The sequence below is a fragment of the Malania oleifera genome, chromosome 11 (genome assembly GCF_029873635.1).
Source record: "Malania oleifera isolate guangnan ecotype guangnan chromosome 11, ASM2987363v1, whole genome shotgun sequence".
NCBI classification, from domain to species: domain Eukaryota; kingdom Viridiplantae; phylum Streptophyta; class Magnoliopsida; order Santalales; family Ximeniaceae; genus Malania; species Malania oleifera.
In genome coordinates, this window is record NC_080427.1 from 79,052,508 (window position 1) to 79,124,596 (window position 72,089).

Below are 72,089 nucleotides of genomic sequence, written 5' to 3' on the forward strand. Positions count from 1 at the left end.
ACGGTACCGTGCTCTGTAAGCTGTATGGTCCAACAGGGTCTGATACTATATAATACATCTCTATATACAACTATTTTTTTTACTATGATTCTGTAATAACTGTATAAACCATGACGCTGTGGAAAACTGTATCTATATCAACTATGTTTCTGTAATTAACTGTAAATCTATATGTCATGGTACTGTAAAACTGAATGATCATGGTATTTCTGTAATTGCTGTAAAATTTATTCACAGTCTGTATATTTTGTAAAACATAACTCAGGAAAATATTGTAAAACATATTTCTGTACTATATCTATATTCTCAAGCCACACAATAATTCTAAAACATATTAATCATACTTGATAAATTGTATAAATCTCTATTGTGAATAATACTCTGGTAGAACATTTATAATTTTATACTGAAATCATACTCAAATAACCTAGCATAGCATATTTCCCTTACCTGTTTCTTGCTAAAAATCCCCTACTATAACGGGTCCAACACCAGCAGGGTTCTCTACTCAACACCCTGAAAACCATAAATCTCAGAACAAAATATTACTGTTTCTATGTCTATTACATTTCTTACAACTGCTGGAAACTCAAATTCTGAATAAAAGACCTTACCTTAGATTTGAGATGAATCCCAATTTCGTTTCACCAACGATCCACTCCAGCAAAGTTGAAGAGAAGTCCGCCAGGAACGTCGTGGTGGCCTTAGATCGTCGATCCGGTGATTGACGGGGCCAGAATAGAAGAGAGAAGAGGGAGAGGCCATCGTAGAGAGAGAGAAAAGAGAGTGACACTGGTTTTCTATGATTAAAATGAGTTTAGAGCTATTTATACTGCGGGCTTTGTTGACTAGCCACGTCATCTCATTGACGAGTCCTTAAGTAATTTCGTCAACAAACCTTACCCTTCATTGGCGAAATTCAGAGTTGCCCAAATTCTTCTCTTGATATTTTCTCATCGATGAGGTCCTGAAGAACCCTTGTCGACGAAACCCCTGTATTCGTCGACAAGGTCTGGAAATTTCTTGAAATTATTATTATCTCCAAAGTGTGATGTCGTCAACGAATGCTAAGTCTACTGCCTCCTTCGGTTCATGTTTCCATTTTCCTTCGTCTTTATTATTAAAATACTATTATTCTTCAGGTCACTATAGATAAATCTCACCGCGTACTGCTGTACGGTCTGCTGTCCTTGCTTCAGATTCAGGAACTCCTCAATCTTAACTTCCCTGGACAAGGCTGGAAAATACTTGTCGTAGAATGTCTCCTTAAACCGCTCCATGTAATCTCCACAGGTACTGTCCTCTGCCGCTCTAAAAGTCTCACAACCGACTACCACCTCTCGTCCTCTCCAGTCAATCTATAGGTGGCAAACAACACCCGCTACTCCTCTGAGCACTGCAGCACCGCAAATATTTTCTTTATCTCCTACACCCAGTTTTCAGCGATTGCAGGATTTGTTCCCCTTGAGAAAGTCAGAGGATTCATTTTTATGGATTTCTCTATCGTGCTGCCATGGCCTGCCGATGGACCACCTTGTTCTCTCGAACTCCTAGAAATTTCTACCATAACCTGCTGTGCAACGCTGCGTAAGATGGCATCCGAATCACCACCTGCAGAGCCTGAGGGTCCAGCACCCTCATTCTCACAGGCATGGGCACTATTGCCACCAGAGTCCATCCTGAAAAACAAGTAACTTAACTTAGGACCCCTTCACTATACATATCACCCAACTAATATAGCGTATACTCCTAATTAATTCATGTCTTCTGATCTTAATTGAAGGTTCAATCCTGCAACCTAGATACCCAACCTGACGAAAGTTTACCATGACTTTCCTAAAATCGTCATCCTAGGAAAATTACACAAAGCACCACGGAAGTCCTGCATCTAGACTACAAAACCATACCTCAAATCCCCTTATCCTATACTATAGTATTATTACTATTGCACTTTAGAGTCTACAGAATCTAGTATACTAGGCTCTGATACCAAATTGTAATGACTTGCTTATATACTCATATAATATAAGTAAAATAAATAAAACAGTCAACCCGAACCCGTGGGTAACGGGGACACCTGTCATTCACAGCGGAAACCTAAGCATGAGTAAATATAAATCACATTCTCAAAACCATAGAATGTATATAATACCAGAGTTAATTATAATCCATCACGTTCTGTACATATATATAATCTCCAAATTACCCAAAAACACCAAAAAGTATTTCCTAGGATCCTATAACAAAAACCATTGATCCTAGCACAACACTTACCCTCCTAACGGGGTAACTTAATAAACTCAACGGCGGCCACGACCCGCCGGTCCTTCTGGGTTTCCTGAAAATCATTTAATCTTCGGGGGTGAGACACTTATTAGTAAGGGAAAATAAACTAAGTACGGTTGTGTGGCAACATGAATATTTAATGATAATATAGGTATACAGTAAAATCTTCATACCAGAAAACATTCATCATTTAATAATTGCAAAAACGTATACTTTCATATTTCTAATAAATTACACTAATCATAACTGTCTGGTATAGCTAATAATACTGAAAACATATCTAGGATGAATAGCTAGCTGATGTCATGTATTACCCCCCATGACGGGTTGTGCAGCCCAAAGGTAGGACTCGACAATGGCTGGCCGACCACTGTCGAGTCAAAAATGTCTGTAAGTACAATGAGCCCGCCGCACCCTGGTCTGGACTTTTAGGTGGACGTCTACACTCTACACTGAAAGGCACATCGATTATCCATCTCCCACCCCCACGTGGGGTGGTTAGCACCAATTTGAACATAGATATCTAATCTATAAGCTACGGTATCGTGCTCCTAAACTGAACTAAACTAATATCCGGGTTTTGATAACATATAATACATGATAATATAACATTTAACATAAATAGATTGATAGCATTTCTATAATTTCATAAATACGGCCTCGCGCCAAAATCATACATAAAACATGGCCTCGCGCTGGCTATCAATCACGGCCTCGCGCCGAATACCTCATACATATCATTTTAAATAATAAATAATTATCATGTATTTTCAACATCATTTAGTACTATAATAATTCATATTCCTGAAAACATGCTTCATTCATAACATTGTCATATCAAAATACCTTTCACGTAAAGTAATATTCATGCCACACATTTACTGTATAAAAACCATACTTCATATTCTAAAATCATAATTTTTGGCATCTTATACATATATATATATATATATATATATATATTTCAACATAATAGCAGTATTTTTCCAAATGTGCATTTTCTTTCGTAATATACAGATACAATACATGCTTTCCTAAAAATAAATTTACTGATAAATACTAATATTTTGCATGGAAAGCAACTGCTTTAGTTTATTCTCTTACCTGACATTAAATTTTCTAGTCCTGCACTCGCAGGGTTCCCCGTTTAACTCCCTGAAAATAATAACTCGCAGAACTAAACTTCAGTATTTTCACGTCAATATCATTTCCTATAACTACCATAAGACCAAATTTGGCATAAAAAGCCTTACCTTAACTCAGGGATGAATTTCAACTAGCTTCCACTAATGATCCACTTCGGGAAATTTGGAGAGAACTTTTTGAGGAGCGTCATGGTGGCCTCAGATTGTCAATCCGGTGAGCGACGGAATTGAAATCGAAGAGAGAAGAGAGAGAGGTTTTTCTTAAATTGTGCGTTTAAATTCAGGTTTTTGATATTTATAGGGTCGGATTCGTCGATGAGACATGTCACCTCGTCGACGAGTCCTGTAGAAAGTTTGTTGATGAACCTGCACCTTCGTCAATGAATTTCAGACTTCCCAAAACCCTCTCTCGGTATCTTCTCGTCGATGAAACTTGCCTTCGTCGACAAGACCCTCTTGTACCCTCGTCGACGAATCCCCTGTGTTCGTCGACAAGGACCTGATAAATTCCCTCAGTTATTACACCCAAAGTGCAATGTCATCGACTGCCTCCTTCTGTTTCTATCTCCATTTTCCTCCCTCTTTATCATTTAAATACCATTATTATTCAGGTCGTCACACCACATGATCTCAGGAGATGGTATTTCAGAGGATCCCAGCAAGATTGATGCGGTAGTGAATTGGGTCGGGCCGAAAAACGTGCAGGAAGTCAGAAGTTCCTTGGAATTGGTAGGTTATTACTAACGATTTGTAGAGGGATTTTTGGCTTTGTCAGGACCTCTCACACGTTTGACCAAGAAGAATGCTAGATTTGTGTGGGATGAGGAATGTGAGCAGAATTTCCAAGAATTAAAGCAGAGGCTCGTCACTGCACCAGTAATGACGATTCCATCAAGAGGCGATGGTTATGTGATTTACAGTGACACATCTTTGAGAGGACTTGGGTGTATACTGATGTAGCATGGTAGGGTGGTGGCGTATGTGTCCAGAAAGTTGAAAGAATATGAAAAAAAAACTACCCTACTCACGATCTGGAATTGGCTACGGTTGTACATACATTGAAGTTCTAGAGACATTACTTATATGGTGAGAAATGTGAAATATTTTCTAATCACGAGAGCCTAAAGTACATCTTTACACATAAAGAGTTGAATATGCGCTAGAGGAGATGGTTAGAACTCATCAAGGATTACGACTGCACCATTAGTTACCACCCGGGGAAAGCAAATGTGGTAGCTGATGCTCTGAGTAGGAAATCAGTGGGTCTAGTGTTAGCAACCATGGAGATTCAGCACTCGATTCTAATGGAATAGGGAGACTTAGTATAGAATTGGTAGAAGATAATCCTCAGGTGATTGTTTCCAGCCTAGTAGTTTAGCTTACGATGTACGAGAGGATTAAAGTAGCTCACAGTGATGATTTAGGGTTAGTAGAGGTAATGGCTAGGGTGCGAGATGGTCTGAGTGAGGAATTTAGCATATCAAATGATGGAGCCTTACGATTCCGTACTAGACTCTGTGTTCCCACAGATACCAAGATTAGGAGGACTATATTGGAGGAGGCTCACAGATCCCTATACACCATACATCCAGGTAGCACTAAAATTTACCGGGATCTACGAGAGTACTTCTGGTGGAGTGGCATGAAGAGAGAGATAGTTGAATTTGTACGGCAGTGCTTGATGTGCCAGTAGGTTAAGGCTAAGCAATAGAGGCAAGCAGGACAGTTGCAACCACTTTTCATTCCTGAATGGAAGTGGGACCACGTATCCATGGATTTTGTTACGGGGCTACCACCGACGCCGCATGGTCAGAATGCCATCTGGGTAATTGTTGATAGATTGAAGAAGACAGCGCACTTTCTACCCATTAAGGTTAGCTACCCTATGAACAAGTTTGTAAAGATTTACATACAGGAGATTGTTCGACCCCATGGAGTGCCGGTATCCATAGTTCCGGACAGTGATCCATGTTTTACATCGCGGTTCTGAAGGAGTTTGCAGGAGGCATTGGGGACTCAACTAGCATTCAGCACCGCTTTCCATCCTCAAACAGATGATCAGACAGAGAGAACTATTCAGATACTTGAGGATATGTTACGAGCATGTGTATTAGATTTTGGGGGTAGCTGGACTCAGTATATGCCATTAGTGGAATTTGCTTATAATAATAGCTACCAGACTAGCATTGACATAGCTGCTTATGAGGCACTTTATAGTAGGAAGTGTCGTTTCCCTTTATACTGGAGTGAGCTGGGTGAGAGGCAAGTTTTGGGGCCAGAGATAGTTCAGCAAGCGTACGATAAAGTCCGACTCATTCGAGATCGAATCAGTGTAGCATAGAGTCGAAAGAAAAGCTACGCAGATACTCGCCCTCTGGAACTAGAATTTGAAGTGGGTGATCATGTATTTCTGAAAATAGCACTATTGAAGGGAATCATGAGGTTTGGGAAGAAGGGTAAATTGAGCCCTAGGTTCATTGGCCTATTTGAGATACTCGAGAAGATTGGGTCAGTTGCCTATCAGTTGGCTTTACCACCATCTCTATTCAGGATTCACGACGTGTTTCATGTTTCTATGTTGAGGAAATACGTCTCAGCTCCTTCCCATATCATCAGCTATGCGAAATTGGAACTTAGTGGTGATTTGGAATATGAGGAAGCTTCAGTACAGATCTTAGATAGAAAGGAACAGGAATTACGTAATAAGAAGATACCGTAGGTAAAAGTCCTGTAGAGGAATCACACGATAGAAGAAGCTTTGTGGGAGCTTGAAAGTGAGATTAAACAGAGATACTCCCACTTGTTTAGTAGGTAATGGCAGTGATGTGTAATTTAAGTAGTGATAATTTTTTTTTGTACAATGTAATTATAATGTAGAGTATAGGATAGGTAGTATTTTGGTTTTGGGAGAATTTTCTTTTATACTTGTAATCTCCCAGAACTACCCATGTAACCACGGTATTCCTTCGCCATAAGTAAGGGCAGGTAATAAAATAAGTAGACCATTTTACCTTTAAGGGATGATGAGCTATATGATAGTAAATTTTGAGGACAAAATTTTATAAGGAGGGGAGAACGTAATAACCCAAAGAATAATGATATTTAAATAATAAAGAGGGAGGAAAATGGAAATAGTAACAGAAGAAGACAGCCGACGAAGCGTTTGTCGATGACATTGCATTTTGGAGGTGATAATTCCAAGAAATTTCCTAAGCCTCGTCGACGAACACAGGGGTTTCTTCGACGAGGGTTCTTTAGGATCTCGTTGACAAAGTTCCGTCTCGTCGATGAGAAGATACCGAGAGAGGATCTTTGAAAGTATGAAATTCGTCGACGAGGGTGCAGATTCATCGACGAATCCAACTCTATAAATAGTTGAAAGTTGGATTTTTACTTAGAAAATTTGCAAAAATTCACTCCCTCTCCCTCTCCTACGGCTTCACCTCCATCTCTCTTTGATTTCAGTCTCGTCGTTCACCGAATCAACGATCTAAGGCCACCACGACGCTCTTGGGGAAGTTCTCTCCAAGTTTGCTGGAGCGGATCGTCGGTGGGATGAAGTTGGATTTCATCCCAAATTCAGGGTAAGGTCTTTTAAGAAAAAATTGGTTTAGTAGCAGCTGTAGGAAATGCAATAGACGTAGAAATAATGATGTTTTGTTATGAGATTTATGATTTTCAGGGTGTTGAGTGGAGAACCCTGCGGGTGTAGGACCCTTCATAGTAGGGAGATTTTAGCAAAAATCAGGTAAGGGACATATGCTATGCTAGATAATACTAGTATGATTTCAGTATGAAATATATGTTTTTATTAGATTATTATTTCACAGTAGGAATTTATACAATGTAACAAATACGTTTAAAATATTTTAAATTGCTATATGACATGAGAATATGGATATAGTACAGAAACATGTTTTACAATATTTTCAAGATTATGTTTTACAGATTTTACAGACAGGGAATATGCTTTATAGTATTTTTAGAATACCATGATTATACAGTTTTCAGTACCATGACATATAATTTTACAGTTTATTTCAGAAATACAGTTGAAACAGATACAATTTATCACAGCGTCATGGTTAATACATATATTACAGAATCATGGTAAAACAGATAGATTGTATATAGTAATGTATTATTTAGTATCAAACCCTGATGGATCAGACATCGGAGCATGGTACCGTTGCTATATACAGATATTCAGTACAGAGTGTAACCACCTATTCAGATAATACGTGGTATGTTGGTCGATCAAATGACCAGGAGCGGAAAGGCTCCCCATCAAATATGGGTTGAGCAGGGCTGATCATATTGATGGAGTATAGTGATTTATTCCTGGTTGGTCAGCCAGAGTAGATCCCACCTTCAGGCCGCACAACCCTGTCATGAGGGGTTAAATCATGACATACAGCCATCCAGGGAAGTTTTCGACTATTATATGTATATACAGTTTTACAGTAACAGAGGGCGTACTTATGTATAATAGAAGTATTATGTATAGAAACCTAAAAATATAGTTATGTTAAGCAACATGGGATGATGATTATTATATTATTTGTACTATATTTTCAGATTCAGTTATATGTGTTTATATAGAAACAGATCTTCTCAGTATTGTAACTCATTTGTCACACACTAGCAATAACATATTTTGTCTTACTGATTGTTGGCTCTTCCCATTACTTTAACATTTTTCAAGTGATCTAGGTAGGCGAGCAGATCAGGCTCGCAGATAGAGGAGCTTCAGTACTACTCTATCAGTAAAGTGAGTATTTTTTAGAGTAATTATGTTTAGCCCTAGCCCAGTTGAGGGTATTTTGGGTAACAATCTTATATGTATATTTTGAAGAACCTTTAGCACTCTAGTATTGTATATTTTCTTGATGATGTTTATATGGATTCCGCTTCTCGTTGCTTAGGTTGATGGTTTGGTTTATTTAGTAGGTATCAGAGCATTATAAATCTTACAGTATATATATAAAGGTCAGAACTAGAAAAGAAATAGCAGGTTGTTACATTCATACTTCTAGAAAATTTTTAAAATGTGCTACAAGATAACAAAAACAGTAACAACAAAACCAAGACTTAAGTCCCATTAGGTGGGGTCGACTATATGAATAGTTTTCCGTCAATTTATGCGATTAAGAGTCATTTGTTTTGACAAATTCAGGACTTTTAAATTCTTACTATCTCCTTTCAAGTTATTTTAGGTCTAGCCCTACCCCTTCTATTGCCCCACATAGTAACTAACTCACTCTTTCTCACTCACGTACTATGTGACCTACGTTGCAGGTGTTCATACCATCCAAGTCATCTCTCCCTTAACTTCTATATGAGCTATACCTAACTTATTGCGAATATGTTCATTCATTAATTTATCTTTCAGTATTATATCACTCATCCTTCTAAGCATAATGGGCTACAAGATAATAAATTGAAAAATGCAAATAAAAAATCAACTTAATAAAAAGTTCAACAACACCTTTTAAGCTTTTTGAATTTGATACTTCGTCCATTGAGTTTCTGAAAACTATCAAGAAATCTCCTAAAACTTAATTTTATGGGTAAAATGAATCTTCTATTTGTCAACATTTAGTTAATGGTTAAAATTATGTAGAAAATAAATTTTATCCTAAAAAAAATTTGCATTTTTTACTCTTTCATTCAATTGCGATGGAAAATTGACATCAAATTAATAATTAAAGTTGAGGAAATAGATTGATTAAGTATAGTGTCTTAAAAAAAAAAAAAACAAATTAGAAAATGAGTTGGAGACCCGAATTCAATTTGACGGGTCAAACATACTCAATAGACTCAATTGATTTGAGTCAACATATTAACATCAACATAACAACATAATATTAATATTGTTTTATGAAAAATTAAAAATTACTAATAAATTGTGAAAAATACCTAGTACTTTTAGCACTACAAATATATATAATTTTCATAAAATTTAAATTAATAAACACATCATAAAACAAATAAACTCATAGTCTAATATTTTTAAATTTTTTAGTGCCCATCAAACATAGTGTCAAAAGAAACGGGAACTAAAATTTAAAAAAATTGTACTTCATTAATTAAAATTATAAAAGAATTTTAGTCCTTATGTATGTAAAATGTGGACACTAAATGAATAAGAAAAACTCAATTTTATATTAATTGATTTACTTCTATAAATGTTTGAGTTGATTTGCCCTTCTTTTATGATTTTAGCTAGGTTGTTATGTGTTCGAGGTTATTTATGTATTTTAGTATTATTATTAAGTTTGTTAGTATGTTAATTAATGAAAGTTAGTAATTATATTTTTGTCATTAGAATGTATTTGATTTACATTATAAATAGAGAGAGAGACCTATCTTCAAGTTTGGTCATTCATTTAATCAAAATCTCAACATGGTATCAGAGCGTGATCCAATCTAAACCCTATCATACTTAGTTATCACTGAAAAACACCTTCTCATCATTGCCCTTCTCAGATACGCCTCCACCCTTCATTACTTCACAAAACCAACCATATAGCCAAAAATAGAACCCTTTAAACCCCCCCCCCCCAAAAACCCAACGCATGAGAGAGTTTCCACCACCTTTTTCTGATTTTTTCCTCTTCTATGTTCTAATTCCTTCTCTAAACCATATTATCAAGTTTTTGGGGCGTGTTTTTTGCTTAAAGATCCAACTTTTTGACCATGCACTTGTGGTAATTAGTTAGTTGTTGTTCGTTGTCGTAAAAGCATCTTTGAGAGTTTCTTGGAGCAGTGATAGCATTCATAAATTGAGTTGTAAGGTTATGGCAGTGCTATATTAGTTGGTAAGTCATTCACCTTATCCATGGTTATGTCGGTACTTCTCATTATTTGCGATTGTTCGATTAGTTTTGAGTGCTCTTTTTATTTGACATTACTGTGGCTACTAGTTTGTGAGTATTGGGATGGTGTCTATAAATCCCAAAAACATGTTTCTTTCATGGCTATCACTCATAACAGCTCAAAAGCTAGATGGAAAGAATTATGTTCAATGGTCTAAGGCCATTCAAGTTTATTTAGAAAGATTAGGAAAATCTGACCACTTGCTCCAATCAGATCTTTCTAATGAGAAGAGAAAATAAGTGCGGATTCAAGAAGATGCCTTGATTGTTTCCCTTTTGTGAAATTCTATGGAGCCATAGATTAGACGGATGTGCATATATTTGGATACATGCAAGGAGATATGAAATTATGCCAAACTTTTATACTCTAGTAACATTACATATATTTATGATTTATCTTAGGAGTACTTTCAATTACAACAAGGAGATATGAGCATTGCTGATTTATCATGGGGAGATGAAACGAATTCATGAGGAGCTCCACTAGCATTCATGAGGTGCAAAAGTAGAGGGAGTTAATGACAGTTCTTTGGGTTCTTACAGGTTTTAAGACCCAAGCTTGAGGCAGCTTGGTCCCAGATACTTAGTAGTGTAGATTTGCCATCATTTGCCGATATTTAGTCTTGTGTCCTTCATGCTTCCTTTAGCACACATTCTCTTGATTTTGCATCTTACTATGAGAGGAAAGCCTTTTCTATAGTGGGTGATTCTAGTTATTTACCAAACAACTGCAGAAGTTATTGAGGTGCTTCGAGCGGTCGGGGTGGCAGAGATTGATGAAGGTAGAGGCACTCCTCATAAGTGCACTCATTGTGGATGAGGTAATCATACTATTGAACAATGTTGGGATCTCCACAGTAGACCTTCATGTCCTGCCAATGTAGCCATCATTGACTCCAAACCTTTAGGGTTGAGTGGGGGGCAACGTATTATATGTCATGCCCCGAACCCAACAATGGGACCCAGGGTGTGATGTAGTAACCTATCATGTACCTATATCATACAAAATACAAATGATACTATAATGAATGAGGGTCCAACCCCGTGGGGTTCCCGTACACCCTATACACATTCACATACATGACATATACGCAGCAGAAAAGTTCATTCCATGCATACATTGTACCATACCAGAGTCTATACAAATCGAGTCTAAGCTCCGTATTACAAAAGCATAACCCAGGGTGCCAGCAATACCCAAAAAGACAACCCTGTTATAGTCCAAGTACTTACACAAATACTCTACGCAGTAAACTGACCACCATGCTCCCAACACTAGGACGCTAGTTCCAGTTACTTGAAGGACCTGAAAACATGTATGTACGATAGGGGTGAGACACCTCTCAGTAAGGAAGAATCAGGTTATATCGGTGTGTGGCATTTGAGTGTTATCATGACATAAAACATACACATTTCAATACATTTCCAGTATTTTTCACAAACAGTTCCAATATAATTCTCAACACACACATGATCAAGTAACCCAGTATTGTCACACTCTTTGGTATGAAGCCGGTCTGCATTACATGGCGTCCCTGACACATGGCGTAGCCCCAGGCTCCCATGGCATCATATCGGTACTTCTGGTGGATCCACACCCTTCGGTGATCAGCTGGTAAGAGGCGATATTTCACGCCCTCGGATATAGAGCCAAACATTCATGCCACTGACACGTGATATTTCACACCCTCAGATATAGAGCTGGACACTCTTTCACAACCTGGAACAATTCGGAACTCACGTTCCCATATCTCATTTTAGAAAATCACAACTCAATGCATGTTCATATAATAGATCATTCCACACTCATTTGGTAATCACAAAATCATGATTTTCAAAATACAATTTAAAATAAGTCAAGGCACGCCCATCTCTATAACACAATATATAACACAATATATCCACGATTTTCCAATGAAACCAAAGATGCAACCCGATGCCCCATTTTTCCCAAAACTGTAATATGAAAACCTCGTAATTTTTCCAGTTAGATTTTTATAAATAAGTAGTCAAAACACACACAAAATTGTGAACCACAGTTCTACCGAATCCGATTTAAAAAATAACAGATATAAACAGAATCCCCTTACCTTTCCCCGAAAATCCAACACGAACTCTACGGCTCTTAAACAACGAATCGAGTTCCCAAAACCTACAAATCACAGTACAATAATTACTTACAATCTTACACTCTACAAATCTACTGAAATGAAAATGAAAACTGAACCTTACCTCGATTTTCGGGTCAAGACCCGAAGACCTTAAAACGAAGATCTGTTCCACTGAACACATAGAGATTCCTTCCCTAATCCTCACAGTAACATCGGTTCGTCAATTTTAATGATGAACGGCAAAGAATATATATATATATATATATATATAGAGAGAGAGAGAGAGAGAGAGAGAAATTTGGATATCTTAGCTTCTAAGCAACCCAAAATGATATTTATAGCACCTTTGACTTGGCCAACTTTGTCGACGAGGTGGCGTCTTAGTCGATGAGCCAGCGAAGGAAATTCGTCGACATAGTGGTGATCTTATCAACGAGCTTGAGATTTCAAGATTTCCCAAAACCTCTCAGCTTCTCCTCGTCGATAAACCTCTGCATTTTTTCGCCGAACAGTAGAAAGGCCTTCGTTGATGAAACAATGGCTTCGTCGACGAAGCTTGCTCAATTTACTATTTTACCCTTTCCTTATTTATTTATTCCATATCTCACGGGTTGGGTTCTTACAACCTCCCCTCCTTACAAAAATTTCATCCTCAAAATTTTTAATCTCTCATTTACGAACTCATCCACACAACCAAATATGCATACTCGACTCTAAGAAGAGCTGGTGGCCACTTACAACGCAGCCCTATCATAATACATACATACCCTCGCTTATGGTAGAGGAATACTGTGGTTACATACATATATTGTCTCGGAAGTTCATAATAACACACATCCCTAGAGACTAACCACCTATCACAATACAATAGTAGCATTAACACGTACTCAACTATCTCTACTATCCAAACTACCACTCAGAACAACAATGGATACTTCCGGCGTATCTCCATTTCCAATTTTCAAGAAGCTTCCTCAACCTCATGATTCCGCCACAATACATTTACTAATGGTATCTCGTTGGTACGTAGCTTCTGAACTTTAAGGTCCAAAACCTGAATGGGTACCTCCTCATATGCTAAAGCATCCCCAATTTCTAAGTTCTCGTAACTAATAACATACGACGGATCTGGCACGTACCTTCTCAACATGGATACGTGGATCCTCGAGAGCACTGGGGGTAGTGCATTCCTGTAAGCTACCCGACCCACTCGCTTAAGAACCTCAAATTGTCCAATATTTCTCGGGCTCAGCTTGCCCTTCTTCCCAAATCTCATCACCCCTTTCATCGGAGCAATTCTCAGGAATATCTGACCCCCCATCTCAAATTCAAACTCACGACAGCGAACATCCAAGTAACTCTTCTACCTATTCAGGCCTATTTAATCCTATCCCAGATCAAACCCACCTTCACAGATGCCTCCTGCACAAGTTCAGGTCCTAAAACTTGCCGTTCAGCAACCTCATCCCAATATAGGGGAGACCAACACCTCCGACCATATAAAGCCTCGAATGGTGCCATCCCGATGCTAGCCTAGATGCTATTGTTATAGGCAAACTCTACTAGTGGCAGAAACTACATCCAACCACCACCAAAGTTTAACACGCAAGCCCGTAACATATCCTCCAAGATATGTATTGTTCTCTCTAACTGTCCATCAGTCTGGGGGTGGAATGTTGTACTGAAAGGAAGCTTCGTCCCTAGGGCTTCCTACAAGCTCTTCCAGAATCGAGAGGTAAATCTCGGGTCTCGATCTGACATAATGGACACTGGTACCCCATGCATTCTGACTATCACATGAACGTACATGTTTGTTGGTCTACTCAAAGGGTAGCTAACCTTCATCGGTACAAAGTGAGCAGATTTCATCAACCTTTCCATGATTACCCAAATGACATTCTTCCCGTGAAGCGCTGACGGCAATCCGGTAACAAAGTCCATGGAAATATGCTCCCATTTCCACTCTGAAATAACTAAGGGCTGTAACGGCCCTGCCGGCCTATGATGTTTAGCTTTCACTTGCTGACATGTCAAACACTGCTCCACAAACCAAGCAATGTCCCTTTTCATACCACTCCACCAGAAGGTCTCACACAAATCCTGATACATCTTCGTGCTACCAGGATGTATCGTATACAAGGAACGATGAGCTTCCTCCAGAATCATCCTTCTGATCTCGTCGTCGTTTGGAACACACAACCTGGTTTCAAATCTCAACACACCTCCCTCAGAGATATTAAAATCTATAGCCAACCCCTGTTGCACTTTCTCTATAGTCTCAACTAACTTTGCATCACTAGTTTGTGCGGCTTTAATATGCTTAAACAAAGTCGGCTAAAAATCACCAAGCTAGCAATAAAAGCCTGATGATCTCTAGCCACCAACTCTATACCAAGATGTTCTAGATCCCATCTGATGTGACGCTGAACTACAACTGTAGATACTGCCACATGCTCCGACTTCCGACTCAACGCATCAGCCACCACGTTAGCTTTTCCTGGGTGATAACTAATGGTGCAATTGTAGTATTTGATCAGCTCAAGCCACTTCCGCTACCTCATGTTCAACTCCTTTTGTGTAAAAAAGTACTTGAGGCTTTTGTGGTCATTGAAAATCTCGCACTAAACACCATACAAGTAGTGTCTCCAAATCTTTAGCGCATAAACTACAGTTGTCAATTCCAAATCATGCGTAGGGTAATTGTTCTTGTATTCCTTGAGTTGCCAAGAAGCATACGCTATTACCTTACCCTACTGCATAAGCACACATCCAAACCCTTTAAAGATGTGTCACTATAGATCAAAAAACTGCCATCACCAGAAGGAATGGTCAAGACCGGAGCAGTAACCAATCGTTGTTTTAGCTCCTAGAAATACTGCTCGCAATCTTTGGTCCAATCAAACTTCACTCCCTTCTTGGTCAATCATGTCAAAGGCCAGGAAAACTTAGAGAATCCCTCCACGAATTGACGATAATAACCCGCTAGTCCTAGAAAACTCTGAACCTCCTACACACTCTTCGGTCTCACCCAATCAACCACGACTTCAATCTTGCTAGGATCAACTGAGATATCTCCCTTAGACATCACATGGCCTAAAAATGAGACCTGATTCAACCAAAACCCACACTTCTTCAGCTTGGCATACAACTTCCTCTCCTGCAGAATCTGTAGCACCAACCTCAAATGGTTTTCATGCTCTTCCGAACTGCTAGAGTATATCAGAATGTCATCCATAAACACCACCACTGTCACGACCTACTCATTTTTCACATATTTTTTTTCCTTTATATATATATAAATCATCATCATACATTCTAGCTCAGCAGGTTACCATCCACCTGGACCCGTGGGTACTAGAGATATATCAGAATATATAGCAGAAGCCTATGCAGCAGAAAGCATATAATCATATACATCTCAACATAACATGCATTACAACACTAGAGTTACTACAATCACTGTATCTCAATATATACATCCCAAAAATCATATATAGGGACATTCCCCACAAAATCTAACTATCCCTACAAAACTTACCCTTCAAAAAGGGCAGATAAACAGTACCATGTCAGCAGGGCTTTTCCCGCTCTCCTATTTGAGGCTCCTGAAAATTTAATAAGATTTAGGGGTGAGACACCCCTTAGTAAGGGAAATAAACTAATACCAGTGTGTGGCAACATGCCCGAAGGCTGGACCTAATAATGGTTGGCCAACTACTGCTAAGTCAAACAGTAGTCTGTAGGTCCAATGGGTCTGCCAAACCTGGTCCGTACACCAGGGGCGATCAGCACACTTCTTATAAACCACATCGACCATCATATCTCACACCACTCTGTACAGCAGCATTAACACAAATATCATGATCACGAAGACCATGGAGACATAGCAACGGTACCGTGCAAGTGCTAGCCTAGACCAAGCCAACCAGGTTCTGATATCATATAACATATACTAAAACTGTGATACATAGATATCTCATATCATTTATTTTCACATGAATCATATCATTTCACATATATACGTGTATTATGAAAATCATTGGCCCGTATGCCGATATTACACATTTTATCATAGTTCGGCTCGTACACTGGCAAATCACATAGCTCAGCCTGTACATCGGCAAATCACATAGTACAACCCGTACGCTGGCAAATCACATAGCATAGCCCGTACGTCGGCAAATATATCCACATATATATATAAAAATATCTCGGCCCGTACATCGGTAAATCACATAAAAATTTCGGCCCATACGCCAGTTTTCCATCATAAAAACCCGTATCATAATCACATTCCCAGAAAATAGTATCTCATATATTTTATACTCATGCCACACTAACAAATATTCACATATACAACGTACGATCATTTCACAGTATTTTCCAAATATAAATCATATATATAAACATATTCATTTTTCCTGAAACCAGATGTTATATATATATATATATATATATATATATATATATATATATATATATATATACATGCATTTTCTCAAAACAAAACTAGCTTAGTTTATCCCCTTACCTGATTCCTGAAAAGCCCCTAAGAAAATCTTCCCAGCACCCGCAAGGTTCTCAACTCAACACCCCTGAAAATGAAAACTCTCAGTATTAAAGTTCAATATTTTCGTACGTACAACATTTTCTATAACTACCACAGAGTCAAATTTGCCTTAAAAAACCTTACCTCAACTTAGGGATGATTCCCAACTTGATTTCACCAACGATCCGCTCTAGCAGGTTTGGAGAGAACTTCCATAGGAGCGTCGTGGTGACTTCGGATTGTCGATCCGACGTAATTTTGGCTCGGAATCGAAGAAAGAGAGAGAGAAAACCGAAGGGGGGGGGGGGAGAGAGAGAAAAGAGGTAGCTTCGTTGATAAGTTAAAAAAATCTGGATTTTCATATTTATAGAACAGGGGGTTTCGTCGACGAACCCGTCCTTTGTCGACGAATTATTTATTAATTTCGTAGATGAAATTCAGTCCTTCATCGATGAAATTCAGTCGGCTCAAACCCCCTCTCGGTATTTCTTCGTTGACGAGTCCCCTGTATTCGTTGACGAATTCTCTTAAGCCTTCGTCGATGAATCCCCTGTATTCGTTGACGAAGCCCTGCTGATCCCCTTTCTGTTAGTCCTTCCAAAGTTCAATGTCGTCGACGAACGTGAAGCGTTCATCGATGAAGTCAACTGCTTCCTTCTGTTTTTGGCTTCCATTTCCCTTTCTTTTATTATTTAAATACCATTTTTATTCGGGTCGTTACATCCTCCCATCCTTATAAAAATTTTGTACTCGAAATTTTCTGTTCCCGTAACTCGTCATCCCTTAACCAGGAAAAAGGGTCTACTCATTTTATTACCTACCCTCACTTATGATGGAGGAATACGGTGGTTACATTTCAAGTCTTGGGAGATTACATATACAAAAGAAAATTTCTCCCAAAACTAAAATGCTATACTAATTAAACCATTACATGTACCTGCAAAAAGAAATACAACTTAACCACTTATATTTTACCCACTCAGACCTCTTGAAATAAATGTGGATACCTCTGCCTCATCTGCTCCTCAGACTCCCAAGAAGCCTCTTCCACCACGGGATTCCTCCATAAGACTTTTACCTGAGGAATTTTCTTGTTACGTAGCTCTTGTACTTTCCTATCTAGAATCCGTGCTGGTACCTCCTCATACACCAGTGAATCACTAAGCTCTAATTCATTATAACTATCGAAACATTCGTCAACCTAGAAGGCATAACTAAGAACTTATAGTGGTCATATCTAGTTTGGAAAGTAGTCTTCGCAACATCCTCAGATCTAACCCTCACCCGATGATACCCTGACCGTAGATCAATCTTTGAAAAGATCTGCATTCGCGGTAGCTGGTCAAAGAGATCATTGATACGAGGCTAACAGTTCTTCACAGTCACCTTGTTGATTTCATTGTAATAAATGCACATGTGCATCGACCCGTCCTTCTTCTTCACGAACAAAATTGGAGCTCCCCAGGGCGAAACACTAGGTCAGATAAAGCCCTTGTCTAGTAATTCTTGCAACTGCTCCTTCAACTCTTGAAGTTCCCCTGGAGCCATCTGGTACCGAGCTTTAGAGATTGATGCCTTGCCAGATAGCAATTTTATCGCAAACTCCACCTTACGATCCGGAGGTAAACCGGGCAAGTCTTCTGGAAACACTTCTGTGAATTTGTTAACCACTCAAATATCCTCAAGTTTCAACTCATCCCGTGGTGGTTCCTTCATGCAAGCTAAGTACCCCTAACATCCGTCCAAGAGTAACCTCCTCGCCTGTAATGTCAATAGAACCTGTGGCGTCGAACACACACACAATCCTACAAACTCATACTCTTGCTCCCCAAGAGGTCTGAACACTACTACCTTTCCACGACAGTTGATCATAGCGTAACTAGAGGATAACCAATCCATCCCCAGTATGACATCAAAACCAAACATATCGTATACCATAAGATTCGTTGGTTGCAGCCTTCCCTGAATTTCCACTGAGCAGCCTCCTAAGATCCTCCTACAGGATGTTACACTCCCCGAAGGTGTAGCTACAGATAACCCCTGATTCATTACTTGGGTCTCAACCCCACATAGATTTACGAAGCTCATAGATACAAAAGAATGAGTTGCCCCCAAATCAAATAAAACAACAGCTCTATTTGAAAGCAATAACAAGGTACATGTCACTACATTCCCCGCACGGTCCGCATCTGCTGGAGTAAGAGAATATACCCTCACCGAAGCTGTGTTCACCTGGGTGGTTCCTTAAGGTATTTGATTGCTACCCCAATTCACACTGGATGCCGATGTGTCTCTCTTTCGTGCGCGGTAGTCACAATCCATGTGGCTTGATTTGCCATAACTGTAACAGTTACCCCCAAATGGTTGGCACTCACCTTCATGCCATCTGTGGCACTTGATACAACAATCACGCGATTGATCCCCTTAAGAACCCTGATGCTCTGTATTCTGGCAATGACCCGAGCCCTTGTTCCTTTTCTTCCATGATCCCTAACGAGAACCAGATGGCACTGGCCTCTTCTTAAGTTCCTGATACACCTCATCCTCCCGAATTCTAGTCTCGATCACAGTGGCCTTATCGACCAAAATAGAAAAATCATGGATCTGCAACATACCCACTAATCTATGAATGTCTTTCCTCGTGCCCTTCTCAAACCTTCGAGTCTTTTCATATTCGTTCGAGATCAAGCACAGTGCGAAACTGGATAGCCCTATATACTGAGCAGCATACCCCTGCACTATCATATCTTTCTATGTTGGAACTGAAAACTCATCCGCCTTAGAATCACGTGTGGAGGCCGGGAAGTATCTCTCAAAGAACACTTCCTTGAAACGGCTCCATGTCATCTCTATTGGACCGACTCTCTACTTCTCCAGCAGACTCACCACAGTCCACCATCGCCCAGCCTCCCCAGACAATTGGAAAGTAGCATAGAGAACTCTCTACTTATTTGTGTAGTGTAGGACTTCCAGAATCCCTTCCATCTTCTTGACCCAATCCTCCGCTATCATCGGATCGGGTCCTCCTAAAAACGTTGGAGGGTGCATACGTGTGAACCTCTCGATGGTACACCCCACAGCAGTAGGAGAACGTTCACGTCTCCTAACACTCCGCCCGATCTCTCTCATAACCTACCTCGTCAGTCCTCGAGGTAGAGAAGGAGGCTCATCGCTCGTAGTCCCCTTGGAGCCACTATCCAAATTGTTATCCTTGAGCTCCATTCTGAAAATATAATAGGAATCGATTGGAATTCTTATGTCACATATAATCTACACAATCATTGACATCTAATCATGTTAACTACCAATCTCACGGATCCAGGTCTGTACTATCACACCGACACGAAACCATCAATGGTTTGTTGTGATTTTACTGAAATCGTCATTCTTGGAAAAACACTGAACACGGCCAACGAATCCCTGTCTAGTAACAAAACAACCCCCGACCGATTCTACCTATTTCCTACATCCTATACTTTGGTATGTACACATAGCTATGCCTAACCAAGTCTACAAGACCTAGCAACCTCGTTAGCTCTAATACCAAGTTGTCATGCCCCAAACCCGACAATGGGACCCAAGGTGTGATGTAGTAACCTAACTTGTCCCTGTATCATACAAAATACAAATGATACTATAATGAATGAGAGTCCGACCTTGTGGGGTTCCCGTACACCCTATACACATTCACATACATGACATATATGCAGCAAAAAAGTTCATTCCATACATACATTGTACCATACTAGAGTATATACAAACTGAGCCTAAGCTCCGTATTGCAAAAACGTAACCCAGGGTGCCAGCAATACCCAAAACGACAACCCTATTATAGTCCAGGTACTTATACAAATACTTTATGCAGTAAACCGACCACAACGCTCCCAACACTAGGACGCTACTTCCGGTTACTCGAAGGACCTGAAAACATATACGTACAATAGGGGTGAGACTCCTCTCAGTAAGGAAGAATCATGTTATATTGGTGTGTGGCATATGAGTGCTATCATGACATAAAACATACATAGTTCAATACAGTTCTAGTATTTTTCACAAAACAGTTCCAGTATAATTCTCAACACACACATGATCAAGTAACCTAGTGTCATCACACTCTTCGGCACGAAGCTTGCCCGTATTACACGGCGTTCCCGGCACATGGCGTAGCCCCAGGCTCCCATGGCATCGCACTGGTACATCTAGTGGATCCACACCCTTCAGGTGATCAGCCGGTAAGGGGTGATATTTTATGCCCTCGGATATAGAGTCGTACACTCTTACCACTGGCAGGTGATATTTCACACCCTCGGATATTGAACTGGACACTCTTTCACAACCTAGAATAATTCGAAACTCACGTTCCCATATCTCATTTCAGCAAATCACAACTCAATGCATGTTCATATAACAGATCATTCCACACTCATTTGGTAATCACAAAATCATGATTTTCAAAACACAGTTTAAAACAAGTCAAGGCACGACCATCTCTATAACACAATATATAACAAAATATATTCACGATTTTCCAACGAAACCAAAGATGCAACCCGATGCCCCCTTTTTCCCAAAACTGTAACATGAAAATCTCATAATTTTTCCCGTTAGATTTCTCCAAATAAGTAGCCAAAACACACACAGGATCGTGAACCACAGTTCTACCAAATCCGATTTAAAAAATAACCGATATAAACAGAATCCCCTAACCTTTCCCCAAAAATCCACATGAACTCTACGGCTCCTAAATAAAGAACCGAGTTCCCAAAACCTACAAATCACAGTATAATAATTACTTACAATCTTACGCTCTACAAACCTACCGAAAAGGAAATGAAAACCGAGCCTTAGCTCGATTTTCAGGTCAAAACCCAAAAGCCTCAAAATGAAGATCTGTTCCATATGACACGTAGAGATTCCTTCCTTGATCCTCGCAGTAACGATGATTCGTCGATTCTAACGACGACCGGCGAAGAAAATATAGAGAGAGAGAGAGAGAGAGAGAGAGAGAGAGAGAGAGAGAGAGAGAGAAATTTCGATATCTTAGCTTCTAAGCTACCCAAAATGATATTTATAACATCTTTGACTCGGCCAACTTCGTCGACGAGGCAGCGTCTTTGTCGATGAGCCAGCGAAGGAAATCCGTCGACGTAGTGGTGATCTCTTCGACGAGCTTGAGATTTTAGGATTTCCCAAAACCTCTCGACTTCTCCTCATCGACGAACCTCAATATAAGGGCCTTTGTTGATGAAATTGTTGCTTTGTCGACAAAGCCTACTCAATTTACTATTTTACCCTTTCCTTATTTATTTATTCCATATCTCACGGGTCGAGTTCTTACAATAATCCATATTCCAAGCGTCACAACAAGCTTCTTTTACCAATGCATCTCTTGCCCAAAGTAATCCCATAGTATGCCTATCATCTATTACTTTTTGCCCTAGTCCCTGGGTCATAGACTCCTCTGTCACTGATCATATCATAGGTATAGCTAATTTCTTCTCTACTTTTAGTATTCTGCAAATTTACCTTATATTACTCTTTTTGATGGATTCACTATTATCGTTAAGGGAATTACAAATGTAAATCTCACTTTTTTTTTTTATTTCTATTCCTTAGATTTTGTATATCCCCAAATTCCTTTCAATCTTATGTCTGTTAAAAAGATTACTAAATCCACGAATTGTTTAGTAATATTCTTCCCTGATTCTATGGTCATTCAGGATTTGAAGACGAGGAAGACGATTAGCAGAGGGCGTGAAGCTAGTGGCTTTATCACTTTGAGTCGCTATCTTCTTCTATCATCTATACTATTGTTGCCATACCTCTCCAAATTCTTTGTCACATTGGTCATCCTTCTTCACTGGAAAAGTTGAAATTCTTGATTTGAATTTTGTGTCTAGTCTTGATTGTGAGTCTTGTTAGTTAGGAAAGCATCATCATATCACTTTTGCTTCCTGAGTCAATAAATGGGATGCAATGCCTTTCATGATAATAAATTGACATAAATTTGAGTTTTTATTTTAATCATTTACATTTAAATAACAAAAGGATCAACATTCAATTTTGTAATTTTAATTTGTCAAGTTAGAACTTATTTTTAATTTATATTTTTTCTAACACCATGTTTGATAAGTTAATGCAATATAAAAATATTAAGCTATTTATTATTTTATTTTAAAATATATTTAGTCATTTTATTTGCATGCAAATTGCATACAATACAATTTTTGGAATGTCATAGTTATTTAAGTACTTGTCAAGTTCTCTAGTTTATTTATTTACTTATTATACTGAAATAATATAATTATATTATCATGCTTATGTCATTGGTTAACTTGATCCTCAAGCATTCAATTTTATGAAGACTCATAAAAATTAATGTTCAATATTATAATTTTTATTTATGAAGTACGAACTTATTTTTAATTTACATTTTTATAACGCTGTGTTTGATGAGTTATTACAATATAAAAATATTAAACTATTTATTTTAAAGTTGTAAGTCATTTTATTTGTATAAAATTGTATATACTAAGGATTTTGAAATATCATAATTATCTAAGTATCATTCTAATTTATTAGTATTATTTATTTATTTATTATACATATTTTGTTTTTGAAATAATATAATTATATTATCTTTCTTATGTCATTGGCTGACTTGAACTAGTATGAGTAGTTTGGCTAGTTATCTCAAGAATCATTTAGGTGGCTAATTCACTTACCAATTCCACTACAAAACACTTAACTAACTAATGTTCCTAAATTATTGAAGATAAAATTTATTTTCTCACATTTATTTAATATTTGACTAACTGTTAACTAATGAAAGGTTCTTTTTGTTCATAAAATCAAATTTCACAGATTTTTTTAAATAATTTTTAAAAATTTAGAGAATAGAGTGTCATATTTCGAAATCTTAGGGGATTGTTATCGAATTGTGCCCCAATGTACTACAATGACATGACAAAAAATGGAAAGAAGGGAAATAAAAAACTCTAACACTTAATAAATATTTTTTTACTAAAATATTTCTCTTTTCTTTTTAACCCTCAAAGATTAGTTATTGAAATTGGCTCTAACATTAAAAGAGTTAAATTTCAATAACAATTTGTTTCATGCTTTCAAGTAAGTTATCTTGTGTATATCTTTTTTTTTTTTTTTAAGGATATAATGACTTTTTTTTATTTTATTTATTCTTGGCATCGAATCAACAAATTTGTAGGGATAAAATATCTAAAATATTGAAAAGAAATGTAAGCATAACATTTAATGTAATAAACATAATGGTCTCATCTATAATAACAACAACAATAACAAAGACGACGACAAGCTTTAAGTTCCACTAGATAGAATGAGCTATATAATTCTTGTAATCTTTTTCTGTCAATTCACACAATCTAGTGCATTTTCTTTATCTAGCCTAAGAACTATTAGATCCTCTCCAATTACCATATTCAAAATATTTTAAATTTGCCTCTATCTTTCACTACCATTAACAATAACTATCTCACACCTCCTCACTAGAACACTACTTGACCTATGTTTCAAATATTCAAACCATCTAAGTCGCCTCTGTCTTATCTTATCTTTTAATGTTGTTATGCCTACCTTTTTGCAAATATGTTCATTCCTTCATTTATCTTTAAAATTATATCACCTATCCACCTTAACACATTCATTTCTACAACTTTTACTTTTAAGATATGTTGTTTCTAGTTGTCCAATATTATGATTCTTATAGTCTAGTTGATCTTGTAGCCATCCTACAAAACTTTTCTTTTAATTTAGTGATACTCTACAAATCACACAACATGCTTGAAACATTCCTTCATTTTTTCTAACCCGATTTAACTTTAGGTATTACATCCTCTTTGATCTCTCATTCTGTTGGTATTGATAGATCCAAGGTATTGAAATCTACTCGTCTAATATTTTCTTGCTTATCAATTTTAATTTTGATCTTCAACATTCCTCAAAAGGAGACTAGAGCCTAGCATTGATGAGGGCAGTTACCACCTAAGTCAACTGCTTAGCCAGAGCAATTGACGCCAGCTCCATGATGACCAAAGTAATCTACGCCAATGCTATAATAACTGGAGCTATTCACGCTTGAGTCATAATTCGCCAATAAATGACACATCACCCTTGGGTAAAACTCCATCACTATAAATGGGGATTCAAAGAAGAGGTTTAGGTATCTAATTTTAAACTCTAGTTTACTATTGCATAAAAAACCTCTCAAACCAATTCCTGACTTAGGCATTAGAGAGATCCCCCGGAGTACACCCCAGGTTCTCCAAGCCTTGCTTATTTATCTATTTTCAAGTGGTCATGATCAGGGATTGTGAAGGTCGTTCAATTTTTGGCTGCAACAGTTGGCGTCGTCTGTGGGAACTTCTTGAGAGGTTTTCTATTTCAATCCTTGATCATGACTCCATCAAATAATTGAAGTTCGATGCATTGGCTCGATTAAGATCATCCAAAATGCCCCCGTTCGACACCTAGACATACTTGATGTCGTCTAATCCATTGCCGATCGGGACCCTACCCAGCACAAACTCTTCATTTGCGGCCTTGGATGGGACACTACCATTAAGAACCTCCGCAATCTCTTCTCCACCTACGGTGACCTCGAAGAAGCCATTGCGATCCTTGGCAAAGTTACCGAAAAAAGTAAAGGGTACGAGTTTATTACATTCAAGCACGTCAATGGCACTTTGCTCGCATTGTAGAAGCCAAGTAAAAAAATTGACGGATGAGTAACCGGGACCCAGCTTGCGATATTGGGAAATTCTAGATCTAATGCGAATCCAACTACAATTGATGTTTCTATGAGCAAGATTTATGTAGCCAACGTGCCTATTCTCAAGGTATGATTTTTTCTCCATCATACAATAATAATTCTAAAAAAAGGAAAAAAAAAAAAATAGATGCCACAATTTCAACGCTTGAAGAGCTCCGCCTTAATGGCTAATAATAATTAATAGGATGTTCAAGTTATTTAATTGATTGAACAATGACCTATGCACCAAATGCATAGTGGGGTCATAAAAGCTGCACTTTCAGACAAATAAATAAACCCAAGTTTTGAAATTCCAATGGGTTGGTCGAATGCACCATGGGGTCGGCAATAATGACTCTGGCACATTCATGTGTGCGAAATAATGCTTTAAATATTGAATTTGAAACTGTAATTGGAAATTTGAATTGAAATTGCAACGCACACTAAAATTGCACAATTGTTGCAATTGCAATCGGCAAAACCCCAGACAGCAAAACCGAGCCCCTTAGCAACATTTTGTCAAGCACCTGGAGCCCAATAAGCTAAACAATGCACACCATAATCAAAACAAATAGTAACAAAATCACCGTCGTCAATGGTAAACATCTCACAGATCTCAATCTCAAACTTCAATCTTCCACTGCACTCACAATCCTATGTCCAAAAAATCCAACATGGGACTTACGGATCAACTGGGATACAATTGAATAATCTGAGTTTATAGACCCCACTAATGACACAAACGACACAAAAATAGTCTACGAAATCTATAACACTGCACGCTCATCTGTAGTTCCCTTTGCCGCAAATGATCGAACAATTTGGTGTATACATGCCCAAACCCTTTGAAACAAATTCATCCTGAACCAATTTCGAATCCTAACTGATATTGAAAATTCCAAAACTTGCATCTTTAACCCTAATGAAATCAAAACTGCAAGAGCCTATCGAATTGAAAAACCATCCCGTCATCATAAATTACCAAAATGTTGCTGAAGATATAACCCAAAAGATGAGCACAACTCATTAGGCAATGAAGAATTGGCCCAACTGGCGAGCAATGCTCGTGAGGCCAGAAGACTGCCCAAAAAATGAGCACAGCTTATTAGGCAAGGAAGAATCAGCCCAACTAATGAGTAACGCTCGTGAGGATAGAACACTGCCCAAGAAATGAGCACAGCTCATTAGGCAAGGAAGAATCGGCCCAACTGACGAGTAACGTTTGTGAGGCCAGAAGACTGCCCAAGAAATGAGCACAGCTTATTAGGTAAGGAAGAATCGGCCCAATTGATGAGCAACGTTTGTGAGGCCACAAGACTGCCCAAAAAATTAGCACAACTCATTAGGTAAGGAAGAATCGGCCTAACTAATGAGCAAAACACTTGTGAGGTCAAAAGACTACCCAAAAAATGAGCACAACTCATTGGCCAAAGAAGAATCGGCCCAATTAACGAGCAATGCTCATGAGGCCAAAAAACTGCCCAAAAAATGAGCACAGCTTATTAGGCAAAGAAGAATCGGCCCAACTGATGAGCAACGTTTGTGAGGCCCAAAAACGGCCCTAAATATGAGCACAACTCATTAGGCCATAAACGACAAAAAATAAGAGCACGACTCATTAAGCCACAAGCAGCCCAAAATGCATTAAGAAGAGCTACTCGACCTTAAAAAAAAAAAAAACAACAATAACTTTCGAACTTCGGAAGCCAACTTCAAAAATTCGAAGCTCAAAGGGGGGCAACTGATATACCCCAAATATATCACTTACCATAAATCTAAAGGAGACTAGAGCCTAGCATTGATGGGGCAGTTACCACCTAAGTCAACTACTCAGCCAGAGCCATTGACGCCAGCTCCATGATGACCAGAGCAATCTACGCCAATGCTATAATAACCGGAGCAATTCACGCTTGCGCCATAATTCGCCAATAAATGGCACATCACCCTTGAGTCAAACTCCATCACTATAAATGGGGATTTAGAGAAGAGGTTTAAGTATCTCATTTTAAACTCTACTTTATTGTTGCATAAAAAACCTCTCAAGTCAATCCCTAACTTAGGCATCGGAGAGATCCCCCGAAGCACACCTCGGGTCCTCCAAGCCTTACTTATTTATCTCTTTTCATGTATGTTAGCTTTGGTGCAACCCCAAGAGGGGGGGGGGGTGAATTGGATATTTAAAATTTATTGTCAAGGTTAACTAGATTTATCAATAGTGTAAAACGACCTAGGGTCAGTCTATGCAATCATCAAATAAACATACACGTGCAGTAAATGTAAAGTGCGGAAAGTAAATAGTACACGCAATATGTTATTGAGGTTTGGCCAAATTGCCTACGTCCCCGCCTTGGCCACACCAGCACAAGGATTACCACTATAATGGTCACTTAAACGGGTGAAGCGGCACCTATACAAACCAAGTCAATTCAAGGGGCTGACCTCAACCAACATGCTTTAATAGGATGGCATACCTAACTTTCCTAACCAGGTCTAAGTCAAACCGGGACTATTCCACAGGGCTAGTCTCCCTCTTCAGGCCCGTGCCTGGAATACAACCAATATGAATAAAATGTGTACACGAAAATTTGCTTTTAGACAAGCAGATGTGTGCACCAATACAGCTCAATCAATATTGCAAGCACGAATGATATGTAAATATACTCAGTGCTCTAATGTGTGTTAAACACTCAATCACGTATAGATTTTTAGTCCATATCTAGAGTGTATATCCAAGCAAGATTTGAAACACACTATGTGAATAACTCAAAATCAGATCAGGGTTTCAAATATGCTAAACAAGTTAAATCAAACAAACTCAATAGGATATTTCAATATACAAAGCACAATGGAGTTGTTTAAAAGAGACTAGTTTTTTGAAAAGGATTTTTGCACACCAAAATCTAGGTTTAGGTATCTTGCAATGACAACGCAAGAACCACAACCCTCAAAGTCTTTCCACACTAGATTTATCAAATGAAATCAGTGGAAAAACTTTAATGCTAAACTCTCAAAGAAAATCAATCAAGCAATAATACAAATGAGAGTTCTAGCTAAAGAGATAGAGCACAATAGCCTTAGAGATACTCACAATGCTTAAAGAGATCAAGAATGAGGAGTATGTGAGTGTTTGGAAGTAGTACTAGCTATAAAATGATTTTTGGATTTGAGAGAATTTTGGCTTAATGATCTTTCTAATCTCTTACTAATTATTCCAAATGAAAGGGTATTTATAGACTTCCCCAAAAATATGACCGTTAAGGATACATGTGGAATAATTAAAAAAATTTTAATGTTATTTAATTAAATTAACCCCATTTAAAAAATTTAACCACGGTAAAAATGAGGGGCAACTCGAGAGCACCGGTCGACCAGGACAAGTTCGGTCGACCCAATTTCTTGGGGTTCGGTCGATCAGGAGTAAAATGAACTGTGAGTTCGATTGACCGAACTTGTAAATCCGAAGCCTTTTTGCGAGGTTCGGTCGACCGAGACTAAAATGAACTGCATGTTCGGTCAATCGGACTTATAATTCTAAAGGCGATTTTTCCTTCTTGCGAGGTTCGGTTGACCAGGCTGATTTTGAACTAAGCCGATCGGTCAATTAGACCATTGAGTTCCCACACATGGGAACTTGGCCGATCAAGTTGGTGCAATGAAATTTTCTCTCGGTTGACGAGGAAGTCAATAAAGTTGACTTCAGGCATGTTCGGTCGACCGAGGTGAAATGAACTGAAATAGTTTGGTCAATCAGGCTGTGGTCAACCAGTTGACCTGGTCCCTGGTCGGTTGACCGGGGGCAAAATGAACATGAATGGTCGGTCGACCGAGTGCATTTCGGTCCCGTTTCATCCAACAGACACCCTATTCAAATGACTAACACATACAAGTGAGTGATTGAGTGTCCTAGGGTCATTTTAGGCCTTTTTGAGTGCACCGAAAAAATTCGGTGTCGATCGACCGAAGGGTATTCCCTAAGGTCTTTCTATGGTCTGTGTAGGTACCTAAAGTCCAACTAGGGTTGATTTGAGCATACCTACCTACCATTCATGATGCAAATTATTACAAACCATAGGAGTGCACAATCCATAATTAATTTACATCCCAGAATGAAGAAATGAAATAATGAATACAAATACACAACACAAGTCTTCATTCTTCGGCACGAACACTACACGCCATCATGATATGTCTTTTAGTACGTGCATAGTGAACCTGCATGCAAGTCTTAGTACAACCATCAATACCAAGAGTATTTGTCATAATCAAAACTGAGTGTAACCAATTAGGTCAACAAAGTGGTCATAATTAGGGATCGTGAAGGTCGTTCAATTTTTGGCTGCAATAATAGTTATATCATTTGTGATGAAAAATCAAACTTATAATTTAATAAATAATTTAGGACTAAAATTTGAACACATATTTTATTGTTCTTCGAATCATTAAGTTATAACAAAATGTGACAAAAATAATAATAATTTTTTTTTCGAATCCAATCTTCTCCCTCCCTTACCCCACCTTTGTCCTAAAGAAGCTTTCACATTGGAGGTCTCATTTTTTCAAACTTTGGGATAGGGTTGGAAGAAGTATGAGATTGGAGATAATTGTGTAATGACCTGCTTAATTTAATCTATAATAAAACATATTTAATAATAAGATCAACCCGAACCCGCGGTAACGGGGACACAACTGACATTCACAGCGGAAACCTAAGCAACAGTAAATATAAATCATATTTCCATAACCATAAAATACAAATATCAGAGTCAACTACATTCCCAAATATCTGTGTTTATATATAATCTCCCAAAAATACAAAATATATACATATCTAGGAACCCACAACACAAATCCACTGTTCCTAGATCAAAATTTACCCTCCTAGCGGGGTAGTATCAAATTAACTCAACGGCAGCCTCGATCTGCCAGTCTTTCTGGGTTTCCTGAAAAGTTATTTAAGTTCGGGGGTGAGACACTTCTCAGTAAGGGAAAATAAACTAAATACAGCCGTGTGGCAACATGAATATTTGATGCAATTATATATATATAGTACATTTCATATACCTGAAAACATTCATCATAACATATTGAATAACCATCTACTTTTGTATTTTCTAATAAATCATATAGTTCATAAAATGTCTGATATAACTGATAATACTGAAAATCTACCCAGAATGTATAGCTAACTGATGTCATATATTATCCCCCATGACAGGTTGTGCAGCCCAAAGGCGGGACCCGACAATGGCTAGTCGACCACTGCCGAGTCAAAAATGTTTGTAAGTACGATAGGCCTGCCACACCCTGGTTCGGACTACTAGGTTGACTTCTATAACTCTACCCTAAAAGCCACACCGACTATCCATCTCCCACCCCCTTGTGGGGTGGTTAGCACAAGTCTGAACATAGATGTCTGATCTATATAGCAACGGTACCGTGCTCCTGTAACTGAACTGAACTATCATTCGGATTCTGATAACATATAATACATGATAATATACAGTTTAACGTAAATAGATTGATAGCATGTTTTGTAATAACATAAAAACTTACAGCCTTGCGCCGTTTACTTACATATTTGCGGCCTTGTGCCGAAATCATACATACAACCTTGTGCCGAAATCATATATCATACACGGCTTTGCGCCAGCTATCAATCACTGCCTCGCGCCGAACATTTTATAAATATCATTCTGAATAAATAATTCATTATCATGTATTTTGAAATCGTAATGTACTGCATTATCTCATAATCTGTAAAAACATGCTTTATTCGTAAAATTTTCATAACATAATACTTTTCAAGTAAAATAATATTCATGTCACACAATGCTGAATAAACCGTACATTCCATTCTAAAAATCATATTTCCTAGCATATCATACTAATATATATACATTTCAACATAATAGCAGTATTTTCTCAAGTATGCATTATTACCAATCTCTTCATATATATTATACATGCTTCCTGAAAATAATTTGCCGATAAATAATAATAATATAATTTGCATGGAAAATAACTGTTTTAGTTTATTTTCTTACCTGACACTGAGTAGAAACCCCCTAAAAATCCACTCGTCCTGCACCCGCAGGGTTCCCCGTTCAACACCCTGAATTCAACAATTCGCAGAACTAAACTTTAGTATTTTTCCGTGAATAACATTTCTTATAACTACAGTAAGACCAAATTTGGCATAAAAAGACTTACCTTAAATTAGGGATGAATTTCAACTCTGTTCCACCGACGATCCGCTCCGGTAGACTTGGAGAAAACTTCCCCAAGAGCGTCGTGGTGGCCTCAGATGGTCAATCCGACGAACGACGGAGCTGAAATCGAAGAGAGAGGAGAGAGAAACCATAAGGAGGAGAGAGAGAGAGAGAGAGAGAGAGAGAGAGAGAGAGAGAGGGTTTGAGCGTCGAAATTCTGCTGAAAAAATGAAATTTGGCCTTTTTATACACTGGACTTCGTCGACGAGTCACATCACCTCGTTGACGAGGTCAAGAAGACACTTCGTCGACGAACTCTCACCCTTCGTCGACGAAATTCAGAAATGGCCAAATAGGCTCTCGGTATTTTCTTGTCGATGAAATGCACCCTCGTCGACGAGCTCATAGTGCCACGTCTTCAACAAAGCCTGCTGCCTCCTTTTGTTTCTGTTTCCCATTTCCCTCTCTTATTATTCTTTGAGTCATTACAAATAGACTAGTACGTTGCATTGCATTGTGTAGCTCGAGCCTAAGACCTCATGAGTTATGTTCATTTTCAAGCTATTTGAACTCAATTTAGTATATCTATCTAATAAACTTAATTTTATTTAAATACTTAGGTGACTTCATGCTACTCCAGTAATTTCACAGATTAAGTTTGAGTACCTGCAATATTACTCACAAACGTAACCGAGTTTCTTTTTTAATATTATTTTTATATTTTAAGAATGATGTATACACATTTTATACATATATTTTATAACTATATTTAATATTATTTTATGATATTTGAGTTTAATTGAGTCAAACTTAAGTTTTAAGAACCTTTTAAAGAATTGAACATGAATTTAATAATTATAAAATTTATCCAGTTTGAATTTTGACTTTAAATTAAGATGTTGCCCAACTTAACTTGAATACATCCTAATTTTAAACTTATGTTTTCATTTCCCCCCAATTATCTCGCCTTTAAAGCAACCATGGTCCAATTAATATGAAACAATTTGCGAACACCATTATGAAGTACTGGTGTTTCATTTGATACAAAAGATCTAAAACATCCTCTTTATACAAAATTTTTGGGACTAAGATGCCTAAATAGAGATGTCTTATTAGAATATATTTGGGTAAAATACACTAACAGACGCTAAATTACTAACTAATACTGATAAATATTACTAAAAATCTTAAATTGTTGTAATTAGGTCACTCCACTTACCTAATCTCATATTTAGAGACTGAAACTTGTTCAAATCCAAATCCAAAATCTGAAATCCATACTCCTAAACACTATCTTAAGGGTAATAATACCCCTCTTTCTCTCTAAGAAAAACAATTTTTTTTTATTAAAATTGCTCATGTGACAGTTCAATTCAATGATTTTTTGAAACAAAACCAAACTAAATTACATCATGTGTATTAGTTTTAAAATCTTAAGGCATTCCATATGTTTACATGAAGTATGCATAATATTATACATAAATACTAAAATATACATGTATCAGTTTGGTTGGAGCAACTGTGAATTCATGAAACTTTAAACCAAAATAAATAATAACTATAGAAATGTGAACAGAGCAAGTGTATTAACTCAAATTTTGATTCAGCTCGGAACAATTTTTTCCTCATTGAAAACATTTTCAAACAGCAAGGTGAGTTTGGATGGTTCCAATCCTAGCTAAATATTTGACTGTTGTGAGCCAAAATAATATATTATATTATAGGGAGAGAATATGCCTCACCAGCCAAAATAGTCAAAACAATTTAGCCCCCCAAAGAAAGTCAATAAAAATGAGATTGTCATATAAAATTCCCAAGCAGAGAAAAAGGTCAAATTTCAATTCTGAGAAAAAGGACTGCAGGGTAAAATTTCATGCTTGGAAACATAAACTTCATCCTAATTGAATTCAAGTGTGTATTGGTTTATGCATCCAAGGGGTAAAGAACGCTACATTCCCACCATTGCCTCCAACCCTCCCACCGCTGCCTCCAACCCAGACACCGAGGGCTCACCCTTTTACAGCCACCACCAAGACCATTTACAGCCACCAGTTCTTTCTCCGAGTGCCACCACCACCACCACCACCAGCGGCAGCAGCAGGAGGCACATCACCATCATTGCCAGCCGCCAACATCACGCATCTTTGTGCCCACAAACCAACAAGAAGCATTTTATTCCGTCACTCCATTAAAAACAACTTTGTATTTCAGCACCAATACACCATCTGTGCTATTCAAATTTTTTTCATAGAAATATACAAAAACATGGGGAAAATTTTGATGAGAATGGAAAATATTTTCAATATCTAAACAGACCAGCAGGATTTCATCACTCCATTGCAAAACAGGCTTCAGGAAAAATGCTGCCAGCCCAACCCAGAAACTGCAATTTTCCATTGGGGAAGCCATGGGCTGGCTTTCTCAAGGTTTGTATGCTGTCAATTTTAACTTGATACAGATCAAGCAAAGTAAATTGAAGATGTGTACACTTCACAATATAAAGAACTCGCCCCAAGGATGACCTGAAAACCCATTATTGTCTGGTGGATATTAAATCTAAAAGAATGTCTTTGTTCTTAGGCATCTTTATCTTCACTAGTTTGGCTACTCTGAAGGGTGCCAGCATCTATGCCAGTTTGGCTACTCTGAACAGTACCAACATCTGTGCTAGTTTGGCTACTCTGAAGGGTGCCAGCATCTATGCCAGTTTGGCTACTCTGAACAGTGCCAACATCTGTGCTAGTTTGGCTACTGTGAGGGGCGCCAGCATTTGCGTTACTTTGGCTGCTCTGAAGGGTTCCGACATCTGTGTTGACCATGGCTGGGGAAGAATCCATTAAGCTAGCAGCTATTGCAGCCTTCAAGTCTTCATCTTCAGCATCAGAATGCATTTCGATTTCCCCAGTTGGACGAGACAGCTCAGAAGGCTGTTGAGAAAAATTAATGCGATGAGGAGGGGCTTGCGTTGCATTGCAGGACTTCGTTATTCTCTCCGCGTCGTCCGGAGAAAGCCACTGCCCATAAATGTTAGAAGCCTCAGAAGATGAGATAGGACACTCTTTTGGAAAGTTTCCCCTCACTAGGAAAATGCTCCAGCCAAATCCTTTTAAAGTGTCAAGATAGGCTGATAGGTAAAACTTGGAAAGGTGTTCTGGGGCTGCATAAAGGCTGTCAAAATTATACCACTCTCCATTTACTTTCCTAATACAGAACCAGTGATCCTGCAAATGACAGATGAATGCATTCTCCAGCTCAGGGTCAACCTGTGCAGGCTCTGCTACTGGGCTGTCCATAGGAATGACTTGAAGATCCCACACCTCCAAAGCCTTTTGTAAAACCTTCGCATCAAATCAATGTAGGTTAAAATAGCAGCACCATCTCCCAAAAGGAAACAGATAAATGGCAGGAAACAATGGCCAACCAAAAAAATAAAAAATGTTGTCCCACAAAATACAAATTCAACAGGAATGGAAAAAAGCCACTTAAAATTATACGAATAAATCAGGTCTTCAAACCAAAACAAATTTCTGTGGAAAAACCGTTTCTAAGGAAAATTTAATAAAATATATACCCTAGAAAGGTCCTAAAACTCCCTTTATTATGGAGACAACCCTATACATATTTAAAAAGATAAGATCTTCATTAATCGCAATGCCACAAATGGGCTGGACATTTCATAGCCCTTATTGGTTTAGTGTCATGCAAGTTTTCAATAACACTGTCCACCAACATTACCACCCAAATGGCATGCATCCTCCTCAGTCCTCACAGAACAGTAGCTTTATTTCTCAATTTCATTTTCCATTTAAAAAAAAAAGACCTTGTAAAAGCAACACCTATTCTTTTCTGCATAACCTTTGTTACTCTTTTAAATATTTGTAAAATCCGTTGTATTACTTCAAACCATAGAGAGCAAACAGCTTAAAAAGGTAACCACACATTTGGCAATTCTTCTTCAGTAGAACCATAATACAACAATTCCATTCAACAATAAAAATATTAAATTGATAGAATGTCAAATAGAAGAAAATAAAACATATTGTCATTACATAAACAAAGATCCAAAGAGGTAGTTCCTGCTGCCTATCTTTTATTTAGATGAATATATGAAAACAGGCTGGGCTTGCAAACATGTTTGCTAGCAGGAGGGTGCTAGTTTGTTGTTTATTTGGCTCTCCTCAACATCTAGGCACAGGTTCTGTAACAAATAGAACTTAAAAGCGTTTTTTGTTTTTCCCTTCTTTCGAAGGATTCAGCTTGCTCCATTGTGTTATTATTATTTTTTTAATTTTAAATAAAGCTTCATTGTATTGAATTTCCCCAAAACTTTATTAAGAGTAATACTGTTCTGTCTGCTTGGGATATTGCAATCAAATCTCATATTAATTAATTTATACTGGTTGCTGAGTGGGAAAAAAAAGGCTTATTACATTGTTTGCATGGTTTTGTGGGCTTTTGGGTTGATTTGAGTGTTGCCATAAAGGGATTTGGTCACGTTTGTTGTGATGTTAAGTCAATTTGGCAATATGGGGTGAAACAACTGAAAGAGTACAGGAATCAACTAATGATTTTTCTAAAGAGAGAGAAAATAAAAATCAATAGCCATAATCTGTAGCTTTCTTCTGCCATAGAAACTTAAAATGCAAATACCAGATTGTCAAGCAGCAATGGGAGAGCAGAGGAGAAATAATAGCAGGACAGCAACTTCAAGATTGTGAGAATGAAATCAAATTTGATATGCAATAGTTAAGAAATACTTCGGATGCCTAAAGAATGAAAATCAATTCAAACAAATTTGAAAGTTCTAGAAGAGTGGCATGAACAACCTCTTCCCAGGCATTCCCAAAAATGGGAAACACAGAAATCTAGAAATAGGATTCTCAATTAGAAAGGAATTCTAATACACTAGTTTTTGCAGCATGATATTAAAAACATTTGGAATTTCATTGATCATGCCACTAGCAAAAAAGTTTTCCACCACACTGCCACGAAAGGGTTTTAGGGTTTGAACTTTGAAAAGTCAAGGGGGTAATGTTTGTCCAATATGATGATTCTCAGGAAAAATATGAAAATTACTTATCCTTCTTCAATTCTAGTTTTTTTTTTTTGTTTTTTTTTTATAGCAAAACTTCTTTGATTTTAGTTAAAATATATAATTGCATAATTATGAAGAACTAGCTAGTTATACAATCCACAAGTCTTTGTCCATATACATACATATACAAACACTATTTATGCAGTACAAAGTGGCAACAAGAACATGCTTTTATTTTTAATTTTTTTTGGATAAAGGTAAGAATTATAATAGCTTAAAAGAGTGAGGTACAAGGAAAAGAATATACAGGGAGAAAGAATCATCAACACTCTATGGAAAGCAATTTCCATGGAGCTTATGATTTACATCTACAAGTACAGAATTAACTACAGTATTTACATTGACGGGAGTATTTTCAAAAAGTAGAGCATTCTAGGCCTTCCAGATGTAACTTCTAGACATATTCAATGAAGCAAAGGCCCTTTGGTAGATTTCCTTGGATATCTCACAGCAGAACAGATGGCTAGAGTCTTCCAAGGAGTAAGTACAGAGAGGGCAGGTTGCAGATTGAACCTTGCCCCAGGATTGAAGTTTATCCAGTGAGTTAAGCCTATTCAGAATTGCAAGCCAGCTTATGAATGAGTGTTTTGGGATATTTGAGTTGAACCATATACAGCCTGAGCATCTAACTTTAGAATTATCTCTCTTATATAGTTCCAGGCAGAGACTTGAGAGAGAACTTTCCATTAGCAACGTGTGTCCATTTGATGGCATCATCCTTATCAGAGTTCAGGGAAAAGTGAATGAGATTTGTGAGACTAGCCACTCTGCTTGATGTTTTCCTCGGCCCTTTCCAGTTCCCATTGATGATAATGTCAATGACTTGCATTGGTAGGGAGACCAAGTTCAGTACATAGCTGGGTTCCAAAGCTTTTGAATCAGGGGGTTTCTATCATGCCAGTTGTCATAGAGGTAGGTGGTTTTCCCATTTCCAATTTCATGTTTGACACGGATAGATTGCAGTTCTGGCTTTCAAAACTGATTTCCAAGGACATGCTGTCATGCATATTCAGCTTACAAGTTAAGCATGACGTTATGTATATGCATCTCACAGAAGCTATAGGATTTTGATGTGGCCAATATATAATAGCTAATGAGAAACTATCTTGGAATAAATAGTCAGCATGTTTGTAATTAATACTACATTTGGCAGGAAGGAAAAAGGAGGCAAAAGATTAGGTGTAGGGGAAGGAAAAGAGACGGAAAGAGCTTTCCTTTTCCACCTATGAACGCACAATTCAGTTGACAAGCCACACTTTTGGAGGGATTAATTTTTGAAGGAAAATAATATCCCATTCTCTTCTGATATATTATCCATCCTTAGCATTCAACCTGCTAAACAAAGGAAAAAGGGTTTTCCACTCACAGTTTCCTTCATCATTTCCAACCCAATGCAGTGCAAATTAACATAGCTTTAAATTTCAAACTTTGTACTATACAAAGCATGGAAGAATCCCAGTACTTTCCCTCTCCAATCCCATTTTTGTTCTAACATGTGATGCAGAACAGACAGGAAAGAAGAGGAAAATAAAGAGGAAGAAAAATAAGGGTTGTATATAAAGAGACAGGTGAGGAAAAACAAATTCAATCAAAATTTTAAGACTACTCCACACATACAACAACCAAGTGCATAGACGCCCTATAGCTAACTCAAGCACATAATTACACAATAAACACCTAATAACTAAAAATATAAAACAGTTTTTCAGAATCTAAAGCATGAATTCTAATCTCCTACACCTAAAACAAGTGTGCTGAATGGGCAGCCTAAATCCTCTGTCAACATGTTTCCACAATCTATATTGTTTAAAATTCAGAAAAAAATGATAGAATCATTGAGGTGGAAGTAAAACTAGCACATATTCATGAAAAATAAATAAATAAATAAATAACATCATATAGTAATGCATATTTATATTATTATTTTGTCCATTAAGTACAGGGAATTACATTTAAAAACAGAAGAAAGCACTTGACGGAAAAAAAAGTATCAAAATTAATGTAGGAGAAACACAATCACAGTGCTGATGAAAAGGTGACCAAAGTGAGGTGATAAACGTTGTGTTAAAATAAGTGCAACTTAGGCTTCAAATTGGAGCAACCTCATTCTCATGCTAAGACTTGATTGTCATAATTAAGGTTCAAAGAAGGATCTTAATGACATTTTCAATAACAAAATAGTTGGCTTGAATCATTCCAGTCTAAGTTGGTTGAGGTGGACAAGGTTCCGCAAGAGGTTCTCTCCATCTCAAAAAGAAGAGCTTGTTGATTACTATGAATCATGATTGTCTGAAGAAGGATTCTGCTAAATTGAATCAACCTCTTTCCAATTTGAATAAGAAATTAGATTATGGTCACAGATCTCCTTTTGGTCTAAGTTGAATGAGTAAAGGTCAACCTTCTTCTCAGTTGATGGTGGTGTGGTCTGGGATTCAGATGTGGCAATGAAAGCAAGCTGCGTAGAGTACTCCAAAAGGTTCTTAAAAAGAACAGTGATAGAAGTTTCCCAAATGAAATTAGTTCATTTGGTGCAGTGAATGGATGGCAAGGGGAAACAAGGTGATCAAGTGTGTAAAGGGTTAAAAAAGAGGTGATGACTTTGATGAGAGAAACTTAGATAATGTTTTTAGATGCAATGAAGACTTGTTAGATGAGCAACGAGGTCAAAATGGGTATAACAAAGATTAATTTTTAGATTTGGTTTTTCATGTTTCTGAAACACTAATTTTTTATCTGAAAGGGTTAACATTTTTGAAGAATATATATATATCAGAAGCTCCATAGAAGTTGTTAATAGATCGGAACATGACTCGAACATTAAATACAGTTCAACATTAAATATTGGTCCAGCATATATTAAATGTTCTTTTTGGGACGATTATTAATATGTTAAATCTTATCTAGATTTTATCTATTGCTAACAAAAAGGTGATTTCCCATTTGACAGCAGCCTGACGGTTATCTTCAGCTTTGGTCTTTTGGATTCCTAAAATGCCCCTTTAATGGTCCATCCCTAAAATAAAGAGAGCATAATAATTTTTTAAAAAAAATAGTACAATTATTATTTAAAATTGAAAAATAAAAAATTTTGGAACTATAGATGTGCATGCCTACGGCTAGTTAATTAGCAATTACATAATTTACTTCAAATATTACAAGTTGCATTGAATACACAAGTACAAAATTAATGTATGGACATATAAACATACGCATAGCTATAGCATATATTTAAATGTGGTCAGTGGGCGATTCCATGCTCCATGTGCTGACACATGGTGCCTCCTTTCACATTTTCTTCGAACTATGCAGGTAATCAATTTAAGGTCAGGTATCCAATGAGGACCCTGGTTTGATCTTTTGGGCATTGGTTGGGCAGCAGGTTTGGGTCGGCAGTGATGGAGATATGGTGAGCATGGCTGTGTGGGCACTTTTCTAGTATATGCTAAATCATAGTTACCAGAAAACACTAACACCCTGGTGAGACACATATAGGTACGAATGTTCCAAAACATAGAAAACATTTTCGTTCCAAAACACTAAATCTAATGATTCAAAGTTTTAATTCAATATTTTTCATATAACATAATTTTTAATTAGTTAAAAGTGGGGATCTTCACATTTTAGTTCCATTTCTGTTATTATAAATCTATTTCTGAACAAAAAGTCTCTTCTACATTTAGAAACACCACAACATCCTCTCCAAAATATACAAGCGCCATTACACTTTTTTCACCAATATATCTTTTAATGTATACCCCTAACATTGCACATTTAAGAGCTTGTGCTGTAATGCGATCCCGTTCCCATTCCACAAACCAAAATGTTTTATGTTCTAGGAGTTAAATGTCATATACATTGGCAGCCCCCCTTATAAATATATTTTTAATACAAAGGAAAAACAATAACTAAGTGAATATTCTAAATAAGGATTCTATTCAATAGGATAAAAAAGAATTATTTTGCATTAACTATGTCTTATAGAAATATCATTTCAACATGTATGGTTATACTTCAATGTCCAAAAATCATCATATAACCTTTTCTGTAAGTTCATAATATTCTCTAAAACAATTGACTTAATTTAAAATATATAGAAATTTATATAAAGAGTTACTCCTTTAATAATTGATAAGTAATATAATGATTTAGGACTGAATTATTTTTCACATTCACTTCTTAAATTCTTTGTTGGCTTTGTCTTTTAAATAGATTTCTCTCTCATTTTTACAAAATAAATGAAAATATAATATAAATATATGTTATTGTACAAAATAATATATTTTTATAGCTTAATCAAATAAAACATTCTAATAACTAATATTGTAAGAAATTTTCATATAAAATTACTGATGGGTAGATATTAGGAATAATTAATTATAAGCCATATAACAAACTTTGGTTTCTAAAGATATTATTAAGAATAATTATAGTATAAAATATTATTTATCGTGGGACCTTCAATATGTACTAAAATTTAGTAATAAACTATAAAGAAAGAGAGGTTGTTGCAGTGGAGCCATGTTGTGCAACATTAGTTGTATTACTAAACTATAGATGTTTATTTCATAAGTTGATTATTTTTTATTTTAAAAAAAGAAAAAAGAAAAGGTTATACTAAGGTAGAGAATGTACAGCTGAAGCGAGGATACTAAGTCCTCAAAAAAAAAAAAAACTCAAAAAGAAAAAAGAAAAAAAAGATAAATAAAAGCAGAACAAAAATAAAAATAAAAGCTGCTATTATCAGCCAAGAAATCCCCTCTTCAAAACCTACCAATCATAGTTCACCGAACACTTCAAATTAGCTAATTCCCTCTGACACTTCACCTTAGATTTGCCACCATCAAGCTGGACTTCACTGCCTCCTTGATCAAATTATACAAGGCCCAAGACATCCAACAACCTCTAAGTTTCAATGTCCTTAGTATTTATAAGTTATTTAAACGATGCAAAAAACATATCAATGGACTAAGATTGATAATAAATTTTAAATAAGTAAAAAAAAAAAAGAATAATACCCATGCATTGCACAGAACTAACACTAATTAAGGATAAAGGGGAAGCAGATGGTACGAATGGGCATGGAATTATGGATCAGATGAGTAATAAACTAGTAATTTATTAGCTGATGGCTTGTTTCCTACCCTGTAAAATTTCAAAGCTCACTTTCCAGTAGTCCCCCAACACATGAGAGTTACTTCTAAAAGTAGTTTCACATGTTTCTAAAACGCTACATGACCAACGGTAGCATTTGAAGGAGGAAATACACACACACACACACACACATATGGAAGCCCCATTAGAAGCTGTTGAGAGGCAGCCTCGTGACTTAAATATTAAATACTGCAACATTAAATATTTGTCAAGATAATCTTAAATGTTTTTAAGCCGAGAATCAAACATTACATTAAATCGTATCCAGATATTATTAAAAATTAATTACATCTGATATTATACACAGTATTGAATGCATAGATACCAAATTAATGTATGCAAATAAAAGGGTGTGTGTATAATATTTTCTATATATATAAAAAAAAAAAAGGGCAACCCGGTGCACAAAGCTCCCACGTATGCGGGGTCCGGGGAAGGGGTGGATATATAGTAAATGTCATTATATATTACACACAGCCCTCTTGTTGTAAATAATATATGTAAACAATTAATTATAAATATTATTATAAGCATTCTACCTGATAGGATGAAAACAATTATTTTGTGTTGATTATACCATGTACTTTATCATTTTAAAAAAGCATTTATAGTTAACTTTCATGTCCAAAAAAATCGACATATAACTTTTACTGTAACTTTCTAATGTTTTCTAAAACAAATGACTAACTCAAAAATATGTTGAATTTTTTATAAGTTGTTATTCATTTTAAACAGAATTGGTTTAGTAATATAACGATTTAAGACAGAAATTTAGTTTTACCCACAAGCTTCTAATATATTGTAAAAAAATTCTCATAGAATTATTAAGGAACAGATACTAAGAATTTTTTGTTAAAGCCATATAACAAGCTTAGTTTCAAAAAATATTATTAAGAATTTTTATATTACAAGATACAATTTATTAGGGCCTTCAGGGGGGCCAATTGGGTGTACCAAAAATTAATAATAAATTGTAAACAAACTGATAGAGGTTGTCATAATGAGCCACTGCCACGCAGGCGCAATATTATCATTTATATAGGATGTTTATTTTAAAATTTATTTATGTGAAACATAAAACATGACTGTAATAAAGTTGGCAATATTCAATAACTAATAAAATAAATCACCCTTGTACATTGCATGAGACCACAAGTAGCAAAAGATAAATGGGAGGCGAATGGTATGGATGGGCAAGGAATTATGATCATATGAATGGTATCTATGCGATGGTTTATTTCCTACTCTGTAAAATTTAAAAGCTCACGCACAGACTGTATAGGAACACAATGATTTACTTGTAGATGTGGTTTCACATGTTTCTAAAATGCTAATGTTTAGTAGAAACGTGTTTTGCATGCTATTCATTGGACTTCGTGAATAGAGAGGAATGCAAGCATTTTTAATGACAAGACAATGGCTTCCTCTTTGTTATAGGATAGAGTTGTTTTCCTAGCTTCATTTTTGGCACTTGATTTATGGAGAATATCTTTGTCTAATTGCAAAATGCACAGGGGATAGGCTGCCCTTTTGTAATTGATTTTAAAGGGCGTTTGGTTCACTGGAAAAGAGCCATTTCAGAAGTCATTAGGCAGTTCCAGCATGCCTTCGTCACCAGAAGACAGATCATGGATGCTGCCCTTATTCCTAGTGAAGTTGTGGATTCTTATCGAAAGGAAGAAGTGGTGTGGTGTGCAAGCTCAACATAGAGAGAGCCTTTGACCACGTCAATTGGAATTTTCTCCTTTACTGTCGTAAGGAAAATGGGCTTTGAGTAGCGTTGGTGCATTTGGATTGCTCAATGCATCAACACTCCAAGCTTCTCAGTGCTTATAAATGGTTGCCCTTCTAATTTCTTTTGCTCTGTAAGAGATTGGAGACAAGGGGATCCTTTATCTCCCTTCTTTATTCATTATGGTGATGGAGGCGTTGAGCCTCATGCTGAAGAAAGCTACAGAAAGACGGCTTATTAATGGTCAAGAGCGGGCAAGAACGGAAGATCCATGGAAGTGTTAAGTATGTTAATTAGTTAGAGTAAGAAAGCTACAGAAAGAGGGCTCATTAATGGTCAAGAGTGGACAAGAACGGAAGATCCATGGAAGTGTTAGTATGTTAATTAGTTAGAGTTAGTAAGGGTATTATTGTTATTAGAATGTATTTAATTTGTATCATAAATAGAGGAAGAGACCTATCTTCAAGTTAGGTCATTCATTTTAATCAAATCTTAACATGGTATTAGAGCGTGAACCAACCTAAACCCTATTCCCCTCAGCCGAACACCATTCCTGTGGCTGTTCTTTCCAAATCCATCTCCATCCCATATTATTTCATAAATCCAACCATATATCCATATATACAGAACCCCCCCCCCCCCCCCCCCCCGGCGGGAACGAACCACCCCAAAAAACCCCATCACCGAAGGACACCCCATGGGCCCTCACGCACCAGCCAAATTTCAACAGGGCTGACCCCACGCGCTGGCGCATGAGTGAAGTTCCGGCCGCTTTTTTCTCCTTTTTTCCTCTGCCATGCTCTGATTCCTTCTTTAGGCTATATTATCAACCTGTTAGGTCAGTTTTTCACACAAAAATTAAACCTTTTTCAACCATGCACTCGCGGTATTCCATTCATTTCTGTTCAGGGTTTGTAAAATTTCTTTGTGAGTTTTTTGGAGTTTTTTGGAGCCGTGGCAGCATCCGTATGTTCAGTTGTGAGGCTGTGGCAGTGCTATATCCGTCAGTAAGTTGTTCACCTCGTCCGTGGTTGTGTCGGTGCTTCACATAGTTTGTGATTGTCCTGATTATTGATTGTTCTTCTTGTTTTTGGTGTGGTTGCTGATTTGTGAGTGCTGCAGCAGTGCTATATCTGTTGGTGACTTGTTCCCCTTGTCTGTTGTTGTGTTGGTTTTGGTGCTTCACATAGTTTGTGATTGTTCCGACTAGTTTCGATTGTTCTTCTTGTTTTTGGTGTGATTGCTGATTTGTGAGTGTTGGGATGGAATCTACGAATGCCAAAAATTTGTTTCCTACATTGCTGCCACAAATAACGACTCAAAAGTTGGATGGAAAGAACTATGTTCAATGGTCTAAAGCTGTTCAGATTTATTTAGCAAGAGTAGGGAAATCAGACCACTAGCTCCGATATGATTCTTCTAATGACAAGAGAAAAGACATGTGGGTTCAGGAAGATGCCTTGATTGTTTCTCTTTTATGGAATTTGATGGAACCACAGATTGCACGGATGTGTATGCATCTAGATTTGGGATTATGTCAAACTTCTATAACCCCAGTAACATTACACGTATGTATGATTTATCCCATGAATACTTTCAGTTACAAGGAGATAGGAGTATTGCAGATTATTTTGGAGAGATGAAGTGTATTCATGGGGAGCTTAACATCGTGCAACCTATAACTGCCAACTTTTGTGAGATGGAGAAGCAGAGAGAGCAGATGACAGTTCTTCATGTTCTAGCAGGCTTGAGGCTCGAGTTTGAGGCAGTTCGGTCTCAGATACTCAATAGTGTCGAGCTGCCATTCTTTGCCGATGTTTATTCTCGTGTCCTTCGTGCTTCCTTTAGCATGCATTCTTCTACTCTTGCATCTAGCTCTAGGAAAGCCTTTGCTACACAGGGTGAATCTAGTTCTCTACCAAATAACCGCAAAAGTTATCGCGGTGGTTTGAGTGGTCATAGTGGTAGAGACAGACGAGGCAGAGGTACTCCTCACAAGTGCACTCATTGTGGACGGAATAATCATACCATTGAGCAGTGTTGGGATCTTCATGGCAGACCTTCACGTGTTGCCAATGCAGCCACCACTGACTCGACACCTTTGGGGGCAACCAATGCAGCCACCACTGACTTCAGACCTTTGGGGGCAGCCAATGCAGCCACCATTGACTCCTCACCTTTAAGGTCGAATGGGGGGCAATGTACTGTATCTATGTTAGATGAATAGTATTCCAAGTTTCAGCAATATCAAGCATCACAACAAGCTTCTCTTCCCATTGCATGTTTTTCCCAAACAGGTAATCACACAATATGTCTGTCATCTAGTACTTCTCGTCCCAGTCCTTCAGTCATAGACTTCGCTGCCACTGATCATATCACAAGTATACCTAGCTTTTTCTCTAGTCTCCAATATCCTGCAAATTTACTTGTGTTAGTCTTGCTGATCAATCTACTACTGCAGTCAAGGGAATTGAGACTGTAAATCCCAATTCTTCTACTTTTCTCTTCCTTCAGTTTTATATATTCCCAAATTTCTCTTCAACCTTACGTCCATTAGCAAAATTACTAAATCCATGAATTGTTCAATGACATTTTTCCCTGATTCTGTGATTAATTAGATTTGAAGACGAGGAAGACGATTAGTAGAGGTTGTGAAGCTAGTGGACTATCACTTTGAACCGCTACCTAGTTCTACCGCCTGCACTGCTGCTGCCGCACATTTTCAAATTCATTGTTGCCTAGGTCATCCTTCATTGGAAAAGTTAAAATGTTTTGTTCCTAGTTTGAGTTCTATGTCTAGTCTCAATTGTGAGTCTTGTCAGTTAGGAAAGCACCATCGTGTTTCTTTCACTTCCCAAGTCAATAAACGGGTTGCAAGCCCTTTTATGTTAGTTCATTAAGATGTCTAGGGTCCTAGTAGGGTCGTTTCCAAGTTGGGTTTCCAGTACTTTGTAACCGTTGTAGATGATTATTCAAGAATGACTTGGTTATATTTAATAAAAGATCATTCTGAGTTATTTCATGTATTTTGTGCCTTTTGCTCTGAAATAAAGGCTCAATTTAGCAAAGACCAACACCCCCCCCCCCCCCCTTTTCCTGATTACATCCCAACTAACAAGATGATTCCTCTTCTTATCACAGATACCCAACCACAAATAATTCCTATAACCTTTCTTCCATAAGGAATTGACCTCCAAGTGGAACCTCCATAACCACATTCCAACTAAACAAATGTTTGTTCTGGATACCACATTATCATGGCCCAAACCCCTGCCAAACTTGGGTCACCTAACCACATCCCATAAAGATGTTGATGACTCTTCTTATTATCACCCATATTCGACCACCAAAAATCTATTATAAGCCTCTATAAAACAGAAGCTGCACTTGCGTGAACTCTAAAAAGAGAGAAAACAAATAGAATATTAGAAAGTAGCACTAATGAGAAAAATGTGACCCCTAAGGATAAATAAGCCTTCTCCCACCCCTCTAAATTTCTACCCATTTTCTCCCACCATAGAAAAGCAGGAGAATTAGGATTACCAAAAAAAAGACCCAAACAATTCAATGACCCATCTCAAATGGTGTAGCCAGCTCAAATGGCAAAGCCCTCTCACTCACCCCTTCCAACGTTAATGTTAAAACCTTTCAGAGTTTCACAACGCTATCAGCGAGAAAAATAACAGTATCACCTACAAACTGAAGGTGAGGCACTACAACCAGCTCCCTACCTGTCCTATGATCATAGATCACATCTCAGCGCTGAGCATGACTAATCAACCTACTCTACCCATAAACAGGAAAGGAGAAAGAAGGCCTCTTTGCCTTAACCTCAAGAAGCCTTGAACCACTCCCTAGGTTGACCATTCACTAGAACAAACATAAATACTCAGGATAAATAACCTTGTCAAAATGCTCCAACTCACCATGTTGTCAAATTGTGCTGATAACTCTCAGTATTCAGCTCCATATAGAAACAAAAAAGCTGCCTCCCAAATTTATTTATGATTTCACACCAAACACCCCAAATTTAGTTCCAACTCCTTATAAGGCATTTCCTTCTCCCATCAGATGCCTATGGAACAATTTAGGATCACAATCCTGCTTTCTTTCACCCAATTTACCATCGACTTCAACCTCCAACTAATGACCTCTCAAAAAAATCATCTCCAAATCATTACTGAGGTGAACCCTTCTAGCCCTATCCTCTTCACCCAACATACCACATTCCTCCAAGCCATCCACACAATCAACCTCCACAAGCATAACATTCTTCCGCTCTTTTATGTCGCCAAAAATCTTTTTATTCCACACTTCCAAGTTATTTTCCACAAGTTTCAATTTCTTCATAAATTTAAAACCAGCCCACCCATGAAAAAAAATCTTCTCTCCACCAAGTCTTAGTGCAATCCCTAAAAGAAGGTTGCAGAAAATCTAAAGGATGTGGGACCCCATTGAACTGGATTACCATCCAATATCATCAAGCAATGGTTCGAAACTGGCCTAACTAAAATCTCCTAAAGAACATTTGGAAACATGTCTTCTCATAATCGCAATCATTTGGAAAGAAAAATCTATGAATACAAGAGAAAGCTAGCCTATCGCCCGAAGCTACCCAAGTGAAATAACCATTAGCCAAAGCAACATGCCTAAGCCTATATTCCAGGATAAAGGAATCAAACATCTTCATGCTACTAGTACTGGTGCATTAAGCCCCTGTTTTGGAACATCTTAAACAAAAGTGCATATTGTTAAAAGTACTAAAAATAAGTACAGTCCAAAAAAGTAGAATTTGGCTTGAAAAAAAAATAAATACTTATTGGAAGAAGTACTTTTCCAAAACTAATTTTTTTGGCAGAAAAAAAATAAGTACTTTTTGGAAAGTAACCTACACAAATCCAAACCAACGCCTCTGTCTCTTCCTCTTCCTCCTCATTTGCTGCTACCTCCTCTTGCCTCCCTCTCCTACTCACGTTGTGTGCCTCCACCGCTAGTTATCTCCAATCAAGCTCCTCCACTAGCCCGACACAATGATGGTCAGTGATTGCTCCAAAAGACTTCTCTTCGTTTTCTTTTTCTTTCTTTTGACAGCAAAAATATTTTCATTAATAGGGAAAGAATTTACAAGGAGGGAGAATAAGAAATCTCCAAAAAAACATCTAGTTCAAACCAGAAAAAAAAGCTAAAACAAACAAAAATCAAGCCCATCAATTCCTCCAATCCCTATTTAAATCCAGAAAACTAGATTCCTTGAAAATTCCAAACCTGAAACACCATAAAGAAGTCAAAAACAGATTTTTTTTCCCACACCAATGACAAATTCAACTTCTTCCTAGAAAAAATCTGTGCATCACATCCAACCATAAACTCCATAAAACTGCATACTTGTCACACTTCTGCAGGGCTGCCATATCCTTCATTCTTCCAAAGCCTGCGAAAGAGATAAGAAACAAGTCTTCCACTGAATAGGGGCAAACCCATTTCTCTTCCATAGAACCAAACAGTTTATTCGATATCCTCCATGCCAAGTCACAATGCAAAAAGAGATGAAAGGTTGTTTCGGAATTCCTATAACAGAGCACACAAACATCTAGAGAGAGCTTCAAAGGTCTCCTAATCTGCAGCAAGTTATTGGTATTAATTTTGTTAATCACAACCAACCAAGTAAATGCTTTTATTTTTGGGGGAACTTTAACCTTCCTAATAAAAGGATAAAGAGGAAAAGGAGCCTTCAAATAACCTCACTCGCTCCTATCCCCTCTTCTCTTGCCTCCTCCTCTGCTGCTGCCTCTTCTTGACCCCTGTCCTCCTCGAGCCTCGCGCCTCCACTGCTGGTTGTCGCCGGCCAAGCTTATCCAGTAACACTATACTGCCTCCTCTTGCCCTATGCACGTCCTACTTTCCGAATATTCATTTAGTAACTAAAAATTAATGATTAATTTAATTAAAAATTTTAATTAACATAAATATTAATTAAATTGTTAATCAGAAAATAATTGAAATGTTAGTTAAAATATTAATTAGAAATTATTCATTTAAAATATTTTTTTTATTTAATACTAATAATAGTACTAACATAATTTAAATGTCAATTAACATAATTTAACAAAATTAAAAATTTTAATTCATTAGTTAATTAGAAAACATTTAAAATGATAATTAAAAATATTAACATAGTTCATCAATTATATATTATCAATTACATGTTAAAATATAATAATATTATTCACATAATAATATATATTCAAACAGTAGTTATAATAAAAGTAGGTATCCAAACACTACTTATTTTATGGGTACTTATATTCAGTACTTGTTTTTAGATACAACCACACAAGACTTACGACTATCAGCACTTTTCACTTGGCTACTTATTATCAGAATTTTTTCCAAATAAGAACTTTTCTTAAGTGTTTCCAAATGATCCCTAAATATTTTTCAATGGCATATTAAATGTTACTTAGGTAAAGTATTAAACAATTAGTCCTCCCACATCAAGTGGGCGTATGTGCGCGCTTTTAGTTTATAGGAAGCAAGTACATTTTTAAGTGTTGTGTGTGAACAGAATAACAAAATGAAGTATCAGACATTACTGTAATATTTATCTAGATATTATTAAACATTATTACATCAAATACTATAAGCGGCACTGAATACATAGATAGTAAATTAATGGACGCACAAATATGTGCATGTACATGCGTGTGCATGTGCCTTTTTTTTAATTATAAATGAATATGACCTATAAGTGGCATTGAATACATAGATAGTAAATTAATGTATGCACAAATATGTGTATGTACATGTGTGTGTGCGTGCCTTCTTTTTAATTATAAACGAATATGACCTATAAGTATTCTACTTGATAGGATCAATGTTAAATAGGCTCAATTGAGGCTTGCCTTGTGGCATGAGGCTCAAGGCAACACATGCCAAGGCTCAATCTAAAATACCAAATCCCAAATAGGCTAAAGCACTATCTGCTGAGGCTTATGCATTTGTACAAAAAACATGCCTTTTTTGCCTTGTTAGTTGAGGCTTATACATTTTGGGTGTGTGATTCCCAAGTTAGATTTGGCTAGAAAATTTTAGCTCCACGTCTATATAGAAGGAATGTCATAATATGAGTTGATTTATAAAACTCTTGAACCTCAAACTTTTCAAAATAATTGAGAGCGGTATCTTAGATCATGAAAATAATTTGAACTTTGTGATGCTACACCTCTTAAGGGTTAAAATGCCTTGCCTTATATGCCTTCGCCTTTTCAAATATTGGATAGGATTAAAAAATATTTTTCCCTAATTATGCCTTATCATTTTTAAGGAAATATTTATAGTATAAGTTTATGTCCACAAATCAACTAATAACTTTTTTCTAAAAGTTCACAATAGTTTCTAAAACCATCGACTTCATTAAAATCTAAAAACATGTTGAATTTTATGTAAGTTATTCTTTTGAAACTCCTTAATTGGTTTAGTAATATAATGATTTAAGACTTAATTTTCATTTTATTGATGCACTTCTCAAAATTCTTTGTTGGCTTTGTTTGTTTTTTAGTACATTTTCTTTCCTTTTTTTTTTTTACAAATTTTTGAATATATATCTATTTATAAATAATATTACTGTACAAAAAATATTATATTTTTATAGGTCAATAATATTAAACATTCCAATAACCAATATAGTAAGAAAATTTTCATATAAAATTATTCATTGATAGATAGTGAGAATTATTAATTATAAGCCATATAACAAACTTTTTTTCTAAAAATATTATTTATTAGGGTGTTTAGTGCTTCATGTAGCTTTATGTAGTAAAACCGGTAGGGTAAAATGGAGAAGTGCTTCAAGTGAGCTTTGTTATCATAAAATTGCCTTAAAATTAAAAGGGAAGTTTTATAGGAGGGCTATAAGACCAGCTATGCTATCTGGATCGGAATGTTGGGCAACAAAGAAACAGAATATCCAAAAAGCAAAATTTGCCGAGATGAGAATGCTTAGATGGATGAGTGGTATAACACTGAAAGATAAATTAAGGAATGAATATATTTGCAGAAAGTTAGGTGTAACTCTTATAAAAGATAAGATTGGGGAGGGATGACTCAGATGGTTTGGGCACTTGCAAGGTAGGCCACATAGTGCACTAGTGAGGAAGAGTGAGTTAGTTACAGTGGGGGGCAGTAGAAGGGGTAGGGGTAAACCTAAAATAACTTGGAATGGGATAGTGGGTAAAGATTTAATAGCCCGAAATTTGTCAAAAGAAATGGTCCATAATCGCATAAATTGGCGGAAGAGGATTCATATAGCCGACCCCACCCAGTGGCACTTAAGGCTTGGTTTTTTTGTTGTTGTTGTAAGCCATATAACAAACTTTGTTTCTAAAAATATTATTTATTAGGGTGCTTATGGTAGCTTTATGTAGTAAAAGTTAATAACAATTTGTAAAGAAACTATTAGAGGTTGTTGCAATGAGCCATACAGCACAACATAATCTATAAAGGGGATTCCCCTATTTGGTGTCATCTTTCTAAATTCCCATACTAACTTTATATAAATACTTATCTCACTTACGAAAAAAAAAGTAACTACTCAAGACATAAAAGTAAAAAAACATATAACCCTCCTCCCGCAATCCCACTAAAAGTGGAGTTAGTTTTTTTTTTTTTTTTTTTTTTTTTTTTGAATTTTCTATTCTTCTTTCCTCCAACTTCTCTTCTTCCCGTCTCTATTTTTTGTATTCTTCATTATATAGCAACTTGACAAATTTTCTTGTATGTTTTCTTCCTTTTTTTTACATTTTTTCTTTAAAAAATAATCACTATTCGCATCATTTTCCGTAATCGTGAACAAACCTTAAGATTTGCCTTTGCAGTCAATGGTTTCCCTTACTTCGTTGATGGTTTCTCCCTCTCTACTAATCTCCCCGGATAACTAGTAAGTGCCGGAGATTTACATATCGGAGTAGCTTGAGAACTTGAAAGCGAGTCTAGAGGCGATGGCGAAGTGGTACATAGTGTCCTAAAACGAGTCCATGTCCACCGTCATCATGCGAAGCTGCTTGGCCTTCTCCTCAGGGAAACATCCCAAGGGGAACCAAGACCATAGTTCTCCCATTAAAAATTGCCAACTAAATATTTATGGTCCACCTACAGTTGATACGAATAGAAATAAAATTATGGACTGACCACTGTAATACTTCTTTTTTGGAGGCAACAGTTCGACCCGAGGCCTCTGCGGTGAGGATTTCCCTAACTTCGTCAACAGTTTCTTCACTCGTCGCGTAGAGGAATGAGAGGAGCTACGGTGCGTGGTGCACACAGTAGGAGTCAAAGAAGGCAATGCAGTTGACGACAAGGTTGATATCGAGGATGTGAGCGACAATACCGTTGGAGCCTCCATGACCTTGGTGGTTGATCGCGCAAGTGGCAAAGCCTGATTTGGTGAAGAGGACAGCGACAAGGCTGCATGGCCAAGAAAGGGGCTGCAAGGGGAAGTTGGCAATCGCTGTGAGTTGTACTCAGTGGCATCGTCATTCCTAGTGGTGGAGGTGAAGAAACACAGCGGAGACACGCTGGAGTACAAGTGGTTCTGCAGCAAGGAGCTTCGGCAGCGCTCAAGGACATCGTTTGGACATCACCTACCGAGAATTGGGCACTTTCCTAAAGAGAAATCAAATCAATCAACCTAAAATACCGAGAATCACAGAACCCAAAAGGGAAGAAGAATCCAATGAAGTTGATTAACCATGTGTTTGGAAGTAGGAGCGTGGTGATTAATGATTTTAATTTGTTTAGATTGTAAATCAAAGGAAAGAACTATTATTGATTATTTGGGTAGTGTTTCTGTTCAATCTTGGATTGCATGGGTGTGTGACAGCCAGCGTAAAATTTGTCAGATTGCTATGATATGAATCCTTACCGAATATTTTTTTTGGGTGTCCCCTATGAGCGACGCATTGCACTTGTACCACCTGGGTGTAGCAAAAAGTGGGCGAGGGTGGGTTAGGTCGTCGCCCCAAAGTGACGCACTGTGTCAGCACCCGGGTATGGTGTCAAATATGCGAGGGTTCTTGCATCATTCTAGACGTGAGCAAGTAAAGAAGTTAGTTTAGGAAACTAGGATTAGATTAGCAACTTGGAATATAGGGAGGTAAAAGCATGGAAATTGTGAACACAATGATTAGAAGAAGAATTAGTATAATTTGCCTTCAAGAAACTAAGTGGGTGGGAGAGAAAGCTAGAGAAATTGATAAATCGGGATTTAAACTTTGGTACACTAGAAAAGAAAAACATAAGAATGGAGGAGGAATTATTATAGACAAAAACTTAAAAGATAGTGTTGTTGATGTAAACAAAATAGGGGATAAAATTATAAAAAGCAAGATGGTATTAGGCCAAGAGATAATAAATATCATTAGTGTTTATGTTTCTCAAGTCAACTTAGCAGAAAATATTAAGAGACAATTTTGAGAAGATATGAATAGTATTATACAAAGCACACTAGGAATTGTAAAAATATTTATAGAAGGAGATCTGAATGGACATGTTGGAAAAGATAATAAGAGTCATGAGAGGATACATAGAGGATACGGATATGGAGACAAAAATGAGCTTGGGTAGATGATCTTAGACTTTGCTATGTCATATGATTTTAGTACAATGAATGCTTGCTTTAAGAAGAGAGAACACTTAATAACCTTTAAAAGTGAAAAAAATAGAAGTCAAATAGATTTATTTTTTTTTAAACTAGGAGGGTAGATCATGGTAAGTTAGGTGTAGCTCCTATGAAAGATAAGATAAGGGAGGGACGACTCAAATGGTATAGAAACTTGCAACGCAGGCCATATAGTGCACCTGTGAAGAAGAGTGACTTAGTTATTGTGGGGGGCAGTAGAAGAGATAGGGGTAGACCTAAAATAACTTGGGAGGAGATAGTGAGTAAGGATTTAATATCCTTGAATTTATCAAAAGAAATGGTCCATGATCGCATAAATTGGCGAAAAATAATTCATATAGCCGACCCCACTTAGTGGGACTAAGGCTTGATTTTGTTGTAGGGTAGATCGTTTATCATGTAAGGATTGTAAAGTTATTCCAGGTGAAAGCCTAACCACACAACATAGAGTCTTAGTGTTAGATATATATGTATTAAAAAATGGAAGAAAAATGATAAAATAAAGTAGTGTAAGAGAACTAATAGGTGGAACCTAAAAAGAGAAAATATAATAAAATTTAAAGATAAAATGGTCAAAGATGGGGATTGGATTATAAAGGATGGGATAGATACAAATACTCACTTTTGTTAGTTAGAACTTGGCTTCCAAATAGCTACCAAGGTAAATTGGTCCTCCCATTAGCAAGAATGTCTGTTTCAAATGTTGTAAAATTACGCCCTAAGATTATGTGCATACACACAGCAAATATGAAAATTAGAGAAAATCATATGGGAGAAGAATAACACAAATTTAAGTGATTCGACAATGTACCTACGTCCACAAAATCCTTGCGCAATTTTCACTATCAAACAAAAAACTATCTTAGGGTTTCAACCTTCGGTTACAATATGTATATATAGCCAAAATACCCTCATATGATATACAGTTACATTGCGCTATGACTTGAACATACTTTACCATACCATGGGAGGCTTCGCACCCCCGCAACCCCCCCAGAACACCCCCAACGCACCCCCACTTAACTTAATTTAAGTGAACAAGGAGGTCTCACGTAGACCCCTAAGCCTTCCCATTTACAAGAGTCTTCAAGTGGATACCCTTTGAATATGAGTCACAACTCAACATCAAGGTTCCTGCAATAGGAATTAACCATAAAGCAGCTACTGATATCCAACTTCCACCTTGGCATGCCTTGGCCTTCTTTTTTAAAGAAATTAGGGAAGCTTCTAAAACCTAGTCTTGTGAAATTGCTTCAAAAAGTCACACCACCAGTAGAGCAGAATAAACAAGAACCAACCTAAGATTATCTATTTTGGGCCACAAACAAGATCTAGGAATCATTTTCAAAGAGGCATCCCACACCAATGATTGTACCGAAAGAGAATACCACCACCATTCCCCACCTCAGATCTAATCAACGCAAAGAAATCATTCTACCCTTTTCTTATCCACTCCCATATCCAAACTCCATACAACTCCCTTCTTTCCTTAGAGATCTACATCTACCCATTATGGTCAAAGTAGCACTCACACCAAAGCCTCCCTCCATAGTTGGTCATTTTCAGTCATGAATCTCCAAAATCATTTACCAAGGGCCCTATTAAATGAAAAGAAGGCTTAATGCCCAATGTGGGCATTTGAAATGGTTGCTTGATCGACCCAGCTTTTTAATTTTTATAAACAAAGAATCTTAATAAAAAAGGACAGAAGAAAATTACAAAGAGGGCAAGGAATCCTCGAATCTAACAAGAAAGTAACTAAAGTAAAAGAAAAAATATATATATATGAGTACAAAGCTCATGAAGCAACACAATCCAATCTCAGATTCTCATTGCATGTCAAAGATTCAAGCCTTCCTCCCCTACCAATATGGACAAAAACCATACAACGGAAGAAAACTTTTCTCTCATTATCCTTCCCAATACCCATGAAGAAAAAGGCTAGCCAAAGAAGGATAAACCCAACTCTCTCGAAAAGCACCAAACAAATTATTGTGCATACTCCATGAAAAATGACAATGTAAGAACAAATAAGAACAAGTCTCCCTCCCACTAATGAAGGTGACATGCCTTATTTAGCTTTCTTCCCTGAATCAAATCATTGGCATCAAGTTCACCCAGTGAGGCCTGTTATCCATGTGAGGGCCTCTATTTTTACGAAAACGTAATAAAAGAATTGTAAGATAAAAGAAGCCCTAGGAGCATGAGTCAAATGAGTGAAAAATATTTGCAAGAAAGGTTCCCAGAAACATCTAATTATCAATTTATTTTATTCCTCCACAATGTTGAACAAAAAGAAGTAAGCACATTCACCAACAAGATTAGTTCATGCTGTCTCTCTTATTCAAAGTCCTTACAAAGTTAAAATTCCACAATTTCACACTCTCTTAAAAAGAAATCAGAGATTGAAAATCATGACCGCTCAACAAACAAAAAAAACAGATAAAAGATCGAGTTGAAGATGCTGCCTCAACCCAACAATTTTCCCGAAAATAGATTCCCTCCCGATTACCAACCCCCTGTAGCAAACATGAGTGAGGGAAAAAAAAAAGAGAGGGGGATATCAGTTAAACAAATTTCCATAGACCCATATAAGTAATGTAAGCTTCAACTGTAGCTTTTTTTTTTTTTTCATGGAAAATAAATGAAATTGTATTGAGAAATGAGAAGACGTACAATCTAAAACAGGATAAGAGACTCTCAGGGGAAAGGGGGGGAAAATGACAATAACAAAACGAGAACGCATTCATAAAAAGTATTAATCAGAGTGAGAAAAAAAAAGAAGAAAGGAAATCATCATCAAATTCAATAAACCTGTAGAGATGAAGGGTTTGAAACATGCGCAGTAAAATAAGCTGCCAAAAGTGAGAAGTAAAGGAAGATAAACACGCTCGAGAAATTCAATACTCCTTCCATTCCAAGAACCAAGTAATTCTTGATTCTAAACTTATCATAAATGGCGTGAACTAATGCTTTACAAGAATTACCATCGATCAATGAATTTACAAAGTTCTGTTCTTCAGCTGCTTTCCAGAAAAATAAAGACCAAGATTACAGACCATCCACATTGAGTTATGAATTTGGAACTCTAATCAACCAAGCCACCAAATGTTAACCTCATTCACCTTGACACAAATTCAGAAGAAAAAAGAAGATCGATGACAGAGAAAAAAGGGAACCTGTATACTGAAGTCGCCGTCCATGGAGACGTTATGAGACTCCTCAGAATCGAAGCGAAGGAGGTCGGTGGCGTTACCCTCGAGCATCATCTGGCGCTCCTTCGTATCAAGATCAGATGCCAGAGCAGCCAAATCGAATTCAGAGAAGAAGGGCCCCTGCAACACCGTGTTCACGCAATGCACCGCGCACAACTTCGATTCCTGTACCTCATGGTAGAGCATTCCTCCATTGCTCGGACCTTCCATGGACAATTCCTTCTCCCTCGGCGAGACGAAAACCCTAGATTCTGCTTCTCTCTGCTACGGAAATATTCACAGTTCGGGTGAACTGCAGCCCAGGAAAATAGAAAAAGCGGGTTTTCTCTTCTCCTGCACGATTTTTGTGATCCCACGGTTTTTTTATTTAATAATTTTCTCAAATAAGTTATTTGTTTATATTATTTTGTATCTTTTGAAAATGCAAAATAGACGTTGCAAGCTGGCACGTGCCCAACCCCATTTGCCACGCTTTGAGAGATAGTTGGAGGGAAAGAGATTTTTTTAATCCACAAAGAAAATTTTATTCAAGCTCTTTCTATGGATGTTTTTGAGCCTCTATTTATTTTTTGAAATATTTTATTGTCTAAAATTAATTTTTTATTATCAAACAATTCATTTTATACATATTTTTTTAACTAAAATTAAAACAATCGTATGAAATTAAAATAGGTCACGTGCTTTGCACGTGTGATTATGTCAACAATAGTGTTAAATATTTTTTTAATTTTTAGTAAATTTAACGAAACATATTTTTAAAATGAATTTAATATATATTGTCCTAATTAGTTTTACAAATATTAAAGTGTCAACAAAAATTAATAATATGTTAAGATAACAAAATACAAACATCAATATGAAAAATTTTAAAGAGTATAAAAAAAATTAAACAAGAAATAAAAAGACTTAAATAAATAATGTCAGAACTACAAGAAAACAAAATGAAAAAGAAATCTTAGTAACTGACTCGAAAAAGGAGGAATAAGATAAGGAAGACAAGGAGTCTAATGAAGGAGATGAGGAATATTAGAATATCGTGGACAAAGTAGTAACACATGAATGGTATTGTAAAGTTGAAATTAAAATTGGAACAAATTTCTCCAACAAATTTATTACTTTAATGGACACAGGTGCAAATCTGAATTGTATAAGAGAAGAGTTAATTCTGATAAAATACTTTGAAAAAACTATTAAAACCTTATACAGAGCAAATAAACAAAAATATCGCATCCAGTAATTTTAGGACTACAGTTTCTATATCTTCTAACACCATTCCAAATTGAACAAAAAGGAATTAAGACAAATTTTGGAAATGAAGATATTTTGTTTAAATTTGCTATACATCAATACATAAATAAATTAATAATCTCAAGACCATTCTATTACAATTAAGGACAAAGAAAATCAATTGATTCTATTACAATTAAGGACAAAGAAAATCAATTGAACTTCTTAAAGGAAGAAGTAGCCTATAAGAAGATTAAACAAAGGCTTACAGAAAAAACTTCCAAAACAAAGTTGAAACTATTAAGTCCCAAATTAGTAAATAAATATGTTCTAATATTCCTAATGCATTTTGGGAGAGAAAGAAACATATAATAAATTTACCTTATGAAAAATATTTTTCAAAAAAGAATGTCCCAACCAAAGCTAGACCAATACAAATGCCTAAAGAAGTCTTAAAGTATTGTAAAAAAGAAATCCAAGATCTTATTGAAAAAAATATATATGTATTTGTTAGAAAGTCAAAATCTCCATGGAGTTGTTTGGCTTTTTATGTCCAAAAAGCTTTGGAACTTGAGAGAGGAGCCCCTAGGTTAGTAATCAACTACAAACCCTTAAACAAAGTGTTAAGATGGATAAGATACCCAATTCCAAACAAATAAGATCTGTTGTTCGTTGATTGGGTATCAGAAGCACACAACCACACACGAGTTAATTAACAAACAACCAATGCAATCACTCGATGATGAAATATACTAAGGAAACAAACACTCATTAATGAGAAGAACGAAAACACAACCAAAAGACACAAGATTTATGTAGTTTGGCAATTTTCCTACGTCCATGGGAGCAACAATTGTGTTTTTCACTATCAACAATGTCAAGCATACATTAGGGTTGCAAATCATTAATTATATACGAACCCTAAACGTACAAGAACCTTAGATCCTATCTAAACCATCGTTGTAGCAATCCTCGGAGGAAAAATCCTTCAATCTACCCAATCTACTGATCTCCCGATTTGAAATTAAGTGACTAGCGCCAACTGAAACCATCAAAGGCTGAAACCGTCGACAGATTAGGCCAAATCGTCAACAATTTGGAGCAGAAAAAAGCACCTTTATATTCTGCCTGAAACCATCAACCATTTGCCCCCTTCCTGCAGCCTCCTCTCATTTTCTTACTTCTCGCCTCACGTAGCTTTCCCGGTACATGTGTCCCGCTCAGAATATGAGCCACATCCCCAACAATCTCCGTTTTGGAAAATATTCACCACTTAGGAAATCTGAAAGAATAACCGCTGCTCCACTCGGAACAGTAGATTGGGTCTGTCTCCTATTTAGCACTTGGAGACGTAAACCAAGTCCAAGCAACACTTGAACTTGTCCATGGTAACAGGAACTCCACCTAACTTGTAACGACCCTGTAAATTTTACTGCTAGAAATATAAAAATGCTCTGATACCACACTGTAGCGCCTCGAACTCGGTAGAGCTTGGAGTGTTATCCTGTCTATACATGTCTCTGATACCATATTGTAGTAACCTGAAATCCCACAATGGGTATCGGGTACACCTGTCCATATCTCGAATAAAACATGCAGTGAAAACATATACATAAACTTCGAATACAATACCATAGTTCTAGAACTATTATATCATATATACACATGTCTCCCCAAAAACCAAATAATACTACAACCCAAGGTAATACAAAACATATCCATATACATATACATACTAGTGTCTCACCAACACTATCTTCAAACCAACTAACTATCCTGCATGGAGCTCTTTATGTTCGGTTATCTGGATTTCCTGAAATGTTAAAAGATTATAGGAGTGAGACACCTCTCAGTAAGACGTAATAGATTATTGTCAGTGTGTGGCAACATGAGATCTGGTGTAGCATAACTTATAGCCTTTAAACAATTAACTTTAACTGATAAATCATGTAAATATGTTTATATATATAAACATACATGTTTTCCTACGTAAACATACTTTATTATAATAGATTTCCCTGTATACGTAAATCGTCTGATACATTTATACATACATAAAACTTTCCCTATGACATTCATATATCTCGTTATGTAATAACCCCACATGACCGAGTTATGCGGCCTGCAGGTTGGACTTAACCATGGTTGCCCTACTAGCCTAAGTCAAACGTGTCATATCTGTAGTACGATTGCCCACCTAGCCTGGTTCGAACCCATCCTACTCTCTGCAACACTTCTTGGGCCGAACCCAGGGGTTATCCTACTCTTCATAATACTTCGGGCTAATCGACTATGTTACCAACACTTTCTGAATAGTGTGGTTACACTAACTAATCTGTACACCTAGTCTAATCTAAACCCATCCTGCTCTCCGCAACAATTCTCGGGTCTTGCTAGCTAGCAACGGTATCGTGCTCTGAACATAATTAGTCCATCAGGGTTCTGATATCATATAATACAATTTATAATATAACTATTATCATGATCTCATTTCATACTCATTATTTCATAAATCTGTGTGAATAATGTTTTCATTGTCACGTCATATCTGTCAAATCATAATCGGTATAAAACCGTCATATCACAGCTATCTCGGTATAAAATCGGTATAACATATCATAACTCAGCTTAAAGTCATCATTTCATAACTCTACATAAATTCGTCATGTCATGTTTATGTATAATTTTGTTGTATCATGAATTATGTATAAATTTTGTGTAACGACCCCAAAAATAATATGCATGGAAGTGTTAAAAAAATAATATTATATTAAATTAATTAATTAAATAAACAAATAAAATGAATAGTATTATAATAATAATAATAACTTATTGGAATAAGATATATATATATATATATAATATTAATATAATAGAATAATGTTACAATATATATATTTAGTTAACATCACGAAGCTAGAAGCTTCTTGATTGAATTTGAAATGGGATTGCAATGGAATGGTTGTGAAGCACTCGCACTCCCATCTCTCTCTCCTCTCTTTCCATTTCTCTAACCTCAAGCTTCCTCTCTCTCTCTCTCTCTCTTCAATTTTTCTTCGTCCGTAAGTCAAATCAAAAAAGAACACCACTACAAGGTCCTAGTGACAATTCTTAACAAGTTAATTAGAGCAGATTTTAGGTTTAAGCTTCCTAAGCACCACTCTAGGGTCAAGGTAAAGGGAATAAATTATGTTAGTTATTTTACAAATTCAATCGGTTAAATTATAATATGTGATTCCTAGAATACTGTATATGGTTTTTTAGAATAATTTTATGGGTATGAAAATTATGGTTTATTTATTAAATTGTAGTATTTGATTAAATTAGATTTTTTTTAGAAATATTTTGGAATTAAGTTAAACTAGAGAGATTTGATTAAATTATATTTTTGGGAATATTTTGGAATTAAGTTAAACTGCAAGGATTTGATCAAATTAGATTTTTGGGAATATTTTGGAATTAAGTTAAACTGTAGGGATTTGATTAAATTAGATTTTTGGGAAAAACCTGGTATTATGAGTTTGAGAAAACCCTAGAAAAGGTTATATATTATTTTTCAGCAAAACCTATATTTTTCCTGGGTAATTATTATATTAAGAATTATTACTCAAATTGTGTGGCATGAGAAATGACTATACGATTACAATTAGAATATTTTATAACGATATACATTAGATTATGATTTTATATTGAGTACAAGAAATGTTATGTACATAATTTTATACTGATTTTAGAATTTTATGAATATGATGAAAATATGATATGATAGCTTTATGCAGTAATATGACACGGCAAATTTATGCTAAGTTAGGGAATGACTGCTTTAAGTCAAGTATGATATGTTATGCCGGTTTTATACCGAGATAGATATGATATGACTGTGAAAACATGACTTATATAGATTTATGAAATGATGATTATGAAATGAGATCATATTTATATAAATATTATATAAACTATACCATATGATATTAGAACCTTGATGGACTAGGTATGTTTATAGCACGGTACCGTAACTAGCTAACAAGATTAGATAGTGTAATTCCCTTATGTGTCGACCTAAGGAGTGTTGAGAAGAGTAGGATGGGCGGACCAAGTTGGGTGTATAGCTGACAGTGCTGCCACACTATTTAGAAGATATCGGTGTCAGAGCCGATTAGCCCCAAAGTGTTGAGAAGCGTAGGATACCCACTGTGTGCCGAGCCGAGAAGTGTTGGGAAGCGTAGGATGGGTGGACCAGGTTGGGTGGACAATCATGCGTAGTTATGTTGTGTTTGACTTAGCTTGATAGGTCAATCATGGTTAAGTCCAGCTTTCGAACCGCACAACCCGATCATGTGAAGTTAATTCATGATATTATGCTAGAACCATCAAGGAAAAGAAAATGAAGTATCTTATGTATATATGTAGTTTTATGAAAACATAATTTTCTATTACGTTAAAGTATGTTTGAGTAGAAAATAAGTACCTTGAAATGTATAGGTGTGAGTTATGATTGTTATACAGATGCTTTTAAGTTACAATTTAATTACTATTTATGTTTAAATATGTAAAACTCATTTGCCACACATTGACAATAATTTATTCCATCTTACTGATTGGTGTCTCATTCCATGATTATCCAATATTTTTCAGATGTTGTGTGGAGTATAGCAGTGATCAGAGTAGTGTAGTGAAGCATGGGTGGGATAGAAGGTCGTGTGTAGAATTGTATTATTTATTTATATTTTTAAATGAGTTCAGATCTTTATTGTGATAATAGGATTGATTTAGTTATATTGAAATAGTTTAGTACTCTAGTAATATGCATTTAAGGTCTTCTGCTGTGATAGACTTGGTGTATTCCCAAGAGGGGGGTGAATTGGGTATTTAAAAATTTATTCCTGGGTTTAACTAATTCAACAGTAGCATTACACAAACTTAAGATCTTTCTATTTAATTATAAACTCAATCAACACATGTACTACATATAATGAATCAAGCATACAACATACATGTGTTGAAAATAAATGTGCAGAAAATAAATTTGCTGAAATATAAAGAACACGCATGATATGTTATCGAGGTTCAGCTAACTATGCCTACGTCCCCGCCTCTAGCTCGCAAGCCCGAGGATTCCACTAATGGCTCACTTAACGGGTGGAGCGGCACCTAATACAACCAGGTCAATTAGCACAGGGTTGACCTCAACCTTTACAAACTCTCCTTGTGGGGCGAAGAAGGCCCTAGGTCAAATTCACAAGGTTGACCCCAACCTACACGCCTTACCGGGATAGCGCACCTAGCTTTCCTAACCTGGTTTAAGTCAGTCCGGGACTATTCAACAGGGCTAGTCTCCCTCTTTAGGCCTGCTCCTGGAATACAACAAATGTGCATAAAATTTGTACATAGAAATACACTTCTTACACAAGCAGGTATGTGTACCAAGTACAGCTCAATATAATCAATGCACCCCAATGATGTAAGAACTATAAGTTCAGTGCTCTACGTGTGCAATCAATACTCAAGGTTATGTCTATGGTCTATCAAGCACAAGAGTGTATATTAAAGCAAGATTTGAAACACAATACATGAATATCACAATATCATATCAAGGTTTCAAATATGCAAGCTAGATGATTCAAACAACCTTAATAAGATGTTCTCAATGTTCTAAGCACAATGGATGTTTCAATGCAAACTTTGAAAATAATTTTTGCACACAAAGATATAGGCTAAGGTAACTTGTAATGACAATGCAAGAATCACAAGCCACTAAGTCTTCCCACACAAGATTTATCAAATGAAACCGGTGGAAGAACTTTAAGTTTTACTCTCGACAATAAAAACAATAAGCAAAACAAATGAGAGTTTGAGCTAATGAGGATTATGCACAAGCACTCTAAATATACTCACAACACTTGAATGATCAAGGAAAATGACGTTTTGAAGTGTATGGGAGTATTATAGGCTAAAAAGGGATTTTTGATTTTGAGAGAATTTTGGCCCTAATCAATTTGCTAATCCTTGCTAATTATAACAAATGAACAAGTATTTATAGGCAAGGAGGATTTTTTGACCGTTGGGGACATACTGGGTATAATTAAATTTGTTTTGAAAGCTATTAAGAAAATTAACCCAGTTTACCCCACTTAAAAATTCAGTAAAAATTATTTTAACCCGCAAGGTTCGAGTGCCTGGCCTGAGGTTTGGGTGCCTGAGTAGACACAATCAAAAATCCAATTTTTAATGGTTCAGGTGCCCGAAGAGTGAGTCGGAGAGCCGAACAAAAGTCAATAGCATTTGTTCGTTAGTTTGGGTGCCCGGCTCATAGTTTGCTTAACCAAACTAAGCACTTCGGTCACCCGAGCCCAATTTGAACGCAAATCTTCGGTCGCCTAGGTAGTTGAAAAGTGTTCTGACATAAGTTTGAGTGTTCGGGAAAGACACGTTCAAATCAGGTTCGGGTGCCCTAACACTTAAGTCAATATGTTGACTTGTTCGGTCGCCCGAGCCGTTTTACACTGCCTGGGTTCAATCGCCCGAATCCTCTCAATGTTTTCTATTGAGTTCATTTTTAGCCTGACTTGATTCCCCTGATATAGTAAATGATGTTGGGGACTTTCTAATGTGTAAGTGCTGGGACCTAGGGTCTTTTCTAAGGCCTTTTTAAGTACGCCAAAAAACCTAGCGTCGGTTGATCTTCCCTAAGGTCTCTACGGTCTTTGAGCTTTAGTTCCTACATGCATGCCATGCAGTAATTATTACAAACTGTTCCTATATTACTATTACAGACCCAAATTATACAAAATATAAATTACAATGAATCTTCAGGGTCTTTAGACTTTGAGTCTTCATGTGCCATTGGTTGATTTGCTAATTATATACCTACACACAAACTCGAAAGTCATCAAATACCAAGAGTATTTGTTATTATCAAAATCGGGTATGACCTATCAGGTCAACACGTTGTCTATATCAGTGTTTTTTATATTACAAAATATTCTGGTGGTATCAGGGGTTTTTAAACGAAATTTTTTGGGTCGTCATATTTTGTCATATCATAAATTCTGAAAATAAATATGTAATTTCATAAATTATGTATAAATCTGTCATATCATAATTTCCATATCAATCTATCATATCATAATTTCTGTATAAATCTATTATTTCAAAATTTTGAAATAACTCTGTCATAATTTCATTACTCATGGCACACAATTTGAGTAAATATTTCATTATATAATCATTTGCCTGAAAAACTATTTCATTATGATGAAAATATTGGTATAAACTTTCCTAGGGTTTACCCAAGTTCAAATGCCAGGTTTTTCCCCAAAACATACATATAATACATTTCAAAATCTATCATTTCCATATGCTTGAATACCCATAAAATTTTATATACTATTCTTGTAATCGAATACTATAATTTAAGAGGTTACATTGCTGAAAATGATTGAAATAATCTATTCCCCTTACCTTTTTCTTGGAGTGGTGCCTAGGATGCCTACACAACAAATCTGTTCTGGTTAAACTGCTAAGATTCGTCGTTGGGATCCCGAAATAGCATTTATCCTTCAATTCAGGCTTAAAATGGATGAGAAATCAAAGAGAGAGAGAGAGAGAGAGAGAGAGAGAGAGAGAGAGAGAGAGAGAGAGAGCTTTGCAGCTTAGAGAGAGAGGAAGAGAGAGTTATGATTTTCCTTCAAATAAAATGAACTGAAACCTATTTATAAGCTACTGCTCGGACAAAACCGTCGACGATTTGGTTTTAACCAAACCGATTTTTGCCGTTTTATCCTTATTAGGCCTCAGTAAGTCACAGTTTGGTCTTGCACCAAACTAATTTCCCCATTTTCTGTATTATTTTCATTATTAGCGTTTTTCCAGGTCTCTACATCCTCCCTTCCTTATATAAATTTCATCCTCGAAATTTGCTACTAACACTTATACCACCTTTGGAAAAATCGCTGAAATTTTATTAATTACTTTCACTTGTAGCGGAGGAATACCGTGGTTACATAAACGGCTTTGGGAGATTACAATAACCAAATCAAAACTCTCCCAAAACCACTTAACATAAAAAGCATCACATTTAGATTTACAATAAATTACACACTATTGCCTAACCTGCTTAAAACTTGCTTACATACAAACGAATACTTACCTAAACTATTACATTATCTGTCTAACTCTGGGCCCTGCTAAACAAGTGTGAGTACCTCTGGCGCATTTCTTCCTCTAGTTCCCATGAGACTTCCTCAACTGCATGATTATGCCAGAGCACTTTTACTAGCGAGATCTTCTTAGTGCGTAATTCCTGCTCTTTCTGGTCTAAGATCTAAATCGGCACTTCATCGCAAGATAGAGTATTCCTGAGCTCCAAGGACTTGAAGCTTATCACATGTGAAGGATCCGGGATGTACTTTTTCAATATAGATACATCGAACACATCATGGATCCTTGATAGTGCTGGGGGTAAAGCTAACCTGTAGCCAACTGGACTGATTCTTTCTAGTATCTCAAACGATCCAATATACCTAGGGTTTAACTTACCCTTCTTTCCAAATCTCATCACTCCTTTCATTGGTGCAATTTTCAAAAAATACGTTATCCCCCACACTAAATTCCGGCTCTCGATGGTGAGTATCTGCATAACTTTTCTGTCGACTCTAAGTTGTTTTAATTCTTTCTTAAATAAGTCTGATTTTCTCATAAGTATGTTGTACGATTTCAGCCCCAAAATTTGCCTTTGAGTGGAATTTGACATCTCTAACCATATAATGCTTCATACGGTGCCATCCTTATACAGGCCTGGTAGCTATTATTATAAGTGAACTCCACTAGTGGCAGATACTGGATCCAACTACCCCCAAAGTCGAGCACACAAGCCGTAACATATCTTCTAATATTTGAATGGTCCTCTCTGATTGTCCAATGGTCTGGGGGTGAAATACCGTGCTAAAAGTCAATTAGGATCCTAAGGATCTTTGTAAGCTCTTCTAGAACTGGGATGTGAACCATGGGTTCCGGTCTGATACAATAGATATTGGCACGCCATGAAGTCTAACTATATCCTGGATGTACAATTCTGCCAACCTGTTCATGGAGTAGTTAACCCTGATTGGAAGGAAGTGGGCAGTCTTTGTCAATCGATCAACTACTAAGTAAATGACATTTTGCCCATGCAGTGCTAGTGGTAACCCTGTGACAAAGTCCATGGAGATATGCTCCCACTTCTATTCGAGAATGTGAAATGGTTGCAATGGTCCTGCTAGTCTCTGATGCTCTGCCTTTACTTGCTAACATGTCAAGCACTGCTCTACATACCGGGCAATTTCTCTTTTCATATTACTCCACCAAAAGGATTTCCGCAGATCTCTATACATTTTAGTACTTCTTGGATGTACTGTATAGAGGGAATGGTGTGCCTCTTCTAGAATAGTTCTTTTAATTTTAGCATTATCAGGTACACACAATTTGGTACAAAACCTCAAAACTCCATCATATGAGATATTAAAATCTGTCTCCAACTCGCTCTATACTTTATCCACAATCTTTACTAACTCTGTATCCTTCATCTAAGCAGTCTTAATCCTCTCTAGTAAAGTGGGTTGAACTACTAAACTCACAAGGAATGCTTGATGGTTTCCCTCTACCAGTTCCACACCAAACCTTTTTAGATCCATCTTGATCTAATGTTGGGTTACCATTGTTGATACTGAGGTATTCCCTGAATTCCGGCTTAAGGCATCGGCTACCACATTAGCTTTCCCTGTGTGGTAACTGATGGTACAATTGTAGTCTTTTATTAGTTCTAACCATCACCTCTGTCTCATATTTAGTTCCCTTTGTATGAAATAGCACTTAAGACTTTTGTAATATGTGAATATCTCTCATCTTTAACCATATAAGTAATGCCTTCAAATTTTTGATGCAAAAACTACAGCAGCCAACTCTAAATCATGCGTAGGGTAGTTCTTCTCGTACTCCTTAAGTTGTCGAGAAGCATAAGCCACAACTTTTCCCTGTTGCATCAAAACACACCCTAGCCCTTTCTGTGATGCATCACTATAAATCACAAATCCACCCTCTCCTGATGGAATAGTCAAAACTAGGGCAATGATGAGGCATTGCTTTAATTCCTGAAAACTTTACTCACAATCATCAGTCCATTCATACCTCACATTCTTTCTCATTAGCCGTGTTAGATGACCCGATAATTTAGAAAATCCTTTCACAAATCGGCAATAGTACCCTACCTAACCAAAGAAACTTCTGACCTTTTGAACATTTTTTGGTCTTGCCCATTCCACTACCACCTCTATTTTACTCGGGTGTACAGAAACTCCATCCCTAGATATCATGTGTCCAAGGAATGCAACATTCTCCAATCAGAATTCACATTTCTTAAATTTAGCATACAACTTCTTTTCCCTTAGCAATTGAAGTACCATCCTCAAATGATTTTCGTTCTCCTCGAGACTCCTTAAATAAACCAGAATATCATCTATGAATACGACCGCAAACTGATCCAAATATTCATGGAATACTCTGTTCATCAAATCCATAAAGGCCGCAAGAGCATTAGTCAATCCGAAAGGCATAACCAAGAACTCATAGTGGTCATACCTGGTATGGAAAGCAGTCTTTAAAACATCCTCCGATATAATTTTCACCTGATGATACCCTGATCGGAGATCAATCTTAAAATAGACATGTGTTCCCTGAAACTGGTAAAATAAATCATCAATGTGGGGGAAGCAGGTATTTATTCTTAATTTTCACTTTATTTATCTCACAATAGTCGATACACATTCTCATTGACCCATCCTTCTTTTTAACAAACAATATCGGTGCTCCCTAGGGTGACACACTGGGTCTGATAAATCCTTTGTCTAATAATTCCTACAACTGATCTTTTACTTCTTTCAACTTTGTTGGAGCCATTTTGCAGGGAGCCTTAGAAATCGGTGTCATCCCTAGGAGTAGATCAATAGCAAATTCAATCTCACAGTCGGGAGGCAACCCAAGTAAATCCTCTGGAAACACATCAGAGAATTCTCTTACAACTGGAATATCCTCAAACTTTAACCCTCCCTCGGGTGCTTCCTTTACACAAGCTAAATACCCTTAACATCCTTTCAGGAGTAGCCTCCTTGCTTGTATAGCTGATAAAATATGTAGGGAAGAATGCACACTTGACCCAACAAACATGTACTCCTGCTCCCCAGGAGGTCTGAATACCACCTCTTTCTTATAACAATCGATCTTGACATAGCTGGCGGCTAGCCAGTCTATTCCCAAAATCATGTCGAATCCATGCATGTCAAATACCACTAGATTGGCTAGTAGCATGCTTCCTTGAATACCCACTAGAAAATCCCTAAGCACTTTTATGCATTTTACCACTATTCCTGTCAGTGTGACAACAGATAGCTCGGCCTTTAACAATTGAGTTTCTACCCCCACATAGTTTGATATATCCCCGAGATAAAAATGAGTGAGTTGCACTTGAATCAAACAACACCACAACTTTATTTGAAAACATAAAAATGGTACCTGTCACCATGTCGTCGGCGACTTCTACTTATCCTGGTGTTAGTGCATAAACTCGCGCCTAGGTCGTGTTCCTCTACTGGCCACCTCGGGGTGCCTGGTTGTTTCCTCAGAATTGTCTAGGAACAGGCGCATTGTAAGAACCCAACCCGTGAGATAGGGAATAAATAAATAAGGAAAGGGCAAAACAGTAAATTGAGCAGGCTTCATCGACGAAGCTAGAGTTCGTCGATGAAGGCCCTTCTGTTGTTCGATGACAAAATTCAGTGGTTCGTCAATAAGGAAAAGTCAAGAGGTTTTAGGAAATCTGAAAATCTCAGGCTCCTCGACGAAGCCACCGCTACATCAACGAACTCCCTTCGTTGACTCATTGACGAAGACGTCGCCTCGTCGATGAGGTTGGTCGAGTCAAAGGTGTTATAAATATCCTATTTCATTGCTTCTTGGCTAAGAAAGCCAAAACTCTCCCTCTCTCTCTCTCTAGAACCAGCGGGAACACTCTCATCGTTCATTGCTTGAATCGATGATCCGACGTTGCTATGAGGATCAGGGAAGGATTCTCTTTGTGAGTTGTGGAACGGATCTTCATTTTGAGCATTTTCGGGATTTGACCCAAAATTGAGGTAAGGCTCGGTTTTCATTTCCATTTTCATAGTTCTGTAGAGAATGGAATAGTAAGTATGTTTTTTATTGTGATTTATAGGTTTTGGGAACTTGGTTCGCTGTTTAGGAGCCGTAGAGTTCAGGTTTGGATTTTTGGGGAAAGGTAAGGGGATTCTATTTATATCGGTTATTTTTGAAATCAGATTCGGTAGAACTGTGGTTCACGGTCTTGTGTGTGTTTTGATTACTTATTTGGGGAAATCTAACAAGTGGAAATTATGAGATTTTCATGTTACAATTTTGGGAAAAAGGGGCCATTGGGTTGCATCTCTGGTTTCGTTGGAAAACCTTGGATATATTGTGATATATATGTTGTGTTATGGAGATGGCCGTGCTTTGACTTATTTAAACTGTAGTTTTGGAAAATCATGATTTTTTTTAGATTACCAACTGGGTATGGAATGAATTGTTATATGAACATGCATGAGTTGTGTTTTGTTGAAATGAGATAGGAAGGGGGTTCTGAATTGTTCCAAGCTTTGATGTCTGGCTTTTTCCGAAGAGTGCGCAATACCACTAGATCGGTCGATTTTTTTAACTAAAAGGTGTGAAAACACCATATCTGAACTGGTTCAACTCTGTGGGGGCTTATGCTATGCCAGGCTATCGGGGGCACCAACTTTTGCCGAAGGGTGTGAAATACCATCAGATAGTCCGACTTTGGCCGAAGGGTGTGACGACACCAGATCGTATTGCTTTGTATCGTATGTATGTTGGAACTATATTGAACTATGTATGTTTTATGCCATGATAATACTCATATGCCACAAACCGATATAACCTGATTCTTCCTTACTGTGAGGTGTCTCACCTCTATCGTACGTACA

The 72,089-nt window shown here is 36.9% G+C and overlaps 1 protein-coding gene across 1 annotated transcript; it reads right to left on the bottom strand.

Annotated features, from left to right (window-relative positions):
• Positions 1-34,106: 34,106 nt before the first annotated feature.
• Positions 34,107-58,216, bottom strand: LOC131168211 (ataxin-3 homolog). The gene is made up of 2 exons (XM_058127495.1): positions 57,796-58,216; positions 34,107-35,301 (listed from the first exon to the last, which is right to left on the bottom strand). The coding sequence occupies exons 1-2, from the start codon at positions 58,039-58,041 to the stop codon at positions 34,540-34,542; spliced, it is 1,008 nt and encodes a 335-aa protein (XP_057983478.1). The 5' UTR covers positions 58,042-58,216; the 3' UTR covers positions 34,107-34,539.
• Positions 58,217-72,089: the final 13,873 nt, after the last annotated feature.

Coding starts and splice junctions, on each gene's coding strand:
- LOC131168211 (XM_058127495.1), bottom strand. CDS start 58,041: ATGGAAGGTCCGAGCAATGGAGGAATGCTCTACCATGAGGTACAGGAA. Junction 35,302..57,795: donor ACGGCGACTTCAGTATACAG/GTTCCCTTTTTT, acceptor TTTGATGCGAAG/GTTTTACAAAAGGCTTTGGA.